This window comes from Physcomitrium patens, chromosome 4 (assembly GCF_059467195.1).
Source record: "Physcomitrium patens ecotype Gransden chromosome 4, ASM5946719v1, whole genome shotgun sequence".
In the NCBI taxonomy this organism is placed as follows: domain Eukaryota; kingdom Viridiplantae; phylum Streptophyta; class Bryopsida; order Funariales; family Funariaceae; genus Physcomitrium; species Physcomitrium patens.
In genome coordinates this window covers 4,927,381-4,982,500 of record NC_143413.1, presented here as the reverse complement: position 1 = coordinate 4,982,500, position 55,120 = coordinate 4,927,381, and the positions used below count along the sequence as shown (strand labels likewise).

The 55,120-nt window shown below is 34.1% G+C and overlaps 3 protein-coding genes across 18 annotated transcripts in view; 1 reads left to right on the top strand and 2 right to left on the bottom strand.

Moving 5' to 3' along the window:
• Positions 1-9,996, bottom strand: part of LOC112281923 (uncharacterized) — an 11,337-nt gene extending 1,341 nt beyond the window's left edge. The window contains exons 1-10 of one of the 2 annotated variants that reach the window (XM_024518958.3): positions 9,111-9,996; positions 8,053-8,543; positions 6,802-7,875; positions 5,176-6,555; positions 4,023-4,927; positions 1,423-3,768; positions 1,082-1,195; positions 852-989; positions 398-725; positions 1-195 (exon numbers count right to left, since the gene is read on the bottom strand). The exon at positions 1-195 is cut by the window's left edge and continues 1,341 nt beyond it. In XM_024518958.3, coding sequence (XP_024374726.1) covers positions 1-195; positions 398-725; positions 852-989; positions 1,082-1,195; positions 1,423-3,768; positions 4,023-4,927; positions 5,176-6,555; positions 6,802-7,875; positions 8,053-8,329 — 6,757 coding nt within the window. In that variant the 5' untranslated portion in view covers positions 8,330-8,543; positions 9,111-9,996. The remainder of the gene's footprint in view (positions 196-397; positions 726-851; positions 990-1,081; positions 1,196-1,422; positions 3,769-4,022; positions 4,928-5,175; positions 6,556-6,801; positions 7,876-8,052; positions 8,544-9,110) is intronic. The other variant, XM_024518959.3, reaches the window with a different exon arrangement.
• Positions 9,997-34,595: 24,599 nt separating this feature from the next.
• Positions 34,596-37,496, top strand: LOC112281460 (cytochrome b561 and DOMON domain-containing protein At3g07570). The gene is made up of 4 exons (XM_024517996.3): positions 34,596-35,201; positions 35,565-35,967; positions 36,243-36,535; positions 36,767-37,496. The coding sequence occupies exons 1-4, from the start codon at positions 34,986-34,988 to the stop codon at positions 37,070-37,072; spliced, it is 1,218 nt and encodes a 405-aa protein (XP_024373764.1). The 5' UTR covers positions 34,596-34,985; the 3' UTR covers positions 37,073-37,496.
• LOC112281461 (uncharacterized) lies at positions 36,630-42,176 on the bottom strand. Of its 15 annotated transcripts, XR_016502517.1 has the most exons (9): positions 41,306-42,176; positions 40,448-40,730; positions 40,139-40,219; positions 39,915-40,008; positions 39,590-39,700; positions 39,292-39,346; positions 38,515-39,029; positions 37,706-38,318; positions 36,630-37,314 (listed from the first exon to the last, which is right to left on the bottom strand). XR_016502517.1 is itself a non-coding variant. In XM_024518004.3 (7 exons), exons 2-6 carry the CDS (start codon positions 40,575-40,577, stop codon positions 38,526-38,528), a joined length of 894 nt encoding a protein of 297 aa, XP_024373772.1. In that variant the 5' UTR covers positions 40,578-40,675; positions 41,306-41,446; the 3' UTR covers positions 37,565-38,318; positions 38,515-38,525. The 15 variants fall into 15 exon arrangements, 14 of the variants coding, with proteins under 14 accessions (XP_024373772.1, XP_090105692.1, XP_090105696.1 ...); XM_024518004.3 differs by lacking the exons at positions 36,630-37,314; positions 40,139-40,219 and having other exon boundaries at positions 37,565-38,318; positions 40,448-40,675; positions 41,306-41,446; XM_090249566.1 differs by lacking the exons at positions 36,630-37,314; positions 40,139-40,219 and having other exon boundaries at positions 37,881-38,191; positions 40,448-40,675; positions 41,306-41,446.
• Between the last annotated feature and the right edge of the window lie 12,944 nt (positions 42,177-55,120).

Below are 55,120 nucleotides of genomic sequence, written 5' to 3'. Positions count from 1 at the left end.
CCGCGCTGCAAGTTGGCTGAGACAAAAGGGACTGACCAAATAGCTTCACATCACCAGGTCGAGTTTGCGGGGACTCTGTTGCAGAAATTGGACTTGGCCTTAGTGGGACTGCTGTTTGTGAGGGTGGGGCCCTCTGAACTGCGCCACTAAGTTGATGGAATTCAGCTCTTGAGAAATCTTGTCCCCTAGGTCCTCCTGTTATCACCCATCCCACAACTCAGTGCTACAATAGAGACCATCAAATGGGGAATCGAAGAGGTTTAACACCTAAAAATGTAGCGAGCAACACTCACAAGATAAACAAATAAATAAATAAAAACTTTCTCCCGTTTTGTGCCCTCACAAGGCATGCAACAAGCAATACGACAAATCGCAAACAAATCAAAGATAAACCTACCGTTACTGCAGCTTCCCCGAAGCTCTCCACTCTCCACCTGCTGGATCGAAGCATCTTCACAGTGGCTTGATCCAGCACTCCCTTCATTTACTCTTGATGAGGTTACACCAGCTCCATTGCGCTCCTCATGAACCGCAATTCCTTGCTGCAACACAGGCGCTAATGGGATTTTTGATAGATGTTGAGGCAGTGGCATGACTGCAATTGATTTTGAGGACGACACCAGCGACGGGGGTAAAGGGGCGTGGGAGCTATGATGTTGATGAATAAGAGCCTGAGCTTGAACGTGATCTTGTTGCTGCTGAAAATGTTGAACGGTTTGCTGAAACTGCCGCACGAATCACAAGATGAAAACTCAGCCAAACCAGTCACAAATATCAAAACCCCATTACCTAAAACACAATATTCAGAACAAAGGAAACAACGAATCAAAGGACAGAAACACCCAACTTACCTGCTGATGCTGTAGTAACGCCTGATACTGCTGATGCTGACCGCCAGCTTGATGTGCTTGAGAATGATGAACCACCTGTGGACTCATCAGCTGCTGCTGCTGACGCTGGGCAACTTGACCAGGTTGAAGTAACACCGCCTGTCCAACAACGTATTAGCTACGTTACTTTCATTCCTAAATTCACTCCGCCAATTTCATCCGACCACTACACGTGCAAAATCCATCTGTACCTGCTGAAGAGAATGAACCACACTCTTGCTGCACGGATGCTGCTGTTGCTGAAGTTGTGCTGCCGCTTGTTGTTGCATCATGTTTGCCAGTAGCTGCTGTTGACTTCGGGCCGCCTGCAAGTCACAGCAATTCATCAGCGCTCATCCCCATCCTCACCATCTCACACCTACTCAAAACTCCTTCCTGCATCCTACATCCACATATTCCAACCACTACTACCGATCCACGCGACATACTCTTCAGCCATACAACACCACCTTCTCCAACTACCCCGTCACCTCAAGTTGCAAAACCAACGCTACTCAGCTGCCAAATCCATTATCTGCCACCCTCTCCACACCTGTGAGTTCAGCAATTGATGCGCCCCTTGCTGGTGAAGATCTACCGCACCGCTTTGCTGACCCACTCCCGGCCCTTGCAACGCCAGCTGTAGCCCCATCGACTGTGACGTCTTTTGAGACATAGACGCTGCAAACTGCTGCTGCAAATTCGGAGGTCCTGCTCTTTGCAGCCCTGGGTCCGGAAACACTCCCAACCCCTGTTGCTGCAGTAACGGATGTAGCATTGGCGGGATGTTCTGCGGAAACCCGTTCGGGTTACACAACTGCAACTGCCGTATAAACTGGTGCAACGCCATCTGGTCTTCCACCCGCTGACCAAAAAATGGGTACGCCAGGCCCTCCAGCCCCACCGGAATCGTCCCCATACCCGCGCTTACGCTCATGCTTGGAGGATCGCCCATCCCACCTTTCACCTTCTGACCACCGCCATCCACATCACCTCCACTCACAGACCCACACTTCGACTCGATTCTTCCGTTCACACAACCCACATTGTTGCTCATGTTGTCCACCTCCTCGGCTTTCCTCTTCCGGCTTCCGGACCCCCTTCCTCCGCCTACACTCACGCCCTCCGAATTCACAAGCCCCAGTTTTGCCTTCGAATTCTGAAAGTACGTCTTGATCTGCGTTAGAGACTTCGTCGGCAAACACTCGTGCAGTCTCGTCCAGTCCTTCCCATGGTTTCGTATGATGTCCGCAAATACCTCTTTCTCCTCCTGAGTCCAAGACGTCGGCTCTCTCCTAGACTTTGCTTCTCCGCTTCCAACCCTACCACTTTTCTCCCGACATTGTTGACTACCGTGCATCGACGACGTTGTTGCATATGCAGCCTTACCTGAATGGCACGCGCCCTCTGCTCCAATTGCACAAGAACCCGATTCTGTGCCTGTGGATACTGCCATCTGAGGTGACCCTGCCTGATGCTTCACATCCACAGCGCCACTCGCCTCCACTATCTGCTCCTCTGATGCAAGGATGCTTGTTGCTACCACCGTACCAAGACCCTTGTCGTCACCTGCATCCACTTCCCTCTTTACAGATTCCACCACGCTTTCTGCACCCTTAGCAACTTCCACCGCATCTCCCTCCTCCTGCATCCCACAATCTGCTGAGCTCCCTGAACTATTGCCTGCAGGTAACTCCTCACCCGCATCGACTGTCAAAGGCTCTGAGACTACTCCTTCATCCACAACAACTGGCTCAGCCTTTATACACGCGGCAACTACGTCCTCCGCCTCTCCTGTATCACACTCATTCATGGAACAAGCTCCAGCGCCCACATCAGCTTCTGCCTTCTCCAAGTTCTCCACAATGTCTGGGCTTTCTAGCGGACAAACAGCACTCTCGACTGTCAGGTCCATTGACACACCAACAAAGTCGACAGTCTCCACTACTTCGATGACGCCCACTACACCCTCCTCTGCTACATCATCCACGGTTTCGTCGTCCACAACCACATCCTTGACAGCTCCATGCTCCACTGCCTTTCGAACAACGCCCTCATTCTCTACTGTCTTCACCTCAACGCTCCCATCCTCCCCTGCCTTCTCCTCAATACTTCCATCCTCCCCTGCCTTCTCCTCAATACTTCCATCCTCCATTGCCTTCTCATCTAAGAGATCTTCAGATAATACCTCCTCCACTGCCTTCTCATCTGAGACAACTTCAGATAATGCATCCTCTACTGCCATCACAATTGCTACATCCTCCACTGTTTCCTCCTTCACTGCCATCTCAACTTTAACGTCCTCAGATAATACCTCCTCCACTGCCTTATGGACTGCTGCATTGTCAAATATTTCCTCCTTCCCAGCCCTCTCGATTGCTACACCTTCACATAATCCCTCCTCCACTGCCTTCGCAACGACTACATCCTCACATGATTCCTCCTCCACTGTCTTCTCAGCTGCGATATCCTCACACATCTCCGCCTCTACTGCTTCCGTCGCTTGAATGCTCACGTCGTTTGCAACCTCCTCCACCTTACCGCTCTCAGTTGCTTCATTCCAAACCTTTTCCTCTCCCAAAGAAGGATAAATGTTCGCTTCCAGGCTAGCCACCAGCACGACCTCGGCTGCTGCACCCGGCACTTCCTCCATCTGTACGTCAATACATTCTGGGCTCTCTGCAACTGCTGCATCCGCGCTAAAGTTCAGAGCAGCCTGGTGCTTCTCCACCAGCTGGTCCAGCCTTAGGCGCTTCCGGGTCTTGCTGAAAAATGACTTACACTGACCTTCACTCTTCGTTGATCCAACGTGGGCAGCAATGCTCTCAAAATCTCTTCGAAACAATCTTACGGCTTCTGTAAATAGCTCCCGCTCCTTGTCTGTCCATTGCGCATCAGTCTGAACGAACACAGCCACACCACACACAACTTTCAGACTCTACCGTATAACCACCTACATGTATGTCCACACGATGCCCATCAAATTCATTACCCACACAACCCCCACACCTTCCAGCAGCTCATTTATTCTCCCTAAAACGCCACGACCCCTGCATTCGTAGTCCACAAACATGGTCCTCGACACTACACTGCAAATCCTCCACTCCCCATAAACCATCCAAGTTCATCACCATCCCCGTCCCTTCATCCCACCTCTTCCCCGGCAGACGTCGTCAAACCCCGTCGAATGTTTACGCTCCGCGCACCCTTCGGTCCAGACATCTGCTGCTCTTTCGTCCCGCTCCTTGCAACCGCTGAACCTCCGTTCCAGTTCGACTTCACCGACGTTCTTTCTCGGCTGACCTTCACAGAAGCTGCGGTTGCGGAGCTTAAACTGCAAGACCCCGTCGTTCCAGAACCCGCTGCGCCGCTCGGCAATGGCGGTATTCCAGACGGCCTGCTTTCCTTGCCGCTCGTGGACTTCGCAATCTCAACAACTGCAGGTAGGCTACCGGGATCCAACGACGAGCTCGTCCGCTGACGCTCCAAGGGTTTGTGATGTGTGCTGCTCCTCGCGGCTTTCGCACCCACTGTGATCTGACAAACCGTCGAAACAGCACCCGACGTCTGCATGTTCCAGCCTTCGCTCCGTGCGTCAATGTTTGCCTCTCTTTGCCGGCTGTTCGGCTGCAACCCTGTCGACAGGAACGATCCGCCCAACCGCGAACAATCCCGCCTTTTTTGCAGCTGCTGCCTCCGCCTAATCTTTTCAAAATCCTCCGACTTCTGGTTCCGACAGTAGAACTCTACGCAGTCTGCAGTCGTCTTGTACTCCAAGTGGGACGCAATCTTGCTGAAGTTCTTGTTATAAACCGCAAACTTCTCCAAAAACACCCTCCTCTCTTCCGCCGACCAAGGATTCATGCTCTTCCGCTCCGACTCCACCCGGACTGGATCCTCCACCAGCGCATTGTTGCTCTCGAATCTGCGAGCCAATCGCTCCCTCTCGCCCAGGATCATTGCCGGCATCTTCAACGCTGGCCTCAGCGGACCCACCACCGGTTCCACCATCACCCTCTTCATGGACTCTTCAGATTGAGCTTCCAGCTTCCCGCCACCTGCAACCAGTACCCACCACAGCATCAGCGCAGCCCGATCAACACCCTGCCATTGCAACCACTCACTCGCTTCCCACATACATGCTAACCCGCATTCATCGACGTTGCTCAAATGCACTTACGGGACTCGAAACTGCATCCAACACACGCCCCACTCTTGCCCTCGTATGATATGCACCAGGCTCGTACCAGGCTCGCCGAACAAAATGCCTACAACACTCATCTTGCTTCAACAAACCCTTCACTACCTGCTTGGACGGGTCTCAATCGCAGAGATGACCGATGGCAACCTGCAGTCCCGCCCCGCTTCTCCGCCTCCCACCTGCGCACAGGCTTTGTACCTCTCTGCTGCTGGCTCGTCCCAAACTGTTCCTGCCTCCAAGCATCTTTCAGTGCTCGAAACTTAATCGTCAGCACTTGCTCCACAAACCTCGCGGATTGCCGTCGCTCTGCTATCTTCTCCAACATCTTCTCCTGGTTCCGAACGTGCCTTTCGACGTTCTCTTTCCACACAGGTGCTTCGACAGGACAGCTGTACACCTTTCCTTCTCCACGACCTCCCTGGCTCAGAAGGTGCAAAAATGCCTCAGATGCATGCCGAGCTTGGTCCTTATTCTCCCCTATCAAACCCCTCGCAACCGCCTCAACATCGCCCACTACCATCGCTGCATCTGACGATTCCATCTTTGCAATCGCCGACTTCGACACCCGCACCTCCACACCCGCCCGTTCTCTGAGCGTCATGTGTGGCAAATAGACTTCTGCACTTGGACTAGACACTAGGCTCCCCTCACCCTCGGATTCAACCATCGTCTGATCAGACGTCGCTTCCTTTTCCCCTTCATGCGACTGCCATTCCTCCATAACTAGTACTTCATTCTCCATGTTCCTGTGCTTGCTCCCCATCGCTTGGTTGCACATAGGGGGGCCCGCTCCCACAGCAGCTCCGGTTTCAAGGCTTGAAACACTGTGTGAAATGCACTCGGCAGAAACTGAGCAAATCCGATTTGGAAAACTAACAAGGATCAGCTGGGAACTATCTCGACACTCCATAGAGCCCGCATGCGAACTCACTGCGTTGTCAGCCAAGACCTGGGGACCATAATCCCCAGGCTCCAGCTTCGTTCCGAGATCTGCATTCGCTGAATTCTCAAATATTTCAGGAACTGGCATATGTGTATCATTTCGTAAGCTCCCGAATCTTTTCGAAGTGGATAATTCTCTTTCCACCTGCTCGATCTCAGACTCGAGTTTCTCGACTCTCTGCAGTATATCCTCTTTGGACCACCAAGTCGTATCTCCAGTCGAACAGACTTCCTGAGTCACCTCCACACCACAGCATTGTTCAACTGAGCATGGAACTGTTGGCGAGGCTTGGCAGCTGTTAGACTCTTTCCAAGCAGTGGGCTTCTCTACAGGCTCCCAGGAATAAGACTGCCTCACGCTCAGTTCCAAGCTACACTCCGTCAACGCACACACATCAGCTGTCTTCACCAAATCCTCCGCCCGAACGCCAGGAGTGGTAAAGTTCGAAGAGGACCTTACTGCTTCATCTGCCACCATCTCACAGGCCTTACCTAACACCTCCTCAACTGCTCGACTCTCCACACTCGACTTCGACACACCTGCTGGCAACGACACATCAACTCAGCATAACTATCAAGTGTAGACATCTGCTCGAAAACAAACTACACTCTCAAGACTATTCTCGAACAGCTCATGACGGACACTGATTGTGCATCACTCATGCCCAAAGCTGACAACAAAAAAAACTGCCGCCATATTAAGATACCAAGTAAATATATCACGTCCGCTTGCAGCAGCGTGACAAGAGGTGGTGAGAAAGACAATGAACTTAATGCAGCAAAGCGTACTTTCCAGTGCCTTCTGTAACGGTGAACTAGACACCTTCGGCAAGGGCAATGTAGACAATTTTGATATAACAGAGACGGAGCTTTCCTCTGCCGCCTGCAACCCCAGCATCTGTACCACTTCGGTTTTCACACCAGATACAGCGGTGACGCTCGATCTTTTGCTTCCAGACGCACTATCCACCGAACCAGAGACAAAAATGTCGTCCGTTTCCACAACCTCATTCTTCTTCTCATATTTTGCAAGACCTTGGCCCCAACCCAGCCGAGGCCGTTTTGCAGGAGAAGGATGATTTCCATCGTCACGGCTCACCTCAACTAACGCTGACGGTGTCGAACGTAGGGAAAGTTGTGGGGAAGATGGACTGCCAGACACATCCAACACCGGAGGCCTAACCACTGACTCCTTCGAGCATCCATTACTTGCGTTTCGTGATGCACTGACGGAAGTGGATCTCTCCTTGCGCCTCCAGTCGAACCCATTAGCGGACACCTTGCTTCCACACATCGTATCACCGGAGCACCTGTCCCAGCTACTGCTTCCACATCTGTCGAGCTTACTTCCATCTGAATCCTTATCCACTTGGGATCGCTCCCTTCCTTCCTCAAATTGAGAAAACCTGCCCTCCCGTCTGCTGAAAGACTCCGCCTTTCCCAACAACCTCTCACGGTGTTCCCTTTCAGACCTCTGAGACGACTCCCAACCATTGCCATCCTGCCCCTTGGGTCTTTCCCTCTCCCACGAAGTGTTCTCTACCTCGGTCAGAACTTGAGAAGGATATAGTCGCACGTGCTGCACATTCACGCCAGAACTACCCCCATCCCTGCCATCTCCCGACGTCAGAAACGATCCCTTTCTTTGCCTCTCGCCCAGTTCCTTCGAGCGGTAATCCAGACCAGGACCACTACTAAAACCCGTATTTACTACGGGACGTCCCGATCCTAGATAAAAGGACTCTTGTTCAAATTTGGGTGCCAACCCGTTCTCCAGAGGAACAAAAGAACCAAAAGAAGGCTCTCCTCGTTGCCCTGCCGACCCATAACGCCCATTTCCGGCGTGAAAACCAATATGTCGTCCTGAGAGCACGAACAAGATAACAAAAAAAATCACAAAGATCATTAGTACATCTGCTACGCATTCAAAGAAGTCTCAGACTGGCATACGCAGCAGAGCTAACAAACTGGCACAAAGTATTAGAAACACGCTAAAATATACGGTAATGAGATTCGGAAGTCGCAATCATGTTCACACACCATTCAGCCGACGCTTGCTTGGAGGGCCAAGATAGCCGTTCACAGGGTGCAACCCACCGAAACCTCTTTGGTAGGGTGCTCCTGGTGAAGCCCTGTCAGAGTTCCACTCTCTTTTCCCTCCAATAGTCCTCTCCCTATCTCCTCTATCTAACCTCACGTCCCTGTTGTAAGGCTCTCTCTGCCACGCTGATGAATGATCGATAGGCATGGAAGTCGACGAGTCGCGAGCATTGGGCAGTGCGGTTGCACGGGCATCACCCCTGCCAGGGCTATACATCTGCCCTTCCCGACCACGTTAATCCTCTGAAACAAAGCGCCCATGCGCACACATTGGAACCGCCTTTCGCTCGCTGCAGAGCCCACCCGCAAAGTAATATGCTATCTTCCTGGCCCACACACCACCAACGCTGGAGTTTCCACACTTTCTCATGGACCGTGAACCAACATCCACTTTCCCGAGTTCTTTTTGGGCGTCGGCGTAACCTCCTTTCCTGCACGCAAATCAATCGATCACATATATTGCACTTTGCCAAATAACCACACTTCCACGACTGTGACAGCTTCAACGTTCAGTCGGGGCACATCGCTCATTTCCGAACCAAGACGACGAAGCACTGCCCGTACCAACGCGCAAGATATGGAAGGGTAGCCTACACATACTGTGCAATACCATGTGCCACAGCTTTTGGCAGAGAAAGTATGGGCGTAGCGACCTGCAAATCCTCCCTCGAGACAAGACCTAGCCCAACGACGCCCACGCGGCGACTTCTCACAGAACACTTCTTCAAATTTGAGCATCAACCTTCGTGTGGTATCTTGCCCAGGGAAAGATGGTAACCAGCAAAGCCACCGATTGCACTAAGATTAAGACCCCATCAGCACCGGCTTTAGACATGATGATCTTAACATCTTCAGGCTATTCTTCCCAGTATCTCTTCCAGGAAACCACAATTCCCAGCGTACCTTCTACGAACCACTTCAACCGTTTAACCAGACTTCCCAGCCCTCACCGACTACAATTTGAAAGGTGCGAAGAGAATGGAAGCACAACGCCTTACCTGTGGATACAGAAGAAGCCCTCCGCTTCTCCCCTTGCAGACCATCAAGTTGGAACGTCCAGCAACCAACCCACATCCCTCCCACTCCAAAAAAACCGCCGACTTCTAACGCTGGCAATCACCAAGGACCACTACGACCCCGTGCCATCGGCTGTCCCTCACACCCCTATCCACTCCCGGCATCATGCTCACTATGTATGCACCGTCACAACCTCACATCACAAAACACGCACCCTCTCTGCACAAGCACGTATCATTGCTCCTCTGGTCACACCACCTACCCTTCCAACCAGCCTCCTCTGCATCTCCCACCCGCACCCCTACGCCCTGTCTCTGCAATTCCACTCGCACACTGGCCTAGTCCTCCTCGCCATCATTCGGCACGCAAGCTGCGCTACGCCTCCAGGCATCATCCTATCAAACCATACTCTAAGCCATCTCACGAACGCTGAAGCGCCCTACCCTGGAACACAGCACAAGCGCCCTCTGTCCCGAAACCACACCGCAAACGAGCAAAGCAGCACTGCCACGCTCCCCCTTCTTCTCCTATCCCTTCCTCCAGACCTACGTAGTGGTCATTCTCTCGCGCTCTCTCTCTCGCTCTCGCCCCTCTTGCGCAATCCCGGTGTCAATGCAGTCGTCGCCCTCCTAAAAACTTCCTGTGATGCGCCACGGAGTAGTGGCGAGGAGGAGGGTAAATGCTACAATGGGACATGGTGGCAGCGAGGAGGGTTTGATGATTGGGGGTAGCCTCTAACCCCAAACCATATAAGGAGCCAAATAAATAAATATGTATGTATGTATGTATATAAGTATGAAAAGAGGATGGTTGAGCTCTCTATGTCTCCTACTACACTATGGTGTTCCTTACTTACTTACTTACTGCTCCTAGCTTATGGAACTGGAGGCGAGACAAACGAACAAACAAACAAACAAAAGAAAAGAAAAGAAGAGAAAAGAGAATAGCAAGCTCATCCCAACCCGGGAAACCCCGCGGACTGCGACGCGAACCCTGCGCTAGGCTACAGGGCGATATCCACCTTTCAGCACCCTGTGCCCGCTGGGGGACCTATCTCCACCACCCTGTTACGGCGGGTGAAAATTGAAGAAAAAAAAGTACCTGGTGTGGTAAAAGAAAAACTCCACTACACGAAACTTTTTCACCCTGCGGCTTGATTACCTCGAGCAGTCTCGTGAGAATTCAGAATATAAATTGTTGCAGTTCGCCCATGAAATAGGTGGATTTTATTCAAAGTCATTCACAATAAGTGATTAAATTTAATGGTAGTGTACTCTTTGGATTAAAGCACGTAACCGAATAATTTATTTTTTCATTTTTGTTTTTTGTTTTGAGTTGCAGAAAGAACAGTCAGTATAATTAAGGAATGAAATATATGGTGAATCTTAAATTGGATTGGAAACACTTAGATTGGACTCACAAGATGAGTGGGAGAATTACTTCAAATCACACCATCACTTAGCTTGTGTTTTGTGATTTTTAAGTTGATTTATCATTTTATTTTGTAATAATTGTATTTCTTGGTGTACACTAAGTGATTGTTTAAATTCATATGGTATTCATTGAAGAGTTGTGTATGATTTTTGTGATACATTGTGATTAAGTATAATTAAATGATACTTTTAATTATGCCACCTAAATATATATGTTAAAATAGGTATATATATATATATATATATATATATATATAGCTTACATGAAATAACATTTGATTCATTCATACACTTATTTCTTATAAATCTATAAATGAAAAAATATTTAAAATTTATTATTTAATTAATAAAAAATAATTTTTATTAATGCCATCTTTTAATTATTCGAGCCAGGCACAAAATTAGACATATTGATATTTAAAAATGAAATGTCTAGTTTACACTTAAACATATTAATATTTAAAATTATGTAACAATATCTTTAATGTTTAAAAAGTTTTGATGACCTTATTATCGAATGCAATGTCTTTCTATTTATATCAACTGTATGAATAAGAATATAACTTAATATTGCACAAGGTAAAGTTTAGTAGAATTTCACAAATTTTAAAACCTATCATGTGTCTTTGATTGATAGAATTCGCATGTATATCATACTGCTCTGCATGGGATTTGTAAAAACAAACCTTTTAATAACTAAATAAATATATCACTTTAATAATTTAATTTACTTTTTATAATTTTTTATTTTAATGAATTTTTCAATATCAAATACATGTAGAATTGACGTTCTTTTTATATCATTAAAACAAATTAAGATTTTGTCAAAAGAATTATTCAAATTCTTTCAAAAACAATTATTGCACATACTCTAGGCTCTCATGCATGAGAATATTTCAGTTTGAGGTCATCATGCATGAAAGAATTAAGAGTTAGAACTATACTTGCAGATTTAGAACCCTGATTTTGTTTGTGCAAATTTCTTTGTCTCACTATTTTTGAGATTCACGTGTAAATGCTTCTATTTGACATACTTAGCTTTGGATCTTTTGTTGCTAATTGATGACTATTTGTAGATAGATAAATAAATATAATAAAAAATAGGTGGATGTTTTATATTTTTTTATTTATCCTTGTTTTATTATACAATTTTCCTTGATTAAAAAATTAATTTAAAAAATAATAATAATTAGATGATAAACTTGGTACTTCTAAATTAAATAAGAGGATAATATTTCAACTACTTCATGACTATCTTTGGCAACATTGTGGTCCTGGATGTCTTAGTTTTGTATTTGTGATATAGCAGCTAAGTCTATAAAAGTTTCTAGCATAGGTTATAAGAATTATTAATATTGTAAAAGTGAAAGATTTTTTTATGAAAACTTCTAAAATCCTTAAAAAAAAAAGGGACTTGAGTGGTTATTAAAGGCCAGAAAAGTTTTTACAAGATTGTAGACAATCCCTAAATGTTTATAAAAAGCAATTAGATATTTTAAAATCTCAAAGAAGATTCTAAAATTTTCAAAATTCTTCAAAAGATTTTAATGTAAATGATTTCAAGATTAAACAATATTGATAATATTCTAATATATTGTTACAACTTTAATTGGTTATTTATTTGTAATACATATCACATAGTATAACAATAAAGTTTAAAATTAGTATTATTAGTATATAAAAAACCACACATACTATAACTCATAGGTATAAATTTATATCATCATTTTTTAATAGTTTTACCAATATAATCTTAAGCAACATTGTTCTTTTTATAAAAACAATGTGTGTGTTCTATGAGATATTATCAAATTTATCCACTTCTATTTATTTCTATTTAAATCTTGTTATCTTTACTAGTGTCAATGTGCTTATGAAAAAAATACAAAAATAATATGATATAAAATTAGACTAGAAAAAAAATAATTTTACAATTAATAATTGAAGAGTGTATATATCAAAAGCTATCAATGAATTATGCAAAGATCAAAGAATTGTCTATCATTTTAATACTCTAAAAATTCTTTAGCATAATAAAGTGACAAAAAGATTGAATTGAATCTTTTTAGAAGAAAGAAAAAATATATAAAGCAATATTGGATTAGAAGGAAATTTTTTATTTTAAGCTATCAATACTAAATTTGCTTTAATATTTATTATTATTATTATTTTAAATTTTCTTGAATGCAAGATACTTGAAGAAATGAGGAGTAGTAGAAATGCTCAATTATTTAGAACCAATTTGATATATGTTTAATCATTTCTTTAAAATTATTAAACTACTATACAATAAATGAGTCTTCAAAATAATAAATTTAAAATAATTTGATTTAATTAAAAATATTGTAACATTGATACTATTATTATAAATAAAAAAAATTATTATAAATAATAAAATTAAAGTAAATATAACAAATATATTATCAAAACTAGTAAATCTTTAGAAGTTCAAGTTCATAATTAGAATAGAATTTAGTATAAGCTCATTTTAATCATTTTAATTTATGCATGGTTGTAAGTTTTACATCCTTTGTAAATATTTTGCATTATTAAACTTTAAAGTTGTATTGTTAGTTATAATGAATTTTTATTGTTTTTATATTTTATGCAATTATGAAAAATATGCTAAAATATTTTAAATGAAATTAAAGATTATTAAAATATAATTTTTTATATAAATTATTAGAAATATATATACATAAATTATATTAGAATTTCAATTTTTTGATAGAAATACAAGATAAGTTTAATTTTTCTGTAATTTTTTAGTATAAAAAATTTATAATTTATATAAAACATCTTTAAGAAATAAGTATAATATTAAATAAATTGTAAATTAATATCATAGAAAGGTTTTTGTACTTAAATTGGATGATGTATTCTACTAAAAAACAAAATTGTCTTTAGGATCTAAAATAAATGAATTATTGATATATTATTTTTTAAAAAAAATTAAAGGATTATAATAATAATATATCTTAGATTTCTATTATAATCTGAAAATAACTTTTAGTTATGATATTTACAAATCTAAAGTACTAAATCTTAAGATATAATTTATAAATAAAACTATAAATTTTTATTTATGATTTTTTATTTCTTTACTAAAGATACAAAGCTAAAAAAATTAAAAAGATAAAATTTAAGAAAAATAAGGTTCTTAATTTTAAGAAAGATACAAAAATAAAAATAATTTCATTCTTAAATTGTTCTAAAATTGAATTATCCAAAATTATGGTTTTTAATTTTTATTTTTTAACTCTTATCATATTATACAAGTTGAATTTATAAAAACAAAATATGAGATAAAATTTATCTATAAAATAGCTTAGAAGTTTAAAAAACTATTCTACGGATTGCTTAAAAAAATAAAGAAAGTTTAATATTATTTTAGAGGATTATGGGCACTTCCAGAAGAATATAGAAGGTTCTTAAATACTTCTAGACAATGATAGAAATTTGTAGAATCAATCAATTTTTCTATAAAATTTTAGATGATTTTAAAAACTATAAAAGTAATTATAGATTTTAAACTAATTTAAGTTATTATCTTATAAAAGCTATTGTGTACTAGATTATATTTAGGGCTATTAACCAAGTCTATAATAAAATTAAAATACACACATAACACATGATAAATATTGATTTTTTTTAAACTAACAAGTATTTCAGAAATATGTTAAACATCTTCTAGAAATTTCTTATCAAATAAATATATAATAAGTTTGAATTTTATATATATGCTATAATATACTACAAAGCACATTGAAATAAATCTAACATCTCTTATTCCATTAGAAGAAAATCTAAGAATGCAAATGCATAAAGAAATCAAATGCATAAAGAAATCAAATGCATAAAGAAATCAAACGCTTTATTCAACCACCGCATACAAGCAAATCATATTGAAGATTTTATCTTTAAAATTATTCACAAGATTTGACTTAACATGAATGTAAAGTTAATTCCAATGAAAAATAAATGATATATATATATATATATATATATATCTTTTTAATATGAAATAAATCCAATATAACTAATATATATTATGGATTACATCAATTTGATTTAATCAAGAATCAATTAAATATTATATAATAATTATTCCTAAATATTTAAAAAGATGTAAATAAAGAAATATCAATAGAATTGTTTCTTTTTAAACCAAAAACTTATATATAAATCTCTAAAAATATTATATTTTATAAATATTTATTCAAATTATATTACAATATAAGTTATATTTCAATCTTTATTTAATTAATTTATAAGTCTACTTAATAAAGAAATATAGTTGAAACTATTATGTATTAAGAAACTTACTTTAATAATCTTATATAAGTTAGATCCTATAAAGAAGTCTTAAATGATTATTTTTGATCTTTAAAGCATTGATAAATTTTGAAAAATTATATTGCCAAATTGTAGAATTACAACAAAGGCTTAAGTATAATTTTAAATGTATTTGAGTTAGGATTTTAAATAATAAACTTACATTTAACATTTTTTTCTTTTCTTTTCTTTTATTTAATTTTAGCTTTTTATCATAGAGGTCTTATAAGGATATTATATTCTTACTCTCTAAATACAAGCCTCATTTTTTCTAATAATAAACTATAAAATTTCTTAAATAATTTATTTTAATTGATACGTAATTTTTCTTAAAGAAATATAACTGATGTTGTCTTAATAATAAAGTCTTTGATATGTATCAAATTATTAAATTTTCTTTGTGCTAACAACATTAATACTTAATATTCAAAAATAATGTATTTAAATAACTTTAAAAAATAAAATAAATAAATAAAATGATAATATTTACTATGATAATATGTTTATTATTTTTATAAATAATAAATACCAATAAATTTAAATATTTTTCTTGCTTATAATTCAAATGACTACAAAAAAATTGTTCTAAAATGTACTTAATGTTCTTTGAGCAACAATTTTTTTTGTGGAAATTTGTTATAAAAACATCAAGTTTATTCCTTAAAATTTGAAATTATTTTTAAAAATCCAAATTCAATTTTTTTATCTTTATTCTTTAAATAATTTTCATAAATTTTTATATAATAAATAGGTCATTTTATATTTGTATAATATAAGAAAAAAGATCCTATAAATTTATACAATAATTCTTCATATTATCAATAATCTAAAATTAAGTTATCTATATATATATATATATATATATATATATATATATCGGTAGTTATAAATTTAATATAATATAACAAAAATTATTTCTAATATAATGTGTAAATCTACTGTTCCACAACTTTTTAAGTTTCATCCATTTAATAACAATAGATGGAAGAAGAGTTTTTAAAGCACATGTTGCATTGATAGCTTCAAACCAAATCCTTCTCTAATCCTTTATTGCTTAATATGCTTTGTGTTTCTCCTAATAAACTACAATTCAATTTTTTTGCTACTTTTTTTTATTGGAAAATTCCTAGAATAGTAAAATGATGGAAAATTCTTTTATCTATGCAAGTTTTATCAATAGATTTTGATTTATACACTCTTCAACTATTAAATTCAAGAAATAAGTTATCTTCAATTTAACTTTCCATCATTAATTCTTATATTTTGAAGATAAAAATATACCCTTTTGGTTTTTTAATATTATACTTGATTATATATTATAATATAATAAAATTTTGTATTTGTAGCCTTAGCTTTTGAAACAATTAGTATATATCCTCATACATTTGATTGTTTAGAATTCACTGTGTCTTTATTACAACAAACAATAATATTGAAGCTCATTCTATAATGCTTCTCAAATACTCAATATTTACAAAATACTACTTTGTAATAATATACTCTTTTTAAAAAATAGCGCTTATAAATTTCTTTAGATCCTCAATTATTTATATGATCAAATTGAGTATATCATAATTGGCTCATATCCATTGAATTCTCTTCTTGATTAAATACAATAGTAGCTCTACCTATGATAATGTCTCCTAAAAGCTCATATAGATTTCCAATCTTCTTGATCTTCATTACTAAACAAGTTTTTTTAAAACTTTTACAACTTTATCTTCTACTTCATATTTACAATGTACCAAATATAGTTTATCTAAACAAATTAAGTTTTTCTTTATATATAAAACATAATATATATTTATTAATTTTTAAAAATTTTATAAAATTATTTAGATGAACATTGTACCAATGTTTACAATATTAAACATCATATTATTTTTTGTCAATTTTGTTTTATTACTATTTAGAAAAAAAGTGTAAAATATTTTTGAAGATACGTGTAATGTGAGCAACCAAAATCAAGGCTATATGTTTTGATTAATTTTATTTTATTTCATTTTATTTACTGTCAAAGTAAAAAAAAAAAAAAAAAAATCCAAATTCCTATCTAGATTTGCAAATCTTTTTGTTTAAATAATAGGATTTTTTCTTTGTTTTGGTTTTTTGATTTTTTGATTTTTTACATTCTATTTTTAAGTTTTCTAATATTTTTCAGTAATATAAATTGGTTTTTTTAGTTATAAAATTAAGCCTTAGATTATGATCTAGATTTTTACATATTATGTCTTTTATCTGTTGTTTTGTTTCTCATTAGTATTGCTTTAGGGTGCAAAGCCTCATTGTTTGGTCTCTTTTTCTTTTTTTTTGTCTCATTATAGAAATAAATAGTATTGATTTCTTTTAGTTCTTTTGTATCTTTTCTGTACAACAAGGAAGTAACCAAATGCTCAAATGGTAGGAGCAACGAAGTCAATGGCAATAAAATTTTATCCTTATATTTTGATTAGACTATAGTACTTGTTAATTCACAAAGAAACTTTTTGAAGGTACACAAGGAATTCAACATGCTTTTACCCCTCTTCTATTTCTTCAAAATTTCTCAAAGATTTTTGAATAAAAAATACACAATTATGCTACAACATATACTTATAAATATATATATATATATATATATATGTGTGTGTGTGTGTGTGTGTGTGCATAAGTACATTGATATACATAAATATTTTATTTATTAATAAAATTGTTAAAATATAGATTATACATTTTCAAAATATGTTATAATACATATGCATATGGAATTATTTGATTTCACATTTTTATAGTCTTTTTTAAATACACCTTTTAATATATAAGATTTTTAAATAACTCTATATTTGTTGACTTATGTAGCATGAACTAAAAAATGTATTAATTTTGTTATATAGTTTATTATCAAATTTTACATTTAATAATATTTCTATTTAATGAATATTTGTCTTCTTTAGATTTTTTTGTTTTTTTTTGTTTTATAAATAAAACCAAAAATTTACTTGTTCAAGAAATTTTGACATTATTGAATAATATTTTATTTAGGTGAGGTGTGAGACAACATTATTAGTTATTTTCTATTCTTTTAAGTTAAATGTTGAATTACACAAGAGGACACAGCAACAACAACAACAAAGCACAGAAACACATGGAAAAATTGGCAGCGTCGACTCGCCCCAGTAGGGACGTTACGCATAGACCCAGCTCGCTCGCTCACTCCCTGGCTGCATCGCACAACGCTGCTGGTGCAGGGGATGGCGTGGATACGTCGCAGAGCTTTGCTCACCACTTGGCGACCATGCAATCGGGGCTTTGCTTCACTGCCATTGTCAGCCTCACCTCATCCCCCCTCCCTCCATCCTGCTGGCTGTCCAGGCAAGAAGGCAGGCTCTCTCTCTCTTTGCTTTTATCTGTTTGTTCCTGTGGCCTTCGTCCTCCTTTGACATCCAGCCAGCAAGCCTCCCTCCATCCCATGGATCCCACTCTGCTGGTGGTACATGACCTGCCTGCCTGCCTACCTACAATCCCATCGTCTGCTTCTAGTTTCCTGTATTCCTCCTTGTCTGCTGCACTGCGTTGATGGTCCCCCCACCCCACCCCATCCATGGCTCCGATTGACGATTCTGATCGATGGTTCTGATGGGTGATTCCTTTCGGGGGGTTGTGGACGACAGGCTTCCGATGCTCACTGGTGGGGTCTCTGTTTGGGTGATTTGGACTCTGGGTTCTTGAGCTGGAAAAAGGAGAAGCTAGCGTTTGCGTCTAGTGCGGGAAGGGTAGAGTTACGTGCTGGAGCGTAGGTGGATACCACAGTGTAGCCTGTGAGGGGTTGACGTTTTATTTCATTGAGTGGAGTGTCCCGGGATGAATAGAACGGGGGGGGGGGGTCGCAGTCATGAGCCTCACATCGCTGCTGACATGTATTATGCATCTCTGCAGCGAGCAGGACAGAATAACTGCACTCGTCACTTCAATGTGCCTGCTCCCACATGTCGCAGGATGTAAATGATTGTCTGGTAGAGCAAATCGGTGCCATTCTTCGCTCGCAGAGCACGCAGCAGCTCTCGTCACTGGCTTACAAGCCGCGGTAAAGGATGACATACCAGTCTAAGAAGATATTTCGAGGTTGGTCTTAGAGTTGTTCCACCTGTTTGTTCTGCTGAACCGAGAGTTACCGATCAGCGCTGCGCAATCTGAACTCTAGGAGTCGTGAAAGGCATCACTGGCCGTAGCTTATACAACACTAGTTCCATCATCCTGAACGTGTTTACTGGGTAGAGCTACATAATTTTTCTTACGGACAGGGTTTGTTTGGTCGAGCTACTTAAGAGGCCAGGTTGCTAACACTTGACTTGCAACTGCCATCTGCATAAGATTCATGAGAGAGGATGATATGAGAATGATCTTGTTGCATCTAGAGCGATGCAAAGAGTAACTCATTGAAGGTGCGCAGTGGCACAACAGCTCGATCATGATACCTATTCGACAGGAAAAAGCATCCGCTAGCGACAGGCACCCACATTTGTCTGCAGTTGCTTGTATCTCCAGCAAGGGGTATGCAATGAAGTGAGAACTGGAACTGTGTATTTGAGTTGTGTAATAAGTTTTTTATTGCTCAGTGGTTACGCACGTTAGAATATAGGTCATCGATTGGCACAGGGTTTTGAATCCACTGGTCGAGGTCAGCGTCAGTTGATCTGATTAGAATCCTTCCTCTTGTGGTTGTCTCGTCTTCACAGACTCTTCCGTATGTTGGGTAACAGCAAATCATTTGCGATTCTCTTGGCATATCCAGTCTAGTTTCCTTTGTATCGACCTGAGTATGACGTTGACATAAGTCTGGCAATGCTATTTGGATGTAGTTATTCCCTTTGGTTACACTAGCCTATATATATTAAGATCGCTCAAGTAGACAAGTGGTCGCTCTCATTCACCCCGCATGGATGAGCCTTTGTTTTCATCAAAAAGGTTCATATTTTGTGGAGTTCACAAACGGTTTTACAATTCATCCATATGTTTTACAATTGATTGGAGTGTTCTACAAGGCGTTTCCCTACTTGCATTCCTTAGCTTTGTTATATACTGATCAAGTCTTTGTTGTAGTGATTGAGTTATAGTAAATAAAGCAAAGCAAAGTGATGTTGATGGCAAAGTTTGTAAAGTAATATTGTATGTTCCATTGTTGGATTAGTGCAAGCAATCATTATTTTTGGTATGCATCGTTTTTATTTTTTCTCCAATTGAAGGAGTTGAAAATAAATGGATAGCTTTCCATTGACAAATAGCCATGGGTATAGAAGAGAAACCACCATGCATTATCGTGTGATTGCCATCCTGCTTATTTTTGCTCCCATGGTAGAAATTTGGGCTACATTGTTCACATTAGGTTGCACTCATATTTGATTCTTTCTTCTCCTTGATTTTTGTGATGATTTTTTTGATTTTTGTGATCAAATGTATATTCTAGAATTCAAGCAATTTATAAGATACTAACTCTCTCAAGTCTCATAGCATATGGTTCTTCTTCAATATAAGCAAAGTAAGAATAAAGTCATAGAATATTTTATGTTAATTGACTTATATGAGAAGCATAGAGTTAAAGAGGCATTTCAAAGCATCACATGCTTCAGTATTATCTTTAGGTGGTGATCTAGATCAATAACTGATTAGATATAAAGCGTCAAGGTAAAGTTCATAAGTTTTAGGTTTAGCTAATAAATTTTTGTGTCAACACGTGATTTGTAAGTTTTGAATCTACAAGACATTTTACAATTGATCACAAGGTGATCACAAGATGTGCATAGAGTTCAAAAGGCATTTTAAAATGGAAGAGCAAGAAAGACATGTATCTTAGTGAATTAGTGCTCTTCCAACTATTCAGCGTTAATTCAAAGAATCAAGTCTTTCTTTAATACTAGATCCTAAATCTCTATCTCTTTGTCCTTCTCTCCTTCTCTTATGGTTTGGGTGTTTGAGGTCTAAAAAATCTTTTAAATTATTATTTGATGCTAAAGACCGCATGTCTGTACACAATTTAATTTTGGTGCAATTATATCAATTGGAGCATTATTTGTCGGGATTAATGTTGTAAATTTTAGTTCAAGATATAAGTGGTGTAGAATTTAGAGGTTAAGATATTGGTGTTGGTGGTTCTTATTGTAGAATGTTGTTATTGAATGTTACATTTTGGAGAAGAAGAATTTTGGGATTGTGAGTTATTAATTCATAAATGAGATCTTGGAAATAAGACAAGCATGCCATGATAGTCAAGGACTGTGGCATGGCGTGACCATTACGAACATGATTAAAAGTATGTATCATGTTGGAGTTTAATTGACATAGACAAGTTTAGCAATATGTTGTTTGTTGCATGCATGTAATGCAATTGAAGGTGAAGTTTGGTCCTTGATAAAGATAAAGATATAATTACAGTTTTTTTGTGCTTATTTGAAGTTGCACTCTACACTTGCAACATGCATTTGCCAATAGTTTTTAATTTTTATACCATGGATATTTGTGCATTATGTTTGAGATTTTGTCAAAGAATTTGTGAGTGAGAGTATAGAACAAGGATAAGTTTCAATTTGAATTGAAAAAAAGACTTGACAAAACTTCAAAGATTTCAAAAATCATACTCTCTATTTTTTTTTAAATCATGTTATCAAGCTTTGCATTGTAAAGTGAAAGTATTTCTAGATATTTCAAAAATTTCAAAAATTTATGTATATTTATATTATATTTCATTTCAAAAAATTTATTGTATTTTGTATTGTAGAGTATTATACAAGAAAATTACATAAGTAATTTTTTGTGTAATATTTTAAATATGTAATTACTATTATGTACAACAATACTTGAAAAACTAATATGTATTTTTTTGTTAAGTAATGATTGTTACAAATAGAAGGGAGGAGCTTTTTTAATTGCAAGTTCTTGAGCAGAGTATAATTGAAAGAAAATCAATTTTTAAAAGAAAGCTGAATAAGGTCTATTGAGACAAAGAGATTTGTGTTGAAAGACCATATTTTATTTAATTTTGGTAGAATTGGATTTTAACAAATAATTAGAATTATATGAAAATAACTCAACATTTTCTTTTTAAAATTAATTACAATTTTATTCTAAAAGTTATAGGGTGGGTGAAGAATATGGTCACTAGTGAAAAATTGGATAGTATTGTGTTTGAACTCATAGGGAATCAACTCTAATACATTTCATATGATATCATTTTATAAAAAAAATTCTTGAATAACATAATTTTATTGAAATTTTCCAAGTATTGCTAACCACAACAAAAACTATCTTTAACAACAACACAAGTTTATCTAGTATATATTACAAAATATCTATACAAATATATTTTTGTACAAAAAAAGGCATATAGAGAAGGTTTGGTTTGTTTTTCTTTTGATTTGAACGTTTCATTAATAACAATTGGTTATGGAATAATAATTCTAATTTTGCTTGCATATAAATTATACTATCTAAGAAATTGAATTGAGTTCTTTTCTTCAATATATCTAAGACTAATGTAATAAAATAAAAGTTTACATGATTTTCATATGGAATACATGTTTAAGAAACTTTATTGCTTCAATTTTGATTTTCAGATTTCTATAAAATCAATGTTCTAATTTTTTGTAGTTATAATATAAAACATGAAAATGTAAATTTATAAAAACTCGAATAATTTGCACTTAAGTAATAAAGTTTAGACAATAAAACATTTGTTGGATATAGTTTTTATAAAAAAAAAATCTAAAATTTTGAGAATTTTAGAATTTTCCATTTCAAACGTTTTTTATGCTTTAAACTTCTAACTTTTAAGTTCTTAGTCTTAATTAAGTAACTCAAAATATTTTTATTACATTATTCTTAATTAATAATAAAATTTTATAAAATAATCACATAATTTTAATTAGATTTTTACACCATAATTTAAGGTTTATCATACTTTTAGTTTATTGATATAATTTTTTAAAATTATAATATCACAAAATACCATGTAAATCAAAATTAATTACAAATATAATTTTTTAATGAAAAATCTCAAAGACATAAATATGTGTGAAAATTTCCTTAATGACACTTCATTTTCTACTACTTATATTGAGGTTTCTAAAATCCATCATGAATTATTACTCTTATTTTATTTTATTTTTTTAATCAAAACATTATTCTAAAAATTATCATTATTTTGAAGAATATTTTTATTATATTTATAGTGATATTTTTAAATTGTAACTTACTTCAAGAACTCATTATATCAACTTGGTATTTTTGTGCTTGTATAATTTATTTGTTTATTTAAAATAATTCAAATTATAATACAACAAATATTTATTTCTAGTTTAAATATATTTATTTCAATTTTGATTTAATTTGAAATTTTAAGATTAACACATATATAAATATTCATATATATATATATAAATAACTTAATTAATTACACATTGAATAAATGCATAACCTATTTAAATACATGAAAATCAATCAAGTTAACCTTAGGTCCATAGTTGAGATATATTAACCTCTTTAATTGCATATTGTATATTTATCTATGGTCATGTCTTATCGTATAAATGCATAAGATATTAAATGCACATATATATTTTATTTATAAAAATTCAAAACTACCTTAATTCCTATAAAAAAAAATTGAAGCTAAAGTAACTACCTATCATATCTATAATACGTACAAGCTACAAAAGAAATAGGAAATTGGCTTTTGCACCAATTTATGGTTCTTAAGGAGAGTATTCTTGTCTTTTGATTTTTTAGATATAAGAGATAAAATCTAGGATTTCTTCATCTTGTAGCATCTAAAATATCTCTAAGACTTGTTCGGACTTAAGAATATCAAAGCTTGAGAGTTTGACCAATTTGTAACCATCATCATTTTTAACTTCATTACTAATTACAAATTTCGATGTCTATGAGACTTGAGTAATGAAACTAATAGAACTTGCAAAAGGAACAAATTTTGTGATATATTTTAAATGCCTTTAGTCATCTATTTGAGAAAACAAATCATTGTGTTGAGATTAAGACATATACAATAATGATGGCTGGGATTTGCATTAAATTCTATGAGCAAGCTAAAATAATCCTTATGCTAACATAGGATCATTTTGTCACTTAGAATTACAACACCTACAACTTGAATATTAATCATACACTATTTTGAAACCTTATAGGTTTTTAATAATTTGTTATGTTTAAATTGATTTTTTTTTTTTTTTTTTTATAAAACTTTATGATATGTACATATAAAAAATAATAATTAAGAAAGTTTTAGTTTATATTAAAAACTTGATTTTGGATAATTTGAAACAATAACATTGTATTATAATTAACATTATATTAAAACAATAACATGGTATTTCCACTTTCATTATTTCTATTATTAATTTCAAAGGTACAAATATAAGACAATTATTCAACAATTACTATGCAATAACTTCAATTATCAAAGTTACATGAGAATTATTATTATTTTATATAATTGCCTATTATACAAAGTTTGCAATCTAATAGCATCTATAAGAGATTTAAATCAATATATCAAAGTTTGGATTATTACTATTATTGTTATTATTTATAAAAAATTATGTCTTTTAATTAGTGTCGTGAATAATGTATACATATATATATGTGTGTGTATGTGTGTTTTCTGTTGAGTTAAGTTTTGTACATCTAAATTATAAAAAATACTTTAAATAAAGATATTTAATAAATCAAAATATTAATTAATTATTAATTAGTATTTTTTATAATTTTTTAGAGCTTGTTGATTTATTTTATTTCTGGCCTCAAAAAAAATACCAAGATATAATCAATAAAATAAAATCAACTCAAATAAAACTAACCAATTTACAACAAAACATCTAAAATGTACTTTTTTATTATTTTTTTACCGTCCTAAAGATATATATATATATATATATATATATATATCTTTAAATTATCATAATTATCTCTTCAATAAATATTTGGTTTTACTTATCATCTTTATAAAATTTATTTTTCTTCTTATTTATTACTATATCCTAATTTATTGTAATTTATTGTATTAATATGATTGTAATAAACACACAAGTCCTTGATTCTATAGTATCAAATATAAGAAGAAATCAACAGCCAAATTTTATCTTTATGCACTCTCTTAATAACAATTTAAATTAAAATTGTTTTATAATTTTTTCACAAAAATCCAAGCATTGAATATTTTTTATTTATCTTAGATAAAAGTATATTTTAAAGAACAATTGGACAAATATGTTCTTTTAAAAAAAATCAAAAAAATAAAATTTTAAATTAAATAAGAAATATTACAAAATATAATTTGTAATTAATAATCAAATTAATTATGCCATTAATTTATATTTTTATATTATAATTTATTTTATTATTTTAATATATTTTTTATTTTTTTATTTTTTTATTTATGTTAAAAATTTAAATCACATTATATATTTTTAAAATAAATTTAATGTATATATTCTAATTTTTAATAAATATTATATATTATAAAAAACTAAAAAATATATACATTATATTTTTTTAATTATATCTACAAAAATAAAATAAATTTTATTATGGAATATTTGAATTTTTAAATTAATCAATGTAAACTAACAATATTTAAAAAAAATAAAAGACTATATTTTTATTATTATTATATTTTTAAAATAAATAGTATTTTTTATTATAATTTAGAAATATTTTATAATTTCATATAATTTACAATAATTTAGCCAAATTTACCTTCAAATTTTATGAAATAGAGATTAAAATAAAAATCATTGAATTAATATATTAATAGGATTTTTTTTTAATAATTCAAATATGATTGTATAATAAACTTATTTATTATTATAAATTTATACAATCTTATCTGAAAAAATAAAATATTAGAAAACAACAAATATAATTTTGCATCTTAGTTTATATATATATTAATATCAAAAGGCATGTGCGATATTTGTCAAGGACATAAACTTCAAAGAACTAAAATATCAATATACTCTTGTATCATTCAAAAAGTTTATATTTCATTCAAAGTTAATATAATATTAAACTAAAATGACTATTATAAAAAATAAGAAAATTAAAAAGTCTTAAAACAAGATTAAAAACTAGAAAGGCATTGACAAGAATGAAAAAGGCTTCACTCTTGCTTCCATATATGTTCTTAACTAGGAATTATGTAGCAATGTCCTATAAGACCTCCAAAATATATTGACTTTGCAAAACACATATCTTAATTTGCAAGCCACGTATCTTAATTTACAACGCAAGTTATCTATGTGCGCGCCACATAGATAGCTTTTTTTGCAAGCTACCAATATATGATTAATTTATTGACCAAGTTTCTAATCTATTAATCAACTACAACTATATGTAAAGTCAAAGCAATATCCATGAAGCTTCTAAGATTTTTTTTTTTTTTTTTTTTTTTTTTTTTTTTTTAAATATTATCAAATAAATTTACTTCTACATAATTCTATTTAATCATATAAGTAATTATTAGAATAAATATATATGTTTGTGACACTACCTCTCTTTCTAGTGACGAATTCTATGAAGAACAATCATCATGTGTTGAGAAAATTGAAAATTATATGAATTTTATTTGCTATATACTTTGATCTTTGTTCTCTTCAAAAATGGTTGATAGGTCGTCTCAGCCATCAATAATCTTCTATACAAAGACAGAAAGACAACCTTCTTATTTGATTGTTATTGAAGCCTTCATGACTTTCTTTAAATAAAACATTTGAAATACCATTATAAATTGTTCTTACCTCTAATAAAATCAACAAATATCAAAAATTCCTTCTAAAATCATGATATCAAAATGTTGTATCTCGCCATCTATTCAAGAAAGAATATGTCATTTTTGAAATTCTTCATTTTAATTACATCATCTTGAAGGTTGCCACAATTGCAATGTCTTATTTGATAAGTTAGGAAGTCGTAGCTCTTGACTTAAATCTGTTGGTTGTTGGTTCTCCATGTTATTAGCATTACAAATACACAAAAATTACAATTAAGAATAGAAGGTAGAATGCTATTTTTTTTGTATCTTGTTTCTTTTATAGCAAAGATTTTCTATTCTTTATCTTGATTTTGATAGATGTTGTCAATGAAAAGCCTCAATCTTCTTTGTTGCATATCTATACCAATGAACAAGACATTTTTATCTATTTTGACGTTGCCTTAAATCTAAGACTTCTTATAACTTGAACTCTTGATTATTATTGTCTTCTCTAGGAAGAGGTAGCATTTGTCTTCTTCTAAAGATATTTATTATTTTATATAAGTCAAGAAGAGATACATAAAATATAAGATGAATATTCATATTCTCAAATAGATATAATTGTTAAGCAACAAGATTGACTTATTTGCAAATAAGAAAAGGTCTAAGCCTACAATAGTCCAACTTATCACAAAGACAAGTAGTTCTGATATTGCGATGAAGTAGCTATATCTTATCACCTACAATGAACTAAGATAGTTCCTTGCAATAGGCATCTGCATAAATCTTTTATTATTTTTGAGCTTCTTTTAATTCTACCTTCATTATTGCATATAGCTCTGACAAACGATTTGACAAATCTTCTATAGTAAGACTATTAACTTTTGAAAAGTCAAAAGTATCAAGTCATAGATGATAATCATAATTGGCAAAAAAAGTTATTTATTGAGTAGAAGAATGGATCAAATTATTGTATACAAACTCTGCTAATGGCAAAAGCGTTATCGAATCATCTTGATGATGATTGATGATAGACCTCAAATATTTCTCCAAAATCTAATTTATCCATTTCATTTATCCATTAGTTTAAAGATGAAAAGCCAAAGAGAACTTTATATCTACTTTTAGAATCTCAAAAAGAATTCTTTAAAATCTTAATATAAATTGAGTCCTCATATTCAATATAATATCTTTGAATAATCCATAATAGCAATAGATATTATCAAGACAAAGCTTAATTATTTCTTTATTTATGATAGATTTTGTACATAATAAAAAAATATGCTATCTTAATAATACAATCTACAATTATAAATATAAAATAGTATGAACATAAGACTGAAAGATCCATGATAAAATCCATAGAAATAGAAGATCATGATTATTCTAGAATAGGTAATGATTGGAGAAGTCTATAAGATTGATGACAAGGAATTTTTGATCTTGAATAAATGTCACATAATTATACAAAGTCTTTAATTTCTTTTTGCATTTGAGGCTATCAAAAATCTTTCAATATTAGCTCAAAAGTCTTATTATATCCAAAATATTTTTTTGTTGGAAAGTCATGATGAGCTTGAAGAACACATAATCGTGCTTTGTCTTCTATGCTATATAATTGTTTTTTGAAATAGAATAAATTATTTTTAAACTCAAACTTAAAAGTGTTATGAAAATTAGAAGACTTATTTTTGATATCAAGAATAAGAGGATTACATGACATACTTTATTGATATTACTTGACAAAGATTGAATCAATAGTTAGTATTGATTTTATTATTCAAAGATGAAAATGCTCTAGCTTCAAGAGAATCATTCTTTGTTGATCAAAAGTTGTGTTTCCTTCTTTTGGTATAAGATAATAATATCTAAAAAATGACGTTTGATAAACCTTGTTATTTTTTAGTTTGATAAATAATCTTAAAATCAAATCTCAATAAAAACGTGCTCCAATGGGCTTGGTGACAATTCAAAATATGTGTTGACATGAAATACTTAAGATTCTTGTGATTTATATATATATAATGATTAAACTCAAGGAAATTTTTAGATAATAATGCCATTCTTGAATTGAATCCATAATTGCAAGAAGTTCTTTGTCATAGTTTTCATAGTTAATCTTTGTTGCTAAAAATTTCTTAAAATAAAAAACTATTGAATAGAATTTATTATTTATTTTTATTTATGATAAAATAATATGTATAGTAAATTTTGATACATCTATTTTTATAAATAATATCTTCAAAAAGTTGATACAATACAAGATTGGTGTAAAAATAAATGATACCTTCAAGATTCTAAAAGAAGCTTTAGTTTCTTTGTTCTATTCAAGTTTGTTTTTACATGTCACACATATAAGAAGAGGCACAACTTGAGAAAAGTTTTTGATGAAGATTTGGTAATAATTAGTAAATCTCAAAAAATATTATAGATCTTTGATTATATTTATAATCTTCTAATCTTTAATAGTTTAAATCTATTTAAAATCTATCATAAGACCATTGTTTGAAATGATATATTCTAAAAAGTCAACTTGAGAACTATGAAATACATACTTTTTCATCTTGATATATAATCCTACATCTCTTAGTTTTTGTAGTATATGATGAATATGAATTTTATGTTCTTTTAAATTCTTAGAGTAGATCAAAATATCATCTAAATAATAGATGACAAAATTATCAAAAAACTTGCAAAAAACATCATTCATGACATGTTAAAAAATAGTTAGTATATTCATGAGTCCAAAAGGCATGAGATTATATTTAAAATGTCTATACTTAGTCAAAAATATAGTTTTTAGTTTGTCTCTTTTTTTAATGCTTATTAGATTATATGCTCCTTGTAGATCTATTTTTGTATAGATCTTTACTTGATTCAATCGATCAAAAAGTCTTGAAATCAATAATAGAAGATACTTGTTCTTCATGGTGATATTTTTGAGTCCTTGATATATGACACATATCTATAAAGATTTGTCCTTTTTCTTCACAAATAAGATAGGAACCTCGATTGGAGATTTAGAATGATATATGAAGTTTTTAGCCAAAATTTCATCAATGCATTCTTTGAGTGGAGCCAATTTGTTTTGTAATAGGCTATTGATTGATCCAAATAGTGGTCGAACTCTTTCTTGAAGATCAATGGAATTATCATAAAGACAATATTTTAGAAGAATACATACATTTTTCTATTCAAAGGTGTCTTGATAATCTTAGTATTGGCTTGGAATACCACTTGAAATCTTTGTTCTGTCAATAATAGGTGTGGAGTATATAACAAAAGTTGTCTTTCTTTTACATCATGCATGGAAGTTCTTGCACCTACCAATAATGGTTTGGATATATTGGTCTTATGGGTTTTTACTTGCTTAGCAAATCTTAGATTAGACTATGGAAAAAAATCAGGATTATAAGAAATCTAGTCTATTTAAGGATTATATCTTTTTAACCATGATAATCCTAAAATAATTAGATTAAAAGGAGATTTAATCATATTAAATATTATTAAATAATTATCACTACTAATTGCTACTTCTATAGGAATAGTTTTATAAGTGACATGTTCAAAAGATAACAAACAACCATCTATTACTTCTATATGCATGGATTTGATTTTTTTAACTAAGGATATATCTTATTTTTTGACAAAGTCTTTATGTATATAACAAGCTAAGGCTTGTGAATCCTACAAGGCTAAGACTTTGTGATTTTTTGGTCCTAAATAAACTTCTATTGTAAAATAAGATGAAAGAACTGAGGAGAGAATAAGACTTTTTATTAAGAATTGCATAAGATTTCAATTGCATGGTCCCTATTATAGCTAGAAAGAATCGTTTTTCAACACATTGTCCTTTTTAACAACCATGCTTCTCATTTTGCAACTATGTTGTTTCTTTAGACAATGTCAAACAGTGTGCTTAGATTCTCTACAATATATGCACAAAACTTATTTACAATGATGAATCTTTTTTTGCTTAGTAAGATGTTTAAAACATATCATATCAATTTGTATTGGTTTTGGCCTTGATGAATAATTTTTTGAAAACTTAAGAGCTATTGACATTACTTGACTTGTTCTTTTCCATCCAAATTTTTGTTCTTAATATCTTTTAAATAATAAATTGTTGCATGTAATGGCTTGAGCAATAAATTATTCCAAAGATTTTACTTTTGGCATTGTCAATAACAAATCTTTAATGTTGTCATTGAATCTATATCAAAATTGATTAATAAGGGTTTTTTCATTTTAGTCTATGTTGCAAGTGAGGTTTTGAAATTCAATAATATATATACTAGTTGACTATGATCTTTGTTGTAAAGATAAAAACTCAATCTCTATTATTCTTTATTGATCACTTTTTTTGAATGTCGCCATAAAAGAATCATGAATCTTTTTCCATCAAAGATGTAAACCAAGAGAAAGCACTTCTAGATAGAAGTGTGTCTATGAATCCAACTTGAATAAATCCATTGGGGTATTGGAAAGAATGCAACTATAGATAGAACTTGACTTGTTGTAGAAATCTTCAAAATTTTGATTTTCTTCCATCAAACTTCTTGGGCATACTAATCCTTATCCCTATTGTACTTGTGGAAGCAAAATTTCTTGGATTTGGTTGTAAGGTCTATTTACTTGCTTCCCTCAACTATACAATTTTTTGATACAAACTTTGAATTTCTTCTATAGGCATAGGATTAGTATTTTTTCAATTAGTACTGGTGATATATAAAATTTTTATCTTAAAAGTGTTGACAAATTTATTCATACTTTTGCTAAGTGTACCATCCATAATTTTCTTTCTCTTTCAAATAACTTCCGAAATCCACAAATCAAATTATAAGAGGATAATTTGTAACTTCTAATATCAAATAAAAATTTCCACAAAAGAGGCAATCTACTTTCTTTAAGAAAAAAAATCAATATCAAAAAACTAAATAATTTGTTTAAAAGTGAATAATCCACAAGCTTCAAAACATAACAATAGAAGTAAGGTAATCCACTTAATTCTAAAAAAAAAAAAAAATTGAATTAGAATTCTTGTCAAATTATCAAGAACATGAACCTCAAAGAATTAAAATGTCAATATATTCCTATATCACTCAAAAAGACTAAAAAATCACTCAAAGATGATATAATATGAAACTAAAATAGCTATTATCAAAGACAAGAAGAGTACAAAGTCTTGAAACAAGATTAAGGACTAGAAAGGCATTGACAAGAGTGAAAAAGGTTTTACTCTTGTTTCCATGTATATTCTTAATTAAGAGTTACGTGGCAATGTCATATAGGACCTCCAAAATATATTGACTTTGCAAGACATATATTTTTATTTACAAGGCAAGTTATCTATTTGTGCGCCACATAGTTAGCTTATTCCACAAGCTATCAATACGTTGTTAACTTGTTGGTAAAGTTTCTAACCTACTAATCAAATACAACCATACGTAAAATCAAAGCAACATCCATGAAGCTTCTAAGAAGCTTTTTTAGAAAATATTATAAAATAAATCTACTTTTACTTACTTCTACTTAATCATATAGATAAATATTAGAATAAATATGTTTGTCCATGACAATATTATATAATTTGAAGACTTGAAATAATATATATATATATATATATATATATATCTATTATTGTAATAAAATTTATATAATTTTAAACTTTATTGGAATCAATTTATTATTAAATATATTATATAGTAAAATTATTATATATTAATTATAAAATAGATCTTAAAAAATAAAGATATTTTTTGAAATAAAATTTATTAATATTATTAAAATAATAAATACATATTTTATATTTAATTTTTTTCTTGATATATATACACAGTAGCAGAAACTTGTGTCTTTAGGCACTACAATCTTTGGCACATTTATTCTATCGTATACATGTTCCCATATTTCTTGCATTCTCTATGTTTCCTAAGTTTCCTTCTTCATAGCCAATCTGAATTACTCTATGTCTCTCTGTGTTATATCCAAGATGGCTTATATAATAGATAGCTTGATATGTTTTTAAAGATGAAAAGAATATGTATTTGTTGAAAAAAATCAAGATTAAAACTTAAATAAGTCATGTAAAAAAAATCATGTAACCTAATACAAGATTAACAAATATTACTGTGTATATCTTTTATAAAATATCACATAAACCTTCCTATTCAATGTATATATAACTTATGCATTTACTTCCTAATATAAGTATGTCAGTTATGCTATTATTATAATTTTAAAATAAAAGTGTGTTCAGAGATTAGTAGATCATAATCTTATGACCTCAACTAACGAATAAAGTCGTCATATCAATAAAAATAAGTTTCGCATTTACATAGTTTCAAAAAGCCATGTTTGTTATCAAACGTACAATCCAGGCTTTCTAAACGTAAACAGTTATTTTTACAGTGCCAACATAAAACCTCCCAGTGTAATCCTCTTGATTCGTGTACTAAAAACATCGAGTACAATGCTTATCCACGTTCACGCAACAAAATATCACAGCTGGAAGAAAAATATCATTGATCATGCAACAGTAACACACTCACATTCGGTTAATATAATCTATAAGAGGGCATCATTCAAAGGTTTGTCTTTCTCCTTGTTAATCCAAACATAAACAAAAGTAAGAAAGAGGGCCCACCCACCCACACACCCTTTCTTGTGCAGGAGTGGCATGGCAGGAGGCGAGATCCTACCGAAGCGGCCACGTGAGGGCAGAGTCGGGAAGCGTGCACGTTGACGCGGATTCATTTGTACTAATAATACTAATTTGCACTAATAAGACTGAGGTGAAGAAGATAAAGAAGTAAAGACAGACAGACATCTTGCTTGCCCACACACACATATATATATATATATATATATATATGTGTGTGTATGTAAGTGTTTGGTAAAATGTTTGTTCACATCACGAGAGTTTTTTTGAGAGAAAAATTGTTATTTAGAAATGTAAATACATCATTGAGATTACTTTGAATATTGATATTACTATAATTTAATACATGTTTTTTCTGTTTTTTTTTTGCCAATTATGGTTATATGATTTAGTATGTAATCCATTTACACTTTAACACACAATGAACATTTTTATTTTTTATAAAAATAATAAATAAAGTATTATCTTGTTCCATTAAAAAAACAACAATATAAACTTTACGTTACTTTATAATATTTTTCTTTTTCTTAATGCAATTCTTTGGCTGAAAATACAATGCCTCCTCGTCACTTGTCAATAATCGGAACTCATATTGACACATATACCAATGCTATGGATGAAAAGAACACCTTTGTTTGTAAGTCCAAGCAACACCCAAGTATGGATACACAACATGTATTTGTTGAACCTTTTGTCATTTTGTGTTTTGTTTTCTTCCATCTCCTTGTGCCCAGAGCCACCTGCCCCCAAAGCTTTGCCGAACCCAGTTGCAGGTTCCGAATGGGGAGGGGGGAAGGTGACAAGCTAACAACCTGACAGAGAAGAATGAGCCCCATTACAAAACAAGAGTTGTGATTTTCAAGAGAGAGGATCTGCAGCAGGCGTAAGTGGAGGTCTTTTTGGTTGGGTTTGTGGTTGGTCCGGTGAATCTCCATGTACTGTCCAGTACAGAGAGCCCTGTGTTGCACAGCACGTGAACGTGACACTATTAATATAGAAGAGAGGTCCACATGGGGCCTGTCCCTACAATAAGGACTCGGAGATGGCCCGCCAATGAAACAACAGGCCAACAATATCACCCCAAAACCTCCTCATTTGGACTCTATCTGTTTTTGGCACCTCGCCTCCTGCTTGCTCCCGTTGTTTCAGCACATGAATCCCCATCTCGCTCACCGATTGTCGACCAACATGTTTGGCAGACCAGCGTAGATCCAGGGCTTTTGCCTTTCTCAATCCAAAAAAAATATACGGTGGAAAGCCTTTGATGGACAGCTTCCACGTGAGTGCGAAGTGCAGTATACAGTAGATCGACATCGATCGCAGAGCTTGGTGGGTGGTCTCACCCAACTTCAAATCTATCTCAACTATTTGGTGCGTTTGGTTCACAGATCCCAAGCTAGATCTGTTCTTTCAGTTCAGAATTCAGACTTTCTTGTGGTACACATATGCGACTGATGTCGAAGGCTGTCCTAGGATAAGTGAAGGCAGAAGTGGAGGTGAAAAAGCATGTTGCTTGAGACAGATCTTTAGTTTGAAGGCTGCGGCGTGAGTGTTGCGTGAGAGCTATGATTTGGGAGGTGGAGTTGAAGCTGATCTTTATGGTCCTGGAGGAAGTTGTGACAGGAAGTCAAGGTTGAGAAGGTGTGCACAGCGTGAGGTAGAGAGAAACAAGGTTCAGTGTGTTGTCACTATGGGTAAGAGAGGAAGTGCTTGCGTGTTCGCCCTGCAGCGGGTCTGTGCTTGTTTAGCAGCGGTCCTCTACGTGTGCGCCCATGTGACCGCCGCCGCGACTTGTAGATCGACTCGTCTCTCGACCGCCGCCAATGTGACCATCTTCCCTACTGATGCCCTTACTTGCACTGAATCCCCAGCACCAGATGGTATCACCGGCTCCTTCCTTTTGTGGGTATGCGTCTCTTCGACTTGCTACTCAACTTCTCCTCACCTTGCATAGATCTCCCTGACACTTTTTTCTGTGCGCACAAATAGGACATGTGAAATCTTCTGTAGTTGCCGAAGTTGGTCGTATTCGATGGAATATGTGACGCACTTTGGGTCATCCAGGCTAAGAGACCAAGTGCGTCTTTGATGAGTGAGCGAGTGGGAGTTTATAGTCATCTATGTCTTATGCAGATCAAAACCTTGCCTTATTTTTCTCCCACTGCTTGAATTTGTCAAGAGTTACCCAGGACCTTTGTTTTTTCCTAGTTTCATTTGGTTCTGGATCTGATCTCTAGACGACTGGTCATTGTTTTGTGGTGTATGGCAGTCACTGAAAGATCAGGGAACTGGATACGTTAGCATTGTCGTGGCGGCCCCTCTAGATGTTGGGCAATGGGTAGCGCTTGGATTCTCAGAACAAGGCGAAATGATAAAATCTACAGCCATTATTGTCTGGATCGCCCGCGGCCTTCCTCGGGTGAGGACCTATTATCTCAGGGATAAGGTAGAATCAGCCGTTGTACCTGATGCTACCAGAATAACCTTCGTAGCAGGTCCGGAGCTTAGCTATGACAGTAAACAAAAGACTGTTTTCATGGCGTTTCAAATCGATTTTGCCAAGTCGTTGGCTAAGCCTAACTTCCTGCTGTACGCTCAAGGTCAAGAATCTGCAGACGATGCGCCAATGCAGCACAATGTTCAATGGATGGATAAATCATCATTCCCTACTGGTACGTTTCTAGTGTCTTCCCCACATGTGAAACTACACTTTTCGTGTCCCTTGTTACGGAAGTGTGATGCGAGATTTTGTGTTTCAATTCTGCAACGACCGTTTATATGTGTCCACCTTATGAAAGGCACATTCCATGCTAAAGATGTGGTGGATGATGAATGATTTAAGAACCTGGCACGGATAGGTACAAATTTCAATACTTACAGAGTCGTTGTTAACACTCGTCGCGGAGGTCTTTCGAATCTGACTTGCTGGCGCGTTTTGGCGTTGCAGGTAGTGTAGGAGAATCTGCAGCTGATAAGCTTCAAAAGAGAGTGAGGACTCACGGAGCGTTGCAGGTGTTCGGGTGGGGAATCCTGCTGCCCATTGGGGTCCTATTTGCTCGCTACGCCAAAAGCCTTGACCCTGCGTGGTTCTACATCCACATCACGTTCCAAATGATAGGATTCATATTTGTCATTGCTGGTTTGGGCACTGGTGTTAGCCTTGCTAACGAGATCAATGTGCATGGTTTAGCGGGCCACAAAGGACTCGGTTTCTTCCTCTTCGCCCTCGCCATTTTACAGGTTTGTGGAAATTTCTCATGTCGTCTCGGTCTCTACCTAGAAAAATTGGATTCTCAACTTCGAACACGATAGTACCTTGAGCTGATGTGACGGGTTCTAAGTAAAAAGAACTTTATCACTCAGACAGCATATAAAGCCTCTAAGCTAGAAAATAGAGCTGACCATTACGCTCACCTTTATCAATTCGTTTTGCTCCTCACAGTGAATTAATCGTAAAAATGTCTGTAACAGGTGTTAGCTGTCATAGCACGCCCCGGGAAGGACGCCAAGCTGCGCAAATACTGGAATTGGTACCACTGGTGGGTAGGTCGATTGGCACTCTTTCTGGCTTGTATCAACATCTTCGTGGGCTTAAACCTTACCAAAAATAATAGGGCTGGTACAAACCCGCTGAAGACGAGTTACATTATACTCCTGGTCTTGGAGCTTGTAGTTTTCGCCATCTTGGAAGCCCTCTACTGGTTCAAGTGGAACCGATCCCGTCCTGTCAACACCTCTGGGACTTCCCTTCGATGGAACCCAACTGACCGATACTGAACAGCATGAAACATGAACAAATCTTCTGTTTCTTGCAGAATCAACTAATTTATTCTGGCTTCATTACCATCCTTAGATTCACTTTCAACGCAATGGAGGATGGAGAGACGCAGCATCGTAATTCTACGCAATTGATTTCAGCAAGCTTGAGGAGTCCAGTAAAAATTGCACAACTGGTGCGGCGTTGTTCACGCTGGTGTAGGTACAGCAGCAGGTTGAAAAGGAAGGATACATCCTGTTCGCTGGAACAAATTAATTGCGGCGTGTGGGATTGAAACACGTGATACGTTAGTAATCCTGTCGCACGGAGAAAGTCTAGAAACGGTGTATACTTAGAGATTGTTCCCGTTTCTGACGCTCTGACCGATGTTGCTACCATTCTATCGTAATCGGACATTCTAATATTACTTTGATTCTTGGTAAATCGCCATTCTTATTTTAATTATCACCTTTCAAGATTTAAGCTGGCTATGTAGCAAGTGGAGTTTCCAATTCATCAAAAGAAGACTTTTTATTATCTCTAGAGCTGAAGTTCACTAGATAAATAACATGCTTGTCACGAGTTTGAATACAAATCTGTTCTGGTCCTTGTTTGAAATGCTCTCTTATCCGTCATCTTAAGAATGATCCTACCTGGTTGGGGGCGAATAATTTATGACGCTCCTCGAGACGGAGCCCCAAACCGAGCGCATGCGGTTTTGACAAAGCAAGTGATCCATTTCCAAGTCAGGGTTAAGTTAAAAAAACTCTAGGACTAAACACGTTTTATCGTTTTAAACTACAGGAGAATCAAAGAAGGCAGAATTGATGGTAGTCGAGATTACAACGGAAGTACTTACAGACAAAAAACTGTACAAAGTTGTTGACGAAGAGATGAAGTCAGGGTTAGAAAACACGTAAACACTCATTTACGTAAAACCCCCGACACGTTCACTACTTCCCATCATGTTCGTGTCTTCAATCTCTTCCGTCTCTGCAGTGCGATGATCAACAGAATGCAACAGCAACCTGTGTATGAAGGATCCAAGAATTCGGAGAAGGCAGGACCCATCACCTTCCATACTCGATCTTACTATCGTGCAAAGCGTATCTCAACTTGGCTGCAGTTAATATAATCACCTACAATACGAACCCTCAGGCGTTGGTTATGTTCAATCCTGGTGTTCGACTTCAGAACAATGATGAATGTCCATCGCCTTCACATCACCTCGTAAGTTTCATGTCTCAGAATTCTTCCAACAACACGCTGGATCATACGAATAAAAATTAGATGCAATGACGAAGTATTTTATATACAATTGTAAAATTTACGCGACAGGGGCTGAGCCAACCCCATAAGTTTCGATACAAGCAGTCAGTGTTGTCAGTAGGTAAAAGCCAGGAGAAACACCTGGCAGTTTCAAGGGGAAAAACAGCAAATGAGTTGGGACAACCCAACTAACCGTCCTCATCTTCAGTCATAATCGTCCTCATCGGGATGTACAGAGGAATGGAGTTCGCTCCCTTGCATATGTAATGTGCCCCCTAAGACATTGTCACTATGTACATCCAATTCCTTGGTCGCTTCATTACCAGGCCCGTCACATTCTTGTTCTTCCTCTTCCTTGGCAACTAGTTCATCAATTGCAGGAGCTATTTCACCATTTTCATCTAAATCAATATTTAAATCGAATCCATGAAGTTTTGAAGACCTACTCGCAGGGCCGGACGAGGTGGGAGTAGCATCTCTGTTAACCGCCTCCTCCACTTTGGGTTTAGGAAAATGAACTATGGAATCTAAAATTACGCCCTCATGATCGGAGGATGGTGAACATGCATCCATTTCTGCATCATCAGAGTCTACTGCTTTCTCAACACCATCGAAGCGTGCACTAGCACCCCCATTAGATCCTCTTCCTCGTCCCCCACCTCTGCCCCGCCCTCGACCTCGACCTCTACCTGACGTTGATTGAGCCTCCTACAAACAATAGTTAACCCATGAATATCTCACAACATACACACACCATTTTTTTTAAAATCACGTGACCCTTCGAACTAATAGCAGTTTCTCGCAGAAACTGAATTATAATATTAGGGTCAGAGAAAGTAACTGAAATACATCAATACCATCACAATAAAGTCAAACAATAGATAACAGAAAACACTTACTGCTCACACAAAACTCGATGTGTTAGTAGGTAAACCTCGATAGGAAACATAAATGGTGAAGAAAAACATACCGATTTGGGTCGTTTCAACACCTCCTCATCACTATCGTCTCCATCTGAATGCTTTCTGCAGATAAGCAAAAAGCTCGAAGCAGGTTACTTCTGTGACACACCTTACCGTCAGTCTGACTCACGATCGAACAGACAAATCAACTAAAGAAATACAGATTGGGTAGAAAATCTACCTAAAAGCTCCAGTGAGATACATGCCTCATTTCGCAACTAAACAAATACATCATAATACAAACCGCATTAGAAAGTGAAAGCTTTCACGTATTAGATTATAGCTAGAGTTTCAAACATCTCATACCTCCTCCCACTAATTCTTTCCTCACCGGTAGTTTCTGCACCAATATCTGGAACCTTAGAAACAATTTCTTGTAGGAAATCAAACACACTATTTGTCTGTACACACTGCTTCCTGTACAATACACAAGCGAAACGTAAGGAAAGGGTGTGCTGTGGTATTTCAATGGATAAAATTCCATAAACATCAAGAATAAATTGTTGTCATAAATACCGCGTAACGATGCATGACATACAGGGACCATAACCAAGAGAATGCTGCCAGAAATTCGGTTCCAATGTCTCATAAAGATTCCTCATGAGACAAGAAAATGTGTATCATCGCTTACAAGTGAATAGAACTCATGGTTTTAGCGCCCCTCCGGAGAGTAATTTCGTAAGTTTTGTCGCAAAGGTTCTGAAGAAACATCTCCAAAGCTTTAGCTGCAGTAAACGAGCAAATTCTTGTATCAGTACCGAAAAATGCATCCTGAAGACTCGTTTGGAAGATTAAAAATCCCACATCAGCTACAAATAATTGTACTAACACAAGAACTTTGAGTGCAGGCATGACCTTATAACTTGTCAGTCACAAAGTCTTGGAGCATGCATGAAGGATGGAGACATAATATTCAGTAGTGACAACCTGCCACCACTGCCCACTGACTTCATCAGCTCCCGTTGTGGATACACATCAGAATCGACCAAAATTCTTTTCAAATTCTAGCACACCTTAACAGTAGGGGAATGGCAATAACATGCCCCTAAAGCTTCAACTACTCTAATAAACTATCTCGCAAGCAGCGAGCGATTTACCAGATCAGACACCGTATGAAAGACAAGGAGAAATTTCGAAAGAGAGTCGAGGAATAGAGAGACGTACAAATCAACACTGGTGTCGCCACAGCGATCTTCCCGACTTCTTCATCGGCTTGCATAATCTTTTTTATTCGAGCCTGAGACGAGCAAAGATAAATTGATTTCGTTGCTCGCTGGCATTGATTACTGGGCATACAGTAGCACACGGAAAAATGTTGTCGCGATGTGTGTGTGCAGCTTAATATCTCATCGTAAACACGTTTCTCTTTAGGTCACTTTTACCTGCTCTAACCTTCAATCGCCATTCAACATGGGGCAACTTACTACCACATCTCGTGGGCAACAGCCTGTAAACGTCTACAATAAGAGTCAAGTTCTGACACATGTACAAAGCCGTGATGATCCATTAACTTGAGCTACTTCTGTAGTGTGCACCTGCGAGTGGACTCGAAGGTACGCTTTTACCCATATGTGCGCTAGTCTAGTTGCAGACAATTATGCTATCTATCGCTCGAAAGCAACAGCTATATCATTGGTGAGACACGTACTCACTAAAAAAGCCGGATTTTTCAGGCCTCCTGTACTAGTTCGTCTAAAAGCAGAAAAAGTAGACGACAAAAAGCTTACCTATGCGATTCATTATTCATTTGATTTTCAGTATACTATCAACTGATTCTTGAAATCTTCCAGAACGAGTAAACCCCTGCACTTAACAATCAAAGCCGGCTCTAGAGTAACCTTTCATGAAACAAAGACCTCACCACAAGGCACCTGTATCGGCTATTGACCGGCTCTAGTACACATCCTCTCTCATAACCATGTCCCCTTCCCTGTCAAAAGCTCCGCTCTCAGGTATTAAATTTAAATTACTCAGTTCTTACAACAGTGTTTTCTTCCACAGAGATAGGATTTGCACACTTACAGCAGGGAAGCGCGTGTCCAGCATCTTCTTCATCTGTCCGAGTAAACGAGGTGCTTCCACTGCTTCTGCGGTTTGCGTATGTCCACACTTTCACTTGTGTGCGCCGATACTAAACCCTACGCTCCGCTCATCCACAGCAACCTTGAAGTAGCCCCAGAGACGGAGGAAAAGAATCTACTAAGGTAGGACCTATGCGCGCTCGCACAGGCTGCACACTACTGTACCCTGGCCATCCTGGACGCGTTCGTTGCATGCCACAACCCGTTTTCTAACTTTCTCTGACCTTCTCCTGGCCGAGTTCATTTCGAATCTCCATAACCGCCTCCGCGATTTCGTTATTAATCATGAATTTTCACATTAGACAAAGAGGACTAGCTCCGAGGCTTCCACGCTATGCCTGGTGTTCCACCAAAAAACCGGCCCAGAAACCGTCTGAAGTCGTCTCCTAACAGAATCAAGCCATACTCTCGTAGGAAAAAACCGAGAGTCCACGAGTAAACGGCTAAGCAAACCATAAGAAGACTCCATCCACGGATTAGCACCAACTCCAGCAAAGCGCCACGTAAACTCACATAAGTGCGAACGCCAATGCGTACACCTGCAATATAAAAGAGACCCCCGAGACCAACACGAAATATAACACCGCAGACAGAGCAAGGCTCGAGGAGCTCGTTGCAACCTCTTCCTCAGTCCATGAAACGCGAGTCAACGCGATGAAGGCAACGGCGAAAAACAAGCGACCTTCTAACCTCCGACCCTAAGCCTTCTGTGACGAGACCAACCAAAACGGCACTAAAACCGCACCAAAAAAACTGCTCCGGAACACGTTGGAGAGACGAGTGCGATGGAAGTAAGGAAAAGGGTGGGGGGGGGGGGGGGGGCACTAGGTTCTGCGGAGAATGTCGACAAAGAGGAGTAGGAATGGCTTAAGCGAAGAGCTACTCTCGCTTCATGCTTCATCAAAAAAAAAGAAAAAGAAAAAGAAAACGAAAGCGCGCCATTGAGGCATCAACCGGGAACATCCAGTGATCCCGTTCTGGCGAACCAGTCACCCGGTCGTTTGTTCGTTAACCTATTAATGTAAGCTGCTTTAATGTAAGGCATTCACTTAAAATAAGGATGCAATGGAACAGGAAATTACGTTCAGTTTTCATAATTAATTGTGTTGAGTGTTGGTTTGTGCCAAAATCTAGCGGGTACAATATTTTATACTTCCCGTACGATATTGGATGAGACCGTTGAGTTAATTTTATAGCTAGAACCTCATTGAAGAATTTCAACGAAGTTTAAGAACAAGTTCTAGTTATTAACAGGTATACGATTGTAGTTAATGCAATATTAGGGTTTTGAGAGAATTATTGTAAAACAAGGCAGTGAAGCAACGAGCTTCAGATGATCACAACTTCAACGATTGTGTCGTCGTTGGAGTTGTGTTCACATCATCGTCGACTTCTGGTACGGAGATCTTCGATGTTACATCCAGAAAATCGCTGCTTAGCTTTGATCGATTGCGGTGATCCTCGTGATGTGGGGGATTTTCTCTTGACGGGAGCGAATGTGGAGTTTCTCGATTCTCCCACACTCGCTGCCTTGTCTCGGGACGTGTGTGTGCCGGACACGACATACACTTCCGTTTTCTTGGGTTACAGAGTTTGAATCCACAGATGTCCCTGGGTTAGCATTTTGATGATCGCCTGATGCTTGCAGCGGAGGCAGTGGTTGACCGATGGTTGGATTGCTATTGTTTTGCTTCTGTGTCTTGAGTCTTCAATGAGTCTTTCACGAAGTTTGTATGTTATTATTATTATTATTATTATGTTCAGATTCTCCTCTTCTTCGCATCAACTTAGGTCTGAGATTTGGCGTAAATTTCTACACATACGGCTCAGGAGTTGGCCTTGTTTGGTGTCACCTCCTTGCTGATATGGGCATTAACACTCTTGGTTGTGAACGCCTTCAATAGGAAGGTTTTCTAGAGAAGCGCAGGATTATCTCAATAAAAGACTTCATTGGTGAGCGGCTGTGTACAAGGTTCGTGGACTCTTTTATAAGTAATTTGAATGGACCAAGGCGTCGTGTCTGATATACGAACTCTGATGTGAATTTTTTTCTCGTATTTTTCGGCTGTGTACAAGGTTGCCAGTGCACTTAGAAGAACAGATATAGGATCGTTGCCGTCTTTTGATGATTTTCTCGCTGTCGAAGTTTACAAACGTATAAGGCATGGGACGCTGCAAGTTGAAAGTCTGTCGGAGGCTTGTACGCAGTCTTTCCTTAAATTTATGATGAAGTCATGTGTGACTTCATGGTTGTGTTGATCGTTTGAATAGTTGTGCTTCAAACATGGATTAAACGAGCGGTTGGTTTGAATATTTTGCACAACTTAATATTCTAGCTATGTTACAGAACGCAAGGTTTCCAGACAGCCTATCACCACCTCCAGCCAGTTCTTCCCAACGGCAATCAGCAGTGTGGTCGGGGATTTATAGTGTTGTTTTTGCAAGAATTACATGCCCAAACAGCATCGACTCTTCCTGTGAATGTCTTCATATCATTTGTGATATCCCAGTCAGTGGCTAACTGGGTTTTGTCTTCGAGAACAAGAACAGTGAACTAATGAGTTGCCAAAACGTGGTCGAATAAACACCTATTTATTTTAACAAATAATCTTCAGTTTATCTTGTAGTGGACATGCTGAAGCACCATGACAACACTGGTGGTTGACTAGTTAGCTGGAATCGGAGGTGAAGAGGCAGAGAGCACAATGGTCCATATTCCAGGAACCATATCCTTGCAAATGCTCAAAAACAGCACAATTAAGCAGGTAACTCTTACTGTGAATGTCTACCACTACATTGCAGGTTTCAGCGACATAGCAGAGTAGGAAGATTGTAGTGTCTAAATTCCAACAGAGCTTGATGTGAGTCCAGCTGAATGGATTGCCTGGATCTGATCACAGCGACTTGTCCTACCTCCTCAACAGAATCCATTGTTGTGAGTTGGATGCAATCTAGATTTGTTTTGTTTTGTTTTTATTTGAGTGATTTCCTAAATAAAAATAAAAATAAAATAAAATAAAATTCCAAAATATAAATTCTATCTACAACTATATAACACTAATAATATCAAAAATATTCAAAAAATTATGTTAAAATATCAATTGTACTATTTTCAAGATATTTTCAATCAAATAATGTAAACTAAAATTAAAATATTAAAATATTCATAAAATTTGTAAGTTTTTATTAATAAATAAATTAAAAATAAATAATTATAAAATGTGCCAATAAAATAGCCATCTATATATAGATATATATTTACCTAAATACATAATAATTATCAATTTTATAACAAAATTTAAGTAGTTTTGTGTTTGTCAAAGACATGAATTTCAAATTAAGAAATCCTCAATATACTCTTGTGTCACTTGAAAAGACTAAGAAATTGCTCAAAGATGGTAATATGTTGAACTAGAATGGCTATTGCCAAAGACAAGAAGTTTAAAAAGTCTAAAAACAAGTTTAAGGATAAAAATAGCATTGATAAGAGTATAGAAGGCTTTATTCTTACTTCTATATATCTCCTTAATTAGGAGCTAAGTGGCAATATGCTCTAGAACCTCTAACATGTGTTGACTTTGCTAAACACATGTCTTAATTTGCAAGACAAGTTATCTATATGTAGACTATATAATTAATTAACATATGTAATACTTGGCTAATTTGTTGATAAATTTTCTAACCTATCAATTAGCTATAAAAATGTGTAAAGTCAAAGTAACATCTATTAAGCTTCTAAAAAGCTTCTCTGTAAGATATCATAAAATTAATTTATTTTTATCTACTTCTACTTAATCATATAAATAATTACTAGAATAAATATATATTTGTATGACATTATCTCCTCTTTGAAGGATGAGATTCATGAGGAGTGGTCATCAACTTTCATAGATCTTATTATTCTTCATCTTGATTTTAATGAATGTCATTGGTAAAAAACTTCAATTCTCTTTGTTGCATTTGCAAGATTCTTTGCTCGCTTCTATGTACATTTATTAATATCATATCCTTGTCAATGAATAAGATATTCAAATCTATTTTGGCATAGTCTTGAATCTAAGACTTTTTCTACTTCAAAATTATTATTATTATTCACTTCTATAGGAGGAGGTGGGATTTTTCTTCTTTTAAAGATATTTGCTATCTTATATGACTCAAAAGAGATATATGGAATATAGAATGGATCTTCCTAGACTTTGGTAGATATAATTAATAAGCAATAAGATTGATTTGTTCATAAATTCAAAAAGTTTCAAGCTTACGATGGTCCAACTTATCACAAAGACAAGTAGGCTTGATATTGTGATGAAGTAACCATACCTTATTATCCATGTTTAATTGTGGTTGTTCTTTGCAATAAGCATCAGCATTCATTTTTTCTAATTTTTGAACTTCCTTAAATTGTGCCTTCATTGTTGCATGTAGCTTTAATAAATGATTTGCTAAATCTTTTATTACAAGATTATCAACTTTTAAAAAGTCAAAAGTATGAAGTCATAAGTGTTAACCATAATTGACAAAAAAAAGTGTTTGTTGAATAAAAAAATATACCAAATTATTGTATTCAAATTTTGCTATTGACAAAAGAATTATCCAATCATCTTGATGATATATCTCAAATATTACTCTAAAACTTGATTCATCCATTCCGTTTGTCTATCAATTTGGAAATGAAAAGCTAAAGAGAACTTTATATCTACCTTTAAAATCTTAAAAAGGATTCTTCAAAATCTTGATACAAATTGAATCTTTCTATCTAATATAATATCTTTAAATAATCCATGATAGCAATAGATTTTAAAAAAAAAACTTCGTTATTTTTTTTTTTTTGTGATAGATTTTGTATATGGTACAAAATGTGCTATCTTGGTAAAATGATGTACTATTAAAAATATAGAATCATATAAATCTGAGACTAAAAGATCTATGATAAAATCCATAGAAATAAAAGACTATAGTTGTTTCAGAGTACATAGTGGCTGAAGAAGTCCATAAGGTCAATAATGAAGTATTTTTGATCTTGAACAAATATCACATGATTGTACAGTCTTTAATTATCTTTCACATTTGAAGCCACCAAAAATTCTTCAATATTAGTTCAAAAAGCTTATTGCATTTAAAATATCTAATTGTTGGATAGTCATTATCAACTTAAAAAATACATAATTGTACTTTACTTTCTAGAATAATGAATCATTCCTCAAAATAGAGTAGATTATTTTTGAATTCAAACTTAGAAGTATCATGAGACTTAAAAGACTTATTCTTAATATTATGAATAAGAGGATTAAAGGACATACTTAATCAATATTGCTTGACAAAGATTGAATCAATAGCTAATGTTGATTTTATTACTCAAAGTTAAAAATATTCTAAGTTTAAGAGAATCATTTTTTGTTGATCAAAAGATGCATTTTTTGTTGATCAAAAGATGCATTTTTTTTTTCTTTTGGTGCAAGATAAGAACATTTAAAAAAGGTATTTGACAAATCTTATTATTTTCTAAGTTGATAAGTAATCTTAAAAACAAATTTTTATAAAGATATGCTCCAATGGATTTAGAAACTATTCAAAGCATGTACCAACATGAAGTACTCAAGATTCTTGTGATTTGTATACATGGCAATTGTACTCAAGGCAGCTTCTAGTCAATGATGTCATTCTTGAAATGAATCCACAATTATAAGAAGCTCTTTGTCATAGATCTCATAGTTAATCTTAGCTGCTAAAAATTTCCTAGAATGAAAAGCTATTAAGTAGAGATTGTCATATGCTTTTATTTGTGATAAAATAGTATCATGATGCAATATGGTTAATGAATGAAAGAGAGAAGAAAATATTATGTTATAGAAGATCTCATTTTAAAATATTATAGCAAATTATCTTAAAAATATAGATAATAATAAAAAAGATAATAAAACTAAAAAAATCTAATACTACCTTTTAAGTAGATTAAGAAATTAAATAATATAAGCATATATAGGATGAAGTTAAGAGTAGATTTTAGCAAAACTTATCTTAAGAAGCCAAGAATTCATACCTATAAAGGATTGATTGTCAATTTGGATCAAAATCAAATCTTGAGATATAAACCACACATCTATAGTGATTTTGAGATTTTTTTGTAGATCAAAGAGTGGAATTTAAAAGAAAATTTAGAAAAAAAATTTTAGAATTTGGTTTTATGTCATTTGATTCAATACTGAGATTTTGAGAGATTTTCAAAGTTAGTGATGTTGTTGGTGGAATTAGGATTTAAAAAATAAAAATATGTTTACAAATTTGAAGATTTCTTGAGTTCTATGGTGTGTGTGCAGCTGAAATTTGGATAGTATTTTAGTGTGCTAGTTATAAATGTGTATGTAAATTTTTAAGTCAATCAAATGATTACATTGAAGTGTATGAAGGTTTTTATGAATTGAGGTCAACATTTAGGTTGGAGTAGAAGGCAATCCAATACTCAATTGAATTATCTTGCATTTCTTTTAATTAATAATTACAATTGATTTTATCTTGTTTGTACTTATTTTTAACTAAGATATTAAGAAGTGTGAAAATTTTGAGTTAATATCAATGATTTGATCATTAGTTGTTGAGGTTCTATTTTACTATATGATTTATTAAGAATTTGTTTAAGATCTAGAGTTTGATTAGGATTTGATTTAGGATTTGGTTTAGAGTTTGGTTAGGATTAAGATTCATTTAGGATTTGATTTAGAATTTTTTTAGGATTTTTTTAGGATTAAGATCTCATGAGGATTTTATCAAGGTTTGACTTAAGATTTAATTAAGGTTCATTTAAGATTTCAATCAAGGTTTGATTTAGAATTTGATTAAGATTCAATTAAGGTTTAATTAGGATTTTATTAGAATTTTTATTTTTAATATTTCTTTAGTATTTTTTATGTTTTTTTGTGATTTTTTTAAAAAAATTATTTTCATAGGTTAAAATTTGATTGGATTATTAAGGATTCCTTGAAGTTTATTTAAGGCTCTATTAGACTTGATAGAATTATTTTTTTATTATTACTTTTTTTTATAGCTAGATTTTAAATTTATTTTTTTAAAAAAAATACATTTCATACAATAAAAGCATCTATAGCAAAGTTTGATGCATTTATTTTTATAAAGAATGCCTTGAAAAAATTGATGCAAAAAAAAATTAGTGTAGAAATAAATAATGTCTTTAAGGCTTTAAAAGATGCTTCAACTTCTTTGCTTTACTCAAGTTTGTCTTCATATGTTTGATGTGTAAGAAGAGTTCCAAGTTGAAAATTTTTTTTGATGAAGAACTTATAATAATTGACAAATTTCAAAAAACATTGCACATCTTTGATTGCTTTTAGGATCTTCTAATTTATGATAGTTTGGACCTTCTTTGGATCCATCATTAGTCCTTCAATGAAAATGATGTAGCCTAAAAAGTCAATTTGAGTAGTGTAGAATACACACTTTTTCAACTTGACATATAATCTTCTATTTTTAAGTTTTTGTAATACACTACAAATATAAAATTCACATTCTTATGTATTCTTAGAGTAGATTTGAATGTTATCTAAATAATAGACGACAAAATCATCAAAAAATTCACAAAAATATCATCTATGAGATGTTGAAAAGTAACTAATGTATTTAAGGATTCAAAAGGTATGATATTATATTCAAAATATTCATATCTAATTTGGAATGCAGTCTTCCATTCATCTTATTCTTTGATACAAATCAAGTTATATACTCTTTGTAAATCTATTTTTGTATAAATCTTTGTTTGATTGAATTGGCCAAGAAATCATAAAATAAGATGTAGAAGATACTTATTCTTGATAGTGATCTTATTAAATCTTCAATAGTCTATGCATATTCATAGAGATCCATCTTTTTTCTTCACAAATAAGATACGAGCTCTTGTTGGAGATTTTGAATGATGTATGAAGTTTTTAATCAAGTTCACATCAATATACTTCTTTAGTATAGCCAGTTCATTTTGTAATAAGCTGTAGATTAGTTTGAATGGTGGTTGAGCTACTTCTTGTAAATCAATTGAACAATCATATGGATAATGCTTTGAAAGAATATTTGTATTTTCTTTTTCAAAAAAAACTTAGAAATCTTCATACTACCTAAAAATACCACTTGACATTTTTTTACTATCAAAAATAGAAATAACATAAATTATAAAAGATAATCCTTCTTTTGCCATAATAATAAAAGCTTTTCTACCTACCAGTAAAGATTTAAATGTATTAGATTTATGTAATTTTACTTGATCAATAAAATCTTGGATAAAATCATAAAAAATTAAGATGATGAAAAGTTTAATCTATTTAAGGATTATAATTTTTTAACCATAATAATCTTAAAATAATTCAATTATATAGAGATTTTATTACATTAAATATTATTAAACTATTATGATTTTTAATTTCTACATCTAAAAGAATAGTTTTATAGGTAACATCTCCAAAATAAAGCAAATGACCATCTATGTCTTAAATAATAAATAACAAAATCATCCAAAAATTCTTAAAAGATATCATTTATTAGATGTTGAAAAGCTGCTTGTGCATTTGTAAATCCAAAAGGCATGACATTATATTCAAAATGTCCATACCTGATTCAAAATGCATTCTTCTATTCATCTCCTTGTTTGATAAGTACCAGATTGTATGCTCTTTCTAGATCTTTTTTTTTATAGATCTTAGCTTGATTCAATTAATCATGAAGTCCAAATATCAAAGGTAGCAAATAATTATTTTTGATGGTAATCTTGTCAAATCTTTGATAATTCACACACATCTATAATGATTCATTTTTTTTCTTTCATAAATAAAATTAGAGATCCTGCTAAAAATTTGAAATGATATATGAAGTTCTTAGCTAGATTCTCTTCAATATACTCTTTAAATTCAACCAATTCATTTTTTTATAAAGTGTATATTGATCCAAATAGCAATTAAGTTCCTTCTTGAAGTCAATTGAATAGTCATAGGGATGATGTTTTGGAAGAGTATTTACATTTGACTTCTCAAATACATCTTGAAAATCTTAAAATTAGCTAAAAATACCATTTGAAGTATTTTTACCATTAGAAACAAGTGTAGCATAAATAACACAAGGCGATCATTCTTTTTTAGTATGCAAGAAAGCTCTTGTAGCTACAAATATAGATTTGGTTGTAGTAGACTTATGACTTTTTATTTGATTAATTACACCCTTAGTTATACTTTTAAAAAAGTCAAGACTATAAAAAAGCCAATCTATTTTGAGGATTATATTTTTTAACAACAATAAACCTAAAATAATTGGATTAGAAGAAGATCTAATAATATTAAATATCACAAAGCTACTGTGACCATTAGTTACTACTTCTAAAAAAAATATTTCATAAATAATGTCTGTAGAGAATAATGGATGACCATCTATGACTTCTATATGAACAAATTTTGTTCTCTTTACTAAAAGTATGTTATGACTTTTAATAAACTCTTCATTTAAAAAATAAGTTGAGGCTCTTTAGTTTAGTAAAGTAAAATCTTTGTAATATTTAGTCCTTAAACTAATATCTATTATAAAATAAAGACAAGATTTTGAGGAGAGAATAAAATCTTCATTAGATGTTGTACAAGGTTCTACATGTATATTCTCTATTATAGTTGGACAAACTCATTTTTTGACATACTGTCTTCTTTAATAGTCATACTTTTCATTTTATAATTACATCTTTGAATAATATTGAGCAATGTGCTTTGATTCTCCAAAATATAAATATAATCTTTTTTGACAATGACAAGTCTTTTTCTACTTAATAAGAGATTTCAAACATATTGCATTAATTTGCATATCCTTTACTTTCAAAAGTATGTGTTGAAAAGACATTAGTGTTGCAATTGAATTATAATAGTGTTAAGGTCTACTTATCAAATTGTTAGACCAAAATTTCAAAAGTTGATTATCACACTTTATAATAAAATCAATTGTTTGACTCAATGTTTAAAATTCAAATAAATTGAGCATCAATTTTTTTTTTACCTTATATTATAATCTATAAAAAAATTGGCTAATCAATACAATATCATCCCTCTTGATATCAATAGTAAGTTGTCAAAATTGTGAAGGATATAATATTATAAATTTATTTTTTTATTATAAAATATAGATCTTATTTATTGCAATACAAATTACATCATGTTCTCTATACATAGATCATAACTTTGTCAAAAAGCTTCTAAATTATCCAATATTTGATCATATTATTCAAGAAAAGATAAAAACCATGATAATGCAAAAATAAAAAGTAACATTTTAATAAACTTGACTTATAATCCTAGAATTGGATAGCTTTAAAGTTGAAGTTTAATTGCTAATTGTACTTTATTGATGAATCCTTGAAACTTTGATCTTATATCATTAAACTTCTCAAGTAAGACAATTCTTAGTTCTCTAGCATTTGAATGGTGTTTCACTATAAGACTAGGGATATGATTTAGTATAGATATTAAAGTAGCTCAAATCATCTCTATATCTCTACTTTCTATTATTCTTGTTTAGCTTTGTGTTAGTAAATTGAATTGATGCATTGCAAATATTAATTTTTTCAATTTTTCTTATATTTGTGCCATTATATTCTTTATTTTGACAAGTTCTACTATAATAATTCTTAGAAAAAAAGATATGTCTAATATAACTCAAGATAAGTTAAAAAAAAAAAAAAAAAAAAAAAAAAACTTGAGAAGAGAATAATCTACAACTTCTAATATGCTTATGTCTTATCAAGAGAAATACGTAATCTACTCTTAATCAAGAAAAGACAAAGCTATAATATTATAAGTATATTCTTGTCAATTTTTTAAAGTCAAGAACTTCATAAAAGCAAATAAATAAGTGAAAAATTTAAAAGAAGTATGACAAAATAAAAATAAGAAATTATGTGTTTTAAAAAGGAAACTAAAATCACATTTGCCAAAACACAAGAAAACTAGAGACTTTTTGAAACTTGACTAGAAGCAAGGAAGGAATTAAAAAAAGTGAAGAAGGCTTCATTCTTGCTCCTATATATATTATCTACCTAAGAGCTACATAGCAATATTCAATAGGACTTCTAAAATGTGTTGACTTTATACAATATTTATCTTAACTTGTAAGGAAATTTTTCTATATGGATGCCATATAATTAGCTTATTCTACAAGCTACCATCACGTATAGCATGTGATTAACTTGTTGATCAAATTTTTAACATATCAATCAAATACGAGCTCATATAAAGTTAAAATAGCATTTATAAAGCTTTTTTTAAAAAAATATTATGAAATTAATCTATTTTTATTTATTTCTATTTATTCATATTATCTAGATAATAATTATAATAAATATATATTTGTGACACTGGCCTAAAAAAATAAGCTTCCAAAAACTTATAAGGAATTTGTATAGCTTGAATTATACTTTTTCAACCAAAACTTTGTTATTGGCATCTTTCAAAGAATTGATTATTACATTTAGAGGCTTTAACAATAAATTATTATAATAAATCTGTTCTTAGCATTGTCAATAATAAATCTTTGACATTATCTTTTAATCCATATTAAAATTGATTGATAAGAATTTTATCATTCTAATCCACGTTGTAAGTAAGATTTTGGAATTTAACAGTATGTATAGGGACTAAATGTGATCTTTGTTGTAGCAATATAAGTGTAGTCTCTTCTATCTTTTTTTGATATTTTTTTCCAAATATAGCCACAAATACTTCCAAAAATAAATTCTATAAGGCTTTCTCTTGGATGGTTTTGTGAGAAAGGTCATTTTCCGCAATCTCCAATCTATGCATGGGTTATGCTTCTCCAACCAGGAAAGACCAAGAATAACAAGATTTGATGGGATTCTAATATTATTGAAAATAATATGACTACTATGGCCCTTAAACATCACTTCTATAGGTTTTGATTCATGGGTGACACTACTAGACAATAAAGGTCGCCCATCTATGACCTCAACGTGAAAAGGTTTGGATTTTTGTACTAAAGGGATCTTATGACACTTCGCAAATTCTTCGTCTAAGAAACAAGCAGATGCTCCTAAATCTAATAATGCTAAGGTTCTCAGTTTTTGAGGGCCAATAAGCAAAGGGATTGTAAAGCAAAGGGCAGGTTGAGCGGAAAGAAAAGAATCTCGTTGTTGTGGCGATATTTCACTATCCAACTACACAGTTCCTATTGTGGCTGGGCATCCTCGTTTTCCTGAACAAACGTGCCTCTAGTCCTGACAATACGTCGATTTTGCTTCTTGGAGCAGTTTCTAACTTTGTGGCCTTCTTCACCGCAATACAAACATAGACCTTCCTCCTTACGCCGCTTTTTTTCTTCTAGGGTAAGGGATTTGACACGTACCACATCAATTTGCATGTCTTCTACCTCTGAATGTGAATTCACGCTGCTTGTCGACATAGTTGGGACGTGGCGAACTATATGTTGTCTTGAACATTGGTCTTGGTGGCGTTGAAATAGGTGATTATCGCACTTCACAGCTTAGCTAATAGCTTCGTTGAGCATTTGTGGATCAGGAAGAGTTAACAGCAAATCCTTCACATCATCCCTTAAACCCCAATAGAATTGACTTATCAACGCTTCTTCATCCCAATTGATGTTGCATGTTAATTGCTTGAAGTTTGATGCATAGACTGATATAGAGCGCATCCCTTGTCGTAGTGACTGGATCTTTGTTGTAGCCCATCGAACCTTGTCGTGTTCACCAAATGCTTCCGCAAACACCTCCAAAAAGGTTTCAAAGTTGTTTAGTATGGATGATTGTTTCTCAAACAAAGGAGCAAACTATGATAGAGCTTGCCCTATAAGTAAGGTTCCAACAAGCCTAACACGTGACTCCTCCGTTGGATAGCGTTAGGGTTGTAAAACTGTTATCAACCTGATTTGATTAATGAATCCTCAAAACTTAGAACGCGTACCATTGAACTTGTCCGGAAGGCTAACTTGGGGCTCCTTATGTTGTAGAACTAGTGGTGCTTGTCGAACCTGAGGCAAAGTTGCTTCTCCAAGTGCAGAAGTTTGAGGTTGGTGCAACTTAGATTGTGCCATCCCAGATGCTCCATCATTATGAAGCCTTGCCACAACTCCTTCAATCTCTGCAGTTCTTTGCGATAACGTAGCAAGGGCATTCATGATAGCATCCAACTTGGACTTCAAACTTTCTGTCATACTAATGTCTTGGCCTCCGGCCATTCTAAGAGAAGGACAGAAATGACTCTATAAGAAGACAATATTGATTTAGAGGAGGGTACTCTGCAACCTCTAAAATGCCTTAAGAGCTTCAAGAAAAGGGGTAATCCACTCTCTCCAAGAAGAATAAGACTCCAATATTGTAACAAAAGAAGTATCAATTTAGAGGAGGATAATCCGCAACCTCTAAAATGCTAATACACTTTCAAGCAGAGGGGTAATCTATACTCTAACGAGGAAGAAACTAACTCTGATATCTGATGTGAGTGAAGTCTCGACAAACTGTCACGGACACAGAAATACAGACTTGAGATCTAATAAGAAGTTCAAGAAGAACTGGTAAGAACTAGATTAATCAGATGAATACAAGAACAACACCAGAGAGGTGAGCTTGAGCTCGAAGAGATGTGTTGTCGAGACTGAAGAACTCTTCAGCCTCGATTCTAATATATACTCCTATTTAGGAAGCTTCTCAAGCAACTTCTACCAACTAGGAAGCTTTTAGAAGGTTCGAGAGACTTGC

Excerpts from the sequence above, each read along its gene's own strand:
- LOC112281461 (XM_024518004.3), bottom strand. The coding sequence starts at position 40,577 with ATGCCCAGTAATCAATGCCAGCGAGCAACGAAATCAATTTATCTTTGC. Across the intron at positions 40,009-40,447 it reads GGCGACACCAGTGTTGATTT|CTAAAGCTTTGGAGATGTTT; the intron begins GTACGTCTCTCT and ends CGTTTACTGCAG. Across the intron at positions 39,701-39,914 it reads ACCATGAGTTCTATTCACTT|GAAGCAGTGTGTACAGACAA; the intron begins GTAAGCGATGAT and ends TGTATTGTACAG.
- LOC112281460 (XM_024517996.3), top strand. The coding sequence starts at position 34,986 with ATGGGTAAGAGAGGAAGTGCTTGCGTGTTCGCCCTGCAGCGGGTCTGT. Across the intron at positions 35,968-36,242 it reads TAAATCATCATTCCCTACTG|GTAGTGTAGGAGAATCTGCA; the intron begins GTACGTTTCTAG and ends TTGGCGTTGCAG. Across the intron at positions 36,536-36,766 it reads TCGCCCTCGCCATTTTACAG|GTGTTAGCTGTCATAGCACG; the intron begins GTTTGTGGAAAT and ends TGTCTGTAACAG.